This window comes from Sapajus apella, unplaced genomic scaffold (assembly GCF_009761245.1).
Source record: "Sapajus apella isolate SASKATOON/1434 unplaced genomic scaffold, GSC_monkey_1.0 scaffold26, whole genome shotgun sequence".
Classification (NCBI taxonomy): Eukaryota; Metazoa; Chordata; class Mammalia; order Primates; family Cebidae; genus Sapajus; species Sapajus apella.
The window spans coordinates 12546234-12618322 of record NW_022436966.1 but is presented as its reverse complement, the minus strand read 5'-3'; the positions used below and the strand labels follow the sequence as shown (position 1 = coordinate 12618322).

The 72089-nt window shown below is 41.1% G+C and overlaps 1 protein-coding gene across 1 annotated transcript; it reads left to right on the top strand.

Annotated features, from left to right (window-relative positions):
* Positions 1 to 12115: 12115 nt before the first annotated feature.
* PAPOLG (poly(A) polymerase gamma) lies at positions 12116 to 56982 on the top strand. The gene is made up of 22 exons (XM_032292051.1): positions 12116 to 12364; positions 15927 to 16088; positions 17515 to 17581; positions 24152 to 24233; positions 24465 to 24574; positions 26332 to 26385; positions 29697 to 29808; positions 33281 to 33370; positions 39239 to 39377; positions 40352 to 40424; positions 41526 to 41646; positions 42328 to 42412; positions 42794 to 42847; positions 45608 to 45727; positions 46190 to 46299; positions 50642 to 50763; positions 51003 to 51163; positions 52474 to 52562; positions 52823 to 53043; positions 53560 to 53625; positions 53823 to 53879; positions 55547 to 56982. Exons 1-22 carry the CDS (start codon positions 12348 to 12350, stop codon positions 55643 to 55645), a joined length of 2211 nt encoding a protein of 736 aa, XP_032147942.1. The 5' UTR covers positions 12116 to 12347; the 3' UTR covers positions 55646 to 56982.
* The last annotated feature ends 15107 nt before the right edge of the window (positions 56983 to 72089 follow it).

Below are 72089 nucleotides of genomic sequence, written 5' to 3'. Positions count from 1 at the left end.
TACTATAATCATGACACATGGTGGAGCTATACATAGAGCCCTGCGGCAACACTATAAAAGTGCATTGTTGCCCTCTCATGAAGGCAAACTGCTCCTGGCTCTCGGTGGACTGTCCTAGTTCCATTGTCAAATGGTCCATTAAGTTCGTGACAGATGGCACAGGTGCCAAGCTGTGCAAAACATCCACCCCCAGAATGTCTTCAGGTATGGGACAGCATATATAAGCAGAGAGCCAAGCGGCAGATGCCAAGATGTAGAGACACAGGTTTCACTTTCACTGACCAGTCTTCATGGCCATCATTAAATGCAGCTCTGCCCAGAAACTTACCTGAGCTCAGGGACCTGTGGATTGCCAAGTCCACATGCAGCTCCAGTTGTCCCATAACCCCTACACCAGGCATCTTGGCCAGTCTCTTGTCAAACAGAAAAGGCTTTACACTTCCTCCTCACTGCAGTAGGTACTCTCTAAACTGAGATGCTTAGGCGGGACCGGGTGGCACATTCGGGAGAAGCAACGTCCTTCTCCTGAATGGATGGCACTAAATCTGTGTATCACTGTGGACATTACTTGAGTAACTCCCACAACTCAGAGGGGGCACAGGCACCATAGAAATGTGCTTCAGCCGGTATGTCTCTGGGCCCACTCTTGGGGTCTAACAGCGGCTCATACCGTATTTCCTGGCAGACCACTGGCTGAGCCTGACATGGAGGTTCTTCCTCCTCCCTGTGCTGCGTTCCACAGGGACTGGGCATGTACTTCCCACAGCACAGCCACAAGCACCCATCTGACTCTGCCGGGAAAGGCATGCTTCTTCTCAGTGCTGCGTACTTCCAGGTGCTTCGGCGCCTTCTCCACACTTCTCCACGCTCCACGATGAGGGGAACTGTTCATTGCCTCCCATGTTTCCAGCACTGCTGCCACCAAGTACCACCGCCATGCTGTGGCCACATAGCCGACCCGGGAGCCCTCAGGGGCCGAGGACCCACTCACCTCATCCCATACTTGTCACCAATTTTCAGATCCTGGGATCCAGGTCCAGCCCATGCTGAAGTCCCAGGGGAATGGGTAGATGAGCAGAAAGAATATTTGGGGGTCGTAGGCAGGTGAAAGATGATTTTATTCAGCGGCAGCTCTCATCAGCTGCTTTCTCACACTGTCCACCCTGTCTCAGCTGCTTGAGCGGATGGCTTCCACACACAACTGTGTGGTCGACTCTCCTTTGCCTTCAGGGTCAGCAGCTTGTACTCTCTCTGGTCATAAGCAAGCTGAGCTGTGTCCTGGCTCCCGCCTGTCTGTCTGCAAGATGGACAGATTTGGCTTTCTCTCTCTTTCTCTGGACCCCAGTTCACCCGCTATGTGAAGCCTTGTTGAGCCAAGCCAAGGCCCAAGGGCTCCTGTACTGTGTTAGCAGGGCAATTATACCTTTTACAGACAACAGTGGCTTAGAGCCAAGTATGAATTTACACAAACAGATTATATAACAAGTGGAGGTGTGGATGTGCACTCCAAACTCACTGAGTCATGTGGGCCGGACATCTGCCCCAGCCTATCCGTGACCAAAACACACTCATATACTTTACACTCCACCCCTCTGTCGCAGGGGGCTAAAGGAAAAGTATGCTGACAGTACTTAAGTTGCAATTGCAACATTTGGGTGTCCTTTCCTCTTCTGACACCCTTAGTGGTGGGCCGAGGTCTCAACAAGGCACAAATTAGCCATCTAAGTATAAAACCTTAAAGGGGAGAGTCCTTTTCCCAGCAATCCTACTCACATTAGAAATACAGCTTCAGCTATCACTCTACCTTCCCCTTCTACTCTGCTCCTCCCTACAATTTTATAACAAATCTGCTACATTTCTGAAATTTCACTACTGCCAGCTTTAGTCTTGTTTACATTTTAATTTAATTTAATTTAATTTATTTATTTTGAGACAAAGCTTTGCTCTTGTTGCCCAAGCTGGAGTGTAATGGCACGATCTTGGCTAACCACAACCTCCACCTCCGGGGTTCAAACAATTCTCCTGCCTCAGCCTTCCGAGTAGCTGGGATTATGGGCATCCACCACCACACCTGGCTAATTTTGTATTTTTAGTAGAGACAGGGTTGCTCCATGTTGGTCAGGCTGGTCTCAAACTCCCGACCTCAGGTGATCTGCCCACATTGACCTCCCAAGGTGCTGGGATTATAGGCATGAGCTACCGTGCCCAGCTGTTTTATTTTATTTTTGAGACTGAGTTTTACTCTTATTGCCTAGGCTGGGGCACAATGGCATGATCTCAGCTCACTGCAACTTCTGCATCCTGTGTTCAAGTGAGTCTCCTGCCTCAGCCTCCCAAGTAGCTAGGATTACAAGCATGCGCCACCATGTCTGGTTAATTTTTTGTATTTTTTCTTTTTCTTTTTTGAGATAGTCTTGCTCTGTCACCCAAGCTGTAGTGCAGTGGCATGATCTTGGCTCACTGCAACCTCCGCCTCCCGGGTTCAAGTGATTCTCCTGCCTCAGCCTCCCAAGTAGCTGGGACTACAGGTACATGCCACCACACCCAGCTAATCTTTTGAATTTTTAGTAGAGACAGGGTTTCACCATGTTAGCCAGGATGGTCTCGATCTCCTGATGTCGTGATCCGACTGCCTCGGCCTCTCAAAGTGCTGGTATTACAGGCGTGAGCCATCACATCTGGCCAATTTTTTGTATTTTTAGTAGAGATGGGGTTTCTCCATGTTGGTCAGGCTGGTTTCAAACTCCTGACCTCAGGTGATCTGCCCGCCTCAGCCTACCAAAGTACTGGGACTACAGGCATTAGCCACTGTGCCCAGCCTATTCTTTTTTATTTTATCTGGATCTGATGTCCTACCATTAAAATTTTGATTAGGAGGCCAGATGCAGTGACTCATGCCTATAATTCCAGCACTTTGGGAGGCTGAGGCAGGTGGATCACTTGAGCCCAGGAGTTAGAGACTAGCATTGGCAACATGGGGAAACCCCATCTCTATAAAAACTAAAAAAAAAAAAAAAAAAAAAATTAGCCTGGCATGGTTGCACGCTTGAGATCCCAGCTACCTTTGGAGGCTGAGGTGAGAGGATTATTTGAGCCATGGAGGCCAAGATTACAGTGAGCCATAATCACACCACTGCACTCCAGGAAAAACTTGTCTCAAAAAAAAAAATTGATTGGGGATCCACATCAATTTTCGACGACATCCAACTCAGCTCCTATTTGTTCAAAATCAACCAAGTAAGACCAGACATGAATCCACTTGGAGCCCATTCAACAATATATATTTTTGATTTTATTTGGGTTGTTCAAAGTGCGTAGGGATTCCCTTCATGGTTACCACCTGTTGTGCAACAAGGCTTGGGATGAATTTTACATGGTCATTCAGCTTGGGTTAAGGAACAGGCTTAAACAGAAAAATGAACAAGCCAAGGGTCGACAAGAGATGACATAGTGGCAGACTCTCCCATCATCCCAGAGGGATGCTAAGGCTGTCTGCCATATGTGTTCCAATGGAAGGACGTGTGCCCCCTGAGATGACACTCAGGTGGCTGAGTTTAGGTGCCAGCTGTTTAGGAGTTGTCTGGGAAGCCAGCTACCCAGCAGAAAGCCATCCTGGGAGAAGCTAAGTGCAGGCTTCCTCCTGTTGATAGAAGGGGAGACATTAAACCCACCTGACACAACGTGCAGGCAGCCCTCGCTCCAGCTTCCAAGATTGTTTTTGGACGATCCTAATCTCAGGTAGGATCACCACACTTTTCTAATCATTCTTTAAAAAGTACTCACAGCCCTCCATATTGACCTACTAACAACCAGTGCAAACAATACTACGCTACAATAATCTGCCAGAAAAAAAGAAATTCTCCAAGTCAATGAAGGAATCCAGAGATGAAAAAATTTCAATGGAGTAATGGTACAACATTCAGACACATCAGAATATTTATTAAGTTAGGGAGGGAGAAGGCAAGGTAGACTATTATACATAGTTTATCAATTGGGGCAAAAGATGGAGAAATGATGAGATAAAGACAGACATAAGAGAGAATATAATAGTTGAAATGAATCCATTCAACAAATATTTATTGAGCACCTGTGCTAAGTCTTGAACTACTCATTTCATTCAACAAATATTTATCGAGCACCTGTGCTAAGTCTTGACCCAGTGTACAAGACTGATGGTCCATGTCCTACAGTCAAGTAAACAACCCAGTAAATCTTTAAAAAGTTAAGATAATAGTTTTTAAAGATTTTTCCCCTGAATTACTTGTACTAACATTTTAACATTCTTCCAAGTTGCAATTCTCTTTATCTGAATGAACTTTTAAAAAATACAAGAGCCAATGAATGGAATAGAAGCAATAATAATTTTTATAGCAGAACAAAAAAAGAGTGTATCTAAACTTTAAAAAAAATACTCAGAAAAAAAGAATGTTTAGATTGTTCTATATACATTTTTAGGAAAAAAGGCCTAATTTGGGGAATTTTTAAACTTCAAAAATAAGAATTTCACCAGGCACAGTGGCTAATGCCTATAACCATAGCATTTCAGGAGGCTGAGGTGGGAGAATCACTTGAGGCCAGGAGTTCAAAACCAGCGTGGGCAACATGGCAAGACTGGTTCCTACGAAAAATTTAAAAAAATCAAACAGGCATGGTGATGTATGCCTATAGTCTTAGCTACTCTGGAAGCTGAAGCAAGAGAATCTGAGGCAAGAGGATCATTTGAGCCCAAGTGGTTAAGGCTGCAGTGAGCCATCATGATGCTGCACTCCAGCCTGGCCTGCAGAGCGAGACCCTGTCTCTAAAAAAGAAGAATCTTTACAATGTCTAAGATACAACAGCTAGTAATAAAACATCTATCAAGTTCTGAAAGAAATGTTATCATGCAGTAGTAGGGCATTTTTAAATGAGCCACAAGAAAATGTATCCCCTTTCTGAATAAGCTGACATTCTAGAGCAGGAAATGCTCAAAAGAAAAAAATTCAAGAATAGGGAAGTCGTAGCTGGAAGAGACTGGCAATGAGTAATGAAAACAGTTCATCTGTAGAGATGAGTGTTGATAATTAGTTACATATACATACATACACATTTATATATATATATATAGAAAACATATATATATATATATATATATATATATACGAAAATGGACAAAAGCTATGAATAGGCAATCCACAGAATAAGAAGTATAAATGGCTGGTAAAATATGAAAGATATTCCCCACTGGTAAATTACAAAATATGCTCACCTTCACCGCTGATGAGGGATCTGCAAGTTAAAATCACAAAGAAACAGCACTTTCCAACGTATCCAATTACTTTTTAAATTAAAAAAAAATATTAACAGAAGCAACAGCTTGACAGAGGCATTTATTGGCCAAAGCTGGGGCAATTTTAGCATCAAAAGAACAATGCCTGCAACAAATTGAAGCACACTGACTATATAAAAATCCATAAGACAGGCCGGGCGCAGTGACTCACACCTGTAATCCCACACTTTGGGAGGCAGAGATGGGCAGATCACTTGAGGTCAGGAGTTTGAGACCAGCCTGGCCAACATAGTGAAACCCTATTTCTACTAAAAATACAAAAATTAGGCTGGCTCAGTGGCTCATACCGGTAATCCCAGCACTGGAGGCCAAGGTGGCCAGATCACGAGGTCAGGAGATAGAGGAGACCATCCTGGCTAACACGGTGAAACCTCGTCTCCACTAAAAATACAAAAAATTAGCTGGGCATGGTGGCGTGCGCCGGTAGTCCCAGCTGCTCAGAAGGCTGAGGCAGGAGAATCACTTGAACCTGGGAGGCAGAGGTTGCAGTGAGCCGAGGTCGCACCACTGCACTCCAGATTGGGCAACACAGAGAGACTCCGTCTTAAATAAATAAATAAATAAATAAATAAGCAAGCAAGCCAGGCATGGTGGTACATGCCTGTAATCCCAGCTACTCAGGAGGCTGAGGTGGGAGGATCGCTTCAACCTGGGAGGAGGAGATTGCAGTGAGCTGAGATTGCCCCACTGCACTCCAGCCTGGCAAAAGAGCTAGACTTCATCTTAAATAAATAAATAAATAAATATCCCTGCATCTATAGTATTCTTAAAAAAGAGAGAGAGAAGCAAGCAAATAACAACTCTAAGATGGCCATTCCACCAAGTTCTTATCTGAAAGGGGAAAGAATTAGGTTCTTTGCAATAACCTATTGCAGAGTAACCTAATGTTCCCAGTTGATGAGCAAGAGCCCTTTTTTCCTGAAAAAAGGCTAGCTACCAATGCAGACCAAACTGGAAAAAAACACAATTTGCAATCCCTAGGGAAGAAATTAATTAGGCCACGAATTATCAACGGATGCTGAAACAATTAGGTGAAAGGTTGGGAGCTGCATATTCACCTGGTGCTAAAGTTATCTCCCTGCAGATTACTAACGAATTCCAAGATGACTGTCACCACATAGACCCAGTGATCAATCTTAATATCATTAATAATGGGATAAACAGAGCTTCACTTTGTGCCTTCCGGTATAATGCAGTATTTAGCCTAAATCTAATCAAGCCTTTAGATCCAACACCCAATAGAAACTACTGAGACTATTGTTAAATGACACCACAAGGAAACCAGAAAAATCTAGAAGTTGGAACATTCTAAGGAAATACTAGTCTGCTCTTTACAAATCAATGTCACAGGAAAAATAAAATGCAGGGAGAAAATCTGTTCTAGGTTAAAATATACTTCAGGATGTCAGTAATGGAAGAGACTATACATGTGTTGGGGTAGGCAGTACATGAGAAATCTTTGAATTTTTTTTGTTGTTTGTTTTTTGAGACGGAGTTTTGCTCTTGTTGCCCAGGCTGGAGTGCAATGGCACGATTTTGGCTCATCGAAACCTCTGCCTCCTGGGTTCAAGTGATTCTCCTGCCTCAGCCTTCAGAGTAGCTGGGATTATAAGCGCCCACCACCATGCCCAGCTAATTTTGTATTTTTAGTAGAGATGGGGTTTTTCCATGTTGGTTAGGCTGGTCTTGAACTCCTAACCTCAGCTGATCTGTCCGCCTCAGCCCCGCAAAGTGCTGGGATTACAGGCGTGAGCCACCATGCCCAGCCAAAATCTTTGTATTTTTTTCTAAAGTTTGCTATGAACCTAAAACTGCTCTTTAAAAATAAAGCCTTTTTTTTTTTTTTTTTTTTTTTTTTTTTTTTTTGTTAGAGTCTTGCTCTGTCACCCAGGCTGGAGTGCAGTGGTGCAATCTTGGCTCACTGCAACCTCCACCTCCCGGGTTTATGCATTTCTCCTGCCACAGCCTCCTGAGCAGCTGAGATTACAGGTAACCGACACCACGCCCAGCTAATTAAAAAATAAAATTTTTTAAGGAAAAAAATAAAAGCCATTTCAGAGACCCAACAACCAAACGCAATCATACCTCTTGATTGGATCACACTGTAAACAAACTTGGTACAAAAGACATTTGGGCAACAAGTGAAAAAACTTGAGTGTGTTAATGTTGTGGTTGTATAGGAAAGTGTTTTCATTAGATATGCATATCAAAAAGTTTAAGAGTGAAATTATATGTGTTTATGTGAAGTCTTTTGACTTCAACAAAAAATATGTGAAACATGACAAAATGCTAAAAAAAATTCTACATGACAGGTATATGGTGTTTATTATACTATTCTCTCTACTTTTTCTGTACATTTATAGTTTTCATAAGCATAAATTTTTTTTTTCTAAATAGAGATGGGGTCTCACTGTTGCCCAGGCCAGTCTCAACTCCTGGCTTTAAGGGATCCACCCACCTCAGCCTCCTAAACTACTGGGATTGCAAGTGTAAGCCACCACACCCAGCCAAATTAAAAAGTGGGTTTTTTGTTTTTGTTTTTGTTTTTGTTTTTGAGACAGAGTCTCCCTCTGTCACCCAGGCTGGAGTGTAGTGGCTCACTGAAACCTCCACGTCCCAGGTTCAAGTAATTCTTGTGCCTCAGTCTCCTGAGTGGCTGGGATTACAAATGTGCACCACCACGACCAGTTAATTTTTGTATCTTTAGTAGAGACAACGTTTTACCCTGTTGGCCAGGCTGGTCTGGAATTCCTGGCCTCAAGTGATCCACACGCCTCAATGCTCATGGCTCATTGTAACCTCCATGTCCCGGGTTCAAGCAGTTCTCCTGGGAAATAAAACTGGAGTAAGAGAAGGAAAAGAGGGACAGACATCCACTCTTTTTTTATGAGTGTGGGTTAGTTTTGTAATTTGAAAATTTTTAACTTAACAAATAGAGTTACAATGTACACTGCGAATGAGAAAAATGTCCTTGTTGAAATTGGGGTTGGCCGGGCGTGGTGGTTCATGCCTGTAATCCCAGCACTCTGGGAGGACGAAGTGGGTAGATCGCCTGAGGTCAGGAGTTCGAAACCAACCTGACCAACAAGGGGAAACTCATCTCTACTAAAAATACAAAAATTAGCTGGGCGTGGTAGCACACGCCTGCAGTCCCAGCTACATGGGAGACTGAGTCAGGAGAATTGCTTGAACCCAGGAGGTGAAGGTTGCAGTGAGCCGAGATCTTGCCACTGCACTTCAGCCTGGGCAATGGAGCAAGACTCCGTCTCAGGAAAAAAAAAAAAAGAAATTGGAGTTGGGGAAAATAAAGTATCCTTATTGAGATGGGGGTTGGGGACTATCATTAAATGCCAGGTAGATTAACAAGCACAGGAAAATGGGAAGAAAAGCAATTAATGAAAACATTACTTGGCTGGGCGTGGTGACTCACACCTATAATGCCAGCACTTTGGGAGGCCAAGGCAGGCTGATCACCTGATGTCAGGAGTTGGAGACCAGCCTGGCCCACATGGTGAAACCCCATCTCTACTAAAGATACAAAAAATTAGCCGGGCGTGGCAGTATGCACCTGTAGTCCCAGCTACTTGGGAGGCTGAGGCAGGAGAATCCCTTGAACCTGAGAGACAGAGGTTGCAGTGAACCAAGTTCGTGCCACTGCACTCCAGCCTGGGGGACAAGAGCAAGACTCCATCTCCAAAAAAACTAAAACTAAAACTAAAACCTACCAAATTACAAATTACATAAAGGGGAATAAAACCGTATTGTTCTGATACTGACTTTGATAATTAGATACAGGTTCATAGCTATTTTTGAAACACTTTGAGATTTCACTGAACTAGTAAAATAGCAGAGTTTACCTTTCTTCCAAATTACTGCAGCAGATAATAGCAAACAAAGCATTCTATATAGGTAAAATAAAAGAAAGAAAGGAAGGAAGGAAAATAAATATTTAAAAAATAAATACAAAAAGAGGAAAAAAGCCCAGGCGCATTGGCTCACACCTGTTATCCTAGCACTTTGGGACGCCAAGGCAGGCAGATTACCCGAGGTCAGGAGTTTGAGACCAGCCTGGCCAACATGGTGAAACCTCATCTCTCCTAAAAATATAAAAATTATCCAAGCATGGTGGCACACACCTGCAGTCGCAGCTACTTGGGAGGGTGAGGCAGGAAAATCACTTGAACCCGGGAGGTGGAGGTTGCAATGAGCTGAGATCACACCAGTGTACTCCAGCCTAGGGGACAACAACAAGACTCCATCCCAAAAAACAGAGAGAGAGAGAGAGAAAGAGATAAGTTATGGTAATCAGTGTAAATAAGAGTTAAATTTTTTGAGCCCTTATGTGCCTGGCACTATGCTAAGTACTCCACACTATGCAGATAGTAGAATTGGCCGGCAAATCTTTTTGGCATTTGTTTTTGAAACAGGGCTAAGCCCTGGAGAGAACTCCACAGTTAACAACAAACAACTTGGTTGGAAACCCTTAAGGAAAGAAGCATTCTGTCTTCCAGATTGACAAGATTCTCCAAGCTGTAGGGGGGATGTGGGAAGAACTAGCTCTGTGGTGCATCTGGGCCAAGACCACAGGCCCCTACCATGAGCCCTAGACATGGCCTGGACACAGCAGAGAACCTCCCGGCCCAGATGCTAAGAAAACAGGAAGGTGGCCAGGAACAGACATGCACACTCTGCCCTACTCCTTCAGTACCTTGACACCATCCCAAGAATGGGAGGCATGGGTGAAGGACAACCAAGACTGTCTTTATCTGCTAACTCAGAAGAATGAGGGGATCAGAGTTAAAAATTATGTTTTTGAAAAATACAGTGTTGCCGGATGTGGTGGCTCACGCCTGTAATCCCAGCACTTTGGGAGGCTGAGGCAGGTGGATCACTTGAAGTCAGGAGTTTGAGACCAGCCTGGCCAACATGGTGAAACCCCGTCTCTACTAAAAATACAAAAATTAGCCAGGCATAGTGACACGTGCCTGTAAGTCCAGCTACTCAGGAAGCTGAAGCAGGAGAATGCTTGAACACAAAAGGTGGAGGTTGCACTTCAGCCCAGGGGCCGTGGAGGGGTGGGGGGTGGGGACAAGAGCGAATCTCCATCTCCAAAAATAAAAAAAATTTAAAAATACAGTGTTATTTCTTGCATGTCTGAAATTTTGGACTGAGATTCATATTGTCTATATATACTCTTCTTATTTGATTCTCTTACAACCCTAAGTTCATTGTTCTGAAGTGACAAAACTAGAAAGTAGCAAAGCTAGAACTCAAATTTGGGTCTACCTTCCACTGAAGCCCATGCCAGCTACTGCTCTATGCTGTCTAGAATAGGTTTTGACTTCTTCCCGCCACCTGCACTCAATCTCTCCTCTCAAATCTTGCCAATTTAGACAGAATCCTCTACTGCATTCTAAGAAGCCATTATTGAGGGCCCCCACGACCAAGTTTAAATGGCCCTCTTTAGGCCTCCCTTAGTACTTTGATGCCATCTGTATCATTTATATTTCTATACGACTATTTCCCCCCTAAACTGAGAATGAACTTTATAGAATCAAAGAATACGTCGGGTTTTATGCACCATTAAATCACTGGAACCTAACACAGGGCTTGACGTAGACTAGGTTTTTTTTGTTTATTGCTTTTTGGTTTTTTTGAGACAGGGTGTTGCTCCATTGCCCAGGCTGGAGTGCAGTGGTGTGATCTCGGCTCACTGTAACCTCTGCCTCCCAGGTTCAGGTGATTCTCCTGCCTCAGCCTTCCAAGTACCTGGGACTACAGGCACATGTCACTAAGCCAAGCTAATTTTTGTATTTTTAGTAGAGATGATGTTTCACCACATTGGCCAGGATGGTCTCAATCTCTTGACCTCATGATCCATCCACCTTGGCTTCCCAAAGTTCTGGGATTACAGGTGTCAGCTACCGTGCCCGGCCCTTGTTGTTGCTTTTTAGGTAGAGATGGGTTTTTGCCATGTTGGCCAGGCTGGTCTTGATAGAACTCCTGGCCTCAAGTGATCCGCCAGCCTTGGCCTCCCAAAGTGTTGGGATTACAGGCAAGAGCCAGCACACCTTACCCAAGTTTTCAAAAATATTATTTTTGTAGAGTCTTTTTTTGGGGGAGAGACAAAGTCTCCTTCCATCACTCTGGCTGAAGTGCAGTGGTGCATTTTTAAATTGGTCATTATTTTCCCATTTTCATCCCCACACTCCCATCGAACCTGATTTCCACTGTTTAAAAGTGTGAGATTTTGTTTCAGGATGGGATTTATCCTATTGCAAACTGCTAGCTATTATTTTCAACCTCTCTCAGCTAAATGCCCTTGTCACTAATCAAGTGTGGTACTTAGGGCTGAAGTGAACAGTTAAGCCTCCAGTTTACAAGCTTGTTTTTCCCTGGGATACTTGTGTTAAAGTCGCACGTACCTGAGTGTGACCTTTCGAGACAAAATCTCAACTGGTGAGTTAATCACCTATAACTATAATTAAATCAAAGATGTCAGATAATGGAAGCGTTGAAATAGTATTTGCTAGGCAAGGGTGTGATCTTTAAAACATGTATGATATATGCTGCCATTCGAGAAGCAAGGAAAACATATTTCCAAATTTCCTTCCAAGCTGTATACCGGGATTGACAGTACTGCGGACAAAAGAAGGCACCAAACGCTCCCTCGAAGCAACGGTACTGGGAGAGCCCTCAGCCTGTGGGCGGGGTCCCGGGACCAAAGGCAGAGGAGGCGTGGCCGAGGGTGGTCCAGACCTCCAGAGGCGGGGCCACGGCGGCGAGAGGCAGGCTGGGAAGCGGCGCCATATTGGCGTCGGCCGCGCTGTATTGTCATAAATAGAGCCGGTTTTGTGGTGTTTTCACTAGTCGGTTGGATGCCTCAGCCATAGTAAGTGGGAAAGTGAGCGAGTAAGCGAGCTACAAGCCACCGGAGGGAAGTGAACAGGGGGAGAAGGGAACAGCAAGAACAGGACTCCAGAGCGAAAGACACTCGGTGGAGAGGGAGACGCAGGAAGCGATGAAAGAGATGTCTGCGTAAGTGGTGGGGGGCGGCGGTTGGGGTGAGGCGGGTAGGGGTGTGCTGGGGTGGTCAGTCTGTGTCCTCGTTTCCGTTCCCTGCCCCTTTCACCCTGCACGCAGCTCGCCGGGGTGCTCTCCTTCCCGGCTCCCGGCCGGTCCGCAAGGGCACCTCCCCTAAAACCGGCGGCTCACCTGGCCGCCCCTGCATGGACTCGGGGACTCCGGGAGTCCCCAGCTGTCCCGCCTCTGAGGACGCCCTCAGACAAGGATGAGGAGGGGGAAAGGTGCCTGTGTCGGTAAGGAGAAATTGTCGGTCACTCGTCTGCCCCCAACACTGTCTGAGCCCGTCTGCTCCTGTCTGCATTGGCGCAAATACCATCCCCCTGCCTCCCCCTCCTCCCTTCCCGACCGGCTGTCTCCAGGTCTTCAGGACCTAGCGCAGCCCTTGGGCTTCTCTTTCATATAAGGCTAAAGTCTTTTCACCGCCGTCCCCACCCTCTCCCTCACCCCCTGCGTCCCCACCTACTCACAACATCCACCGGTCTGTACCTCTTGTTCACACTTTGATAAGTCAGAGACAGTTCCCATGCTTGGTAAGATTTTGTTGTAGCTTCTTCCATTTTGGTCTATTAGGAAATAATTTAAACATGCAGAAAAATGCAGAGAATAACATAAGCATCATTTATGGAACCACCACCCATTTCTCCCAAATCGTAACTGTACACACACACACACACACACACACGGTGTGTGTATACATATCTGTGTATTTATTTTAAAGAAATCAAGCATTGCAGATGCATCTGAAGGACTTTCCTACCTCCTTGTCTGGTCCCATTCATCTCTTGCTCCAAATGTCACCACACTCTTGAATTTGATGTTTATTGTTGCTTCGTGTTTTTTATTTTACTGCTTTTTTTTTTCCCCTCAAATCATGGGAGCTGCATGTTTTTTAATGCTATTACTACATACACATGTGTTCCTAATAACTGGCATAGTTACAGTTGTTTTTAGATTTTACATAACTGGTATCACACTTGTTATTCTGCAGCTTGCTTCTTTAACACAGCATAGTATCTCTGAGCTTTGTTCATGTTAGTATTTCAGTTGTAATTAATTAACATTAATATTGTATTCTATTGTAGGAATACATCCTAATTTAATCCTTTACATGTTAGTGACCATTTTAGGTTGTTTCTGAGTTTTTAATGTTACAGTGTGACAGAGAACATTATTTTACATGTCTCTTTGTGTGCTTGTAACTAGAATTTCTCTAGGGTGTTTGCCTACAAATGAAATAGATGGTTTGAAGGGAGGGCGGGATTCTGTTGTTTACTCCCTCCCCCTTCCCCCAGATGAGGGAAGTTAAGAACCCTAGATTTGGAATCTTAGGACCAGTAGGCTAGTTGGCCAACTTTGTCAGTGTATACAGGTAAGAAAGTGAGACCCAGCATCATACTGTCAGAACTGAGGTGTAGTTATGGAGGAGAGAATGGAGTAGTGGAAAGAGGTTTTGGAGTTCAGATTCTGGCTTGTCCCCTCTCTTTGAATTTCAGATACTTATCTGTAAAATGGCACTTATTTAATGCCTCTTAGAATTATTGAGATTGAGTGATATTATATAGATATGTAGGTAATTACTCTGTCCTATTCATTTACTATATATATTTACATATATAGAACGCAAACAATACCAAAACACTGCTCAAGCTTTCTCAGACGTAAAAAGTCAAATCTTTAAAAAGAAATTACAACTTGAAATAACTAATTGAACTTTTGTTTGTTCTACAACAAAATAAATATGGAAGAGAAAATAACCTGTATTTTGGGTTTTTTTGTGTGTGTTGTTGTTTGTTTTTGAGTCATTTTGGAAGGTATACAGGCTATTTTAGCTAACATTTGATTCTTTCTCTCCACTTAATGAGATATTTAGCTAAAGAGCATGTCTTATTCTGTGCACTTAGTAGTGATAAGCCAGTGTTTTGACCAGTTAAAATCCAAAAACAAACGATCTCTATTGTATTTTGTTTGTTTGTTTTTTATTTGAGACTGATTTTCCCTCTTGTTGCCTAGGCTGGAGTGCAGTGGTGCGATCTCAGTTCACTGCAACCCCCGCCTCCTGGGTTCAAGCCACTCTCCTGCCTCAGCCTCCCAAGTAGTTGGGATTACAGGCATGTGCCACCACAGCTAATTTTGTATTTTTTTTTTTTTGAGAGAGATGGGGTTTCACCATGTTTGTCAGGCTGGTCTGGAACTCCTGACCTCAGGTGATCCATCTGCCCCGGCCTCCCAAAGTGCTGGGATTACAGGTGTGAGCCATGGCGCCCGGCCTGCATGTTATTTTTTATAGGGCTAATTTGTTCAACCTAAAAAATTGTTTCTAATTTTGAGATTACATTCTTTTGGTGTTAATGGCTCTTTATGAAAGCATGGTGAAGATAAATGGGTAGTGTTGGTTGTTTAGTGTGTATGTTTTTACATTCATAGCAAAATTAGAAGTTTTGCCAACCCCTGTTGGTTCCAACATTTATTTTGAAATTAGTGAGTTTGTGTAAACTCAAAATCTCAGTACTTCAACTGGCTGAGCGCAGTGGCCCATGCCTGTAATCCCAGCACTGTGGGAGGCTGAGACAGGCGGATCACCGGAGGTCAGGAGTTTGAGACCAACGTGGCCAACATGGCAAGACTCTGTCTCTACTAAAAATACAAAAATGAGCTGGATGTGGTGGCACACGCCTGTAATCCCAGCTACTTGGAAGGCTGAGGCAGGAGAATTGCTTGAACCTGGGAGGTCAAGGTTGCAGTGAGCCAAGAAACAGAGACTCCATCTCAAAAAAAAAAAAAAAATCTCAGAACCTCTGTTGTACTTTATTCAAGACTATAGTTTCCTGATGGCTAAGATCTTTGGAGGGTGGCTCATACCTTCCAAAATATTTCTATTCGTGTAAAGAATTTTATTTCAATGTGAAAATGGCATGGGTACCAGTCTAAAATGAAGAGAACAATTAACTATAGTCACAAAATACTAGGACTGTAAACTCTGATTCAAGCAGAGGATGTTAATGTAGGTTTCCCAAGGACAAATCTAATTATGACTTCTTTGTAAGAGCCAGATTATTTCACAAGGACCATCTAATGGGATGTTTTTGTTTCTTTCCTGGGGGTAAAAACCCATTGTTTTTACTGAGAGCTTTCTTTCAAGTGGTTGACTGCTTTTCAGAGATTCTAGATCTGGATGGTAGTGGAGGTGGCCCTGGCACAAATCCCAATGAGACTCTAGGTTTGAGCCTGGGTGGTATTGGTACAGTTGTCCTGATGACAACACATGCTGTGTTTGGCTTGAAAAGACATCCTAACCATGAAAGCTGCAGGCAGTATGAATAGCCCCTTTATAAACATAAACATAAAATACCCATTTTTCCTTAAAAAAGAAAAAATGTCTACCGATACTGTTAGTACTAGGTAAACTTTTAAGGTAGCTAAATTAACACGAGTAGATTGAGAGATTCAATGTATCAGTATGGTATATACTTAAAATTTTTTTCTGCTGTTTCATTTTTCTTGTTTTCTTAAACAGAAACACCGTGCTGGACAGCCAGCGTCAACAAAAGCATTATGGAATTACCTCTCCCATTAGTTTGGCATGTCCTAAAGAAATTGATCATATTTACACACAGAAATTAATTGATGCCATGAAACCATTTGGAGTGTTTGAAGATGAGGAAGAATTGAACCACAGGTATGTCACTGAAAACTGTAAAATATATGATGGTGCATTATTTAATAATGAATTCTGCGAACATATTGAGTACCTGCTAGTCTCTACATACAGGTGCAGAAATGACAAAAAGAAAAATCTTGGCCCTCTTGGAGCTTACATTTAGGTAGGGGTTAGAGGAAGAGATTTGTCATTATTAATATTATCAGTATTACACTTATGTGTAATACACATAAGTGCTACTGAGAAGAATAAAGCTGAGTGGGTAGGAAGGCCTCATTGAGAAAGTCACATTTAAGGGAAAATGTAAAGATGAAGGAGGAAGCCATGTGTCTATTTGAGGGAAAAGTGTTCTAGGCAGAACTCTTGAAGTGGGAGTGTAGCTGGTGTATTTGAAGAGTACATAGCATGATACCTGGTTGTCTGAAGCAGCGAGGAAGCAGGAAAATAATAGGCTTAAAGAAACTGAGGTGGGAAAGAGCTTGGAGGGCAAGAGCTCTTAGGACCTTGTAAGGTGTTGTCAAGGTTTGGTTTATTCTGAGTGAAATGAGAAGCTATTAGGGTTTTGAGAAGACTGACATGATTGGACTTAAGTTTTAACAGTCACTCTGGCTGCTGTATTGAGAGTCATCTTAAGAGAAGTGCAAGGGCAGAGCAGAGAAACCAGTTAGTAAGCCATTAGGAAATGATGGTGGCTAGAACCTGGAGGATGGTCATAGAGATAATAAAAAGTAGAATTCTGGAAATATTTTAAAGGTAGGGTTCTTAGAGTTTAATGACTGGAATGTGTGTGTGGGAGAGGGGTCAAGGATGATGGCCAACGTTTTTGGTCTTGGCACCTTGAAGGATAGAGTTTCATTATTTGTGGAAGACTGAGGAAGAAGTAAGTTTGGACAGATCAGAAGTTCAGTTTTGTATGTTATCTTTGAGATGTCTAAACCCCACTTTTCTAAATGTAGATTCATTTATACTATTGGTTCTAAGTTTGTTTTAATAATACCAAACCGCTTTAATACTATTAGACAGAAATTAGACAGTAATTAATTCATCTCTTTTAATTATCCCAAGACCTGTTACTAGCAATGAGATAATTCTGGTTTTTAGTACCACATTGAACTGAATTAATTCAATAGTAAAGCCAAGAAAGTTGACAATTCACTATGCCTTTACAGACTCATTGAAGGCAATTTTATTGTTTTTATTAAGCTTTTTGAATTTTGACAGTTAGCTCAAAAACTAAAATATTGCCATCGTATTTATCATCTCTTAGCACTTTTAAGGATCTAAGAATGCCAGAGATGTGTCCTGTGTCAATGGATGTAATAGCATGATTACATGTATATTATGGTTTTACCCTAGTATCAACACAAAGGGTACTGCTTATATGGGTTTTTAAAAATACTGTTTGTTCATTTGTTTGTTTTAATCTGAAGCATTTTTTTTATAGGCTGGTGGTTCTTGGTAAATTGAACAATTTAGTAAAAGAATGGATTTCTGATGTCAGTGAGAGTAAGGTAAGACTGTAAACTATGTGGAATTCTTATTTTTATTATATCCCAGTCACTCATCCTGGCAATAAGATGCAGGTGTTGAGAATTATCTGAAATACATCAAAACTTGGCTTTCTGGTATAAGTGGGAATTAATTGGTCTAGACGGTTGAATTTCTAAGTAGTTGAGGATTTACCCAGAAGTGCTGGCATGTAGCTTTGAGTCCACATAATTGTCTTGTTTAATCATTTGTAGTAGGCAAAATTTAAATATCAGATTTTACTTAAAAGTCACATTTCAGCCATTTTATAAAGTATTAGACCTGGCATGCTGGGCCTGCCTTTGTATACAGCAGGAAGAGGCTTGAATGGGATGGGGCTCCTGTCTTCCATTGCCTCATAACCCCCACCACTTCCTGTTTTCTTTACAAGGTGATTAATTGAGCAGTTACTATGTTTCTCATTTGAGATTCCCTTATTTGCCTACTCCCTTGGTTCCTAAGATATAGGAAGTTGCAAACTAATTTATAACTACACAACTTTTTTTTTTTCCTCCTGTAGCTTAACTATTTTTCTCCTGAAATTGATTACATTTTGCTGCTTTGTGTAGTACAGTCCTCTGGGGGACTATTTCTAGGACTTCTGGGGGATTATTTCTAGGACCTCTGTGGATGCTCAAGTTCCCTATATAAAATAATATAATAATATAAGTGAACACAATCTCAGCTCACATGTAAAATAATATATGTTTACTTGTTACCTTTTCATATCCTTCTGTACACTTTCAGTCATTTCTAGATTACTTACAATATCTAACACAATGTTCATGCTATGTAAATAGTTGTCACTGTAATTTTTTTTTTTTTTTTTGAGACGGAATCTTGCTCTGTCGCCTAGGCTGGAGTATAGTGGCATAATCTTGGCTCACTGCAACCTCCTCCTCCCGGTTCAAGTGATTCTCTTGCCTCAGCCTCCTGAGTAGCTGGAACTACAGGTGTGTACTACCACACCCAGCTAATTTTTGTATTTTTAGTAGAGGCATGGTTTCACCGTGTTGGCCAGGCTAGTCTCAAACTCCTGATCTTAGGTGATCTGCCTGCCTCAGTCTCTCAAAGTGTTGGAATTACAGGTGTGAGCCACAGTGCCCAGCCTAAGTTTTATTTTATTTTTTTTTTTCTGGAGACAGTCTCATTCTGTCCCCAGGCTGGAGTGCAGTGGCACAATCTCGCCTCAGCTTCCCAAAGTGCTAGGATTACAGGCGTGAGTCATCACGCCAGCCATAAATTTTATTTATTTATTTATTTATTTATTTTGAGACGGAGTTTCGCTCTTGTTACCCAGGCTGGAGTGCAATGGCGCGATCTCGGCTCACCGCAACCTCCGCCTCCTGGGTTCAGGCAATCCTCCTGCCTCAGCCTCCTGAGTAGCTGGGACTACAGACACGCGCCACCATGCCCAGCTAATTTTTTTTGTAGTTTTAGTAGAGACGGGGTTTCACCATGTTGACCAGGATGGTCTCGATCTCTTGACCTTGTGATCCACCCACCTCGGCCTCCCAAAGTGCTGGGATTACAGGCTTGAGCCACCGCGCCCGGCGTTATTTATTTTTTTAATAGATAGGATCTCCCTGTGTCACCCAGGCTGCAGTATAGTGGCACAATTATAGCTCACTGCAGCCTCAAACTCCTGGGCTCAAGTGATCCTCCCCACCTCAGCCTCTCAAAGTGCTGGGATTACAGGCATGAGCCACTGTGCCTTGTGTAAAATTTGCTTTATTTTTTATGTTTTTTTCCCCCAACAATATTTTTTATCTGTGCACGATTGATTTAATCTGCAGATGTGAAACCTGCAGATATGGAAGGCCAACAATATTTTGAATATAATTGTTTTTGTTTTTGTTTTGAGAGAGTCTTGCCATGTCGCCCAGGCGGGAGTGCAGTTGCATAATCTCGGCTCACAGCAACCTCCGCCCCCAGGCTCAAGTGATTCACTTGCCTCAGCTTCCCAAGTAGCTGGAATCACAGGCACCTGCCACCACGCCTGGCTAATTTTTGTATTTTTAGTAGAGACAGGGTTTCACCCTGTTGTCCAGGCTGGTCTTGAACTCCTGACATCAAGTGATCCATCCTCTTTGGCCTCCCAAAGTGCTGGGATTACAGGCATGAGCCACTGTGCCCAGCCTCACAACTGAATTTTATTGTCTGAGAATCACCACTGTGAAGATTATTTTACTGGCTGTACCAGAATGTTTTGGAGAACGAGACTGTCTCCAAAAAATAATAATAATGAAATTTAGGCTGGGCACAGTGGCTTACACCTGTAATCCTAGCACTTTGAGAGGCTGAGGCATGCAGATAGATCACCTGAGATCAGAAGTTTGAGATGAGCCCTGCCAACATGGTGAAACAATGTCTCTACTAAAAATACAAAATGAGGGAGGGGATGTTCAACTGGTTGATACCATTTGTCTCATCACTAGGTAGCCCATACTATTTTATTTTAAGGTTTTTGTTTTTCATAGTTTTCTCATCTTTGCCTTAACAGCAGTCAGTTAAAAGGTAACGTCTCACAGTTGTCAGTGTGTCTAGCTGTAAAGTCCCCTTCTGCCCCTTAATCTACGTGGATTTAGAAATTAGATAAACACCTACAGAATTTTTTTTTTTTTTTTTTTTTTTTTGTGGAGATGGCATCTCACTCTGTCACCCAGGCTGGAATGCAGTGGTGCAATCTCAGCTCACTGCAACCTCCGCCTCCCAGGCTCCAGCAGTCTTCCCACCTTAGCCTCCTGAGTAGCTGGGATCACAGGCCTGCACCACCACACCTGGCTAATTTTTGGTAGGGACGGGGTTTTGCCATGTTGCCCAGGCTGGTCTCGAACACCTGAGCTCACCCACCTTGGCCTCCCAAAGTGCTAGGAATATAGATGTGGGCCATCATGCCTGGCCTAGAATTCTTTCTTTTACAGCTTTCATTATTTTTTTCTGTACCTATGATAAATATGTAGAATTGGTTCTTCTAAACAGTGGACTCAGAATAAAGTTGAGTCTCCTAAAGACTATAGTTATTGAATTTACCATGGTCTTTATGCTGTTTACTTTTGTTGCCAAAAGGCTGTCTGGCTCATTTCTGAACTCGGCAGGGTTATCAATAGTTGAAGTTATTGAATAAGTCAAATTCTGAGCAGGTGAAATGCTAGTCACAAATAATAAAAAAATTAAGTTAGTTAACATCTTCCATTGAGCAGATGAGGTGATTTTTCTGTGTCAATTATAAGTGTCTCTTTCATGTTGGGGCAGGGTCTCACTCTTCCAAGCTGGAGTGCAATGGCATGCATAATCATGGCTCACTACAACCTCAAACTCCTGGGCCCAAGCAGTCCTCCTACCCCAGCCTCCCAAATAGCAGAGACTACCGGTACACATCCTGATGCCCTGCTAATTTTTGTTTTTTTGTTTGTTTGTTTTTTTAGTGATGGGGTCTTGCCATGTTGCTCAGGCTGGCCTCAAACCCTTGTGCTCAAGTGATCCTCCTGCTTTGGCTTCCCAAAGTATTGAGATTACAGGCATGAGCCACCACCATGCCCAGCCTATAATTCTCTTTTTTTTTTTTTTTTTTCTTGGTTTTAAATTGAAAGTGACAAGGTTTCTCTGTGTTGCCCAGGGTGATCTTGAACTCTTGAGTTCAAGTGGATCCTCCCACTTTGGCCTCCCAAAGTGCTAGGGTTACAGGCATGAGCCACCACTTGCAGCCTATAATTCTCTTTTTGAATATTTTACTTTGGAAAGTAACTGAAGGATTTGTGTTCAATCAAAGATCATTTGAATCTATACACAATTGGGATATTTAAACTTTAAATAGTGTAGAACCCAGATCAAGTCATTTTAGTTAAATACTATGGCTGTGGCAAACTATGATTCAGCATATCACTTTCTCATAAATCATGCAAGAATTATACTTCTTAAAGTAGAAAGTTGAACTAAAATATTTTTTTAAGGTCCTGGCTTCTCTGTCCTTTTCATTCATGTTAATTATCATTAAATTTACTGATTGCTGGGCATGGTGGTGCATGCCTGTAGTCCCAGCTACTCAGGAGGCCGAAGCAAGAAGACTGCTTGAGCCCAAGAGTTCAAGGCCAGCCTGGGTAACATTTGAGACTGTATCTCTTAAAAAACTCTGATTCATAAATTTACTGACTCCTTTATAGCTATACAATTATTTGTGATACTCTTAATATTAGTAATCATTAAACAGAGGCATTAACAAGCATACTATCCTATTATATAGATATTTTTATTTAAGTTAATCAGCTGATATTCTTTAGAACTTGTACTGGGCATTGTGAGAAAATACAGAGAAGTAGCAGACACAGTTCTTAATTTTCAGAAATTTAAATATGATTGAAGAGATGAGACATACCAAAATGTTAGTAAATATAGCAAAAAAGAATTTAAAGATTATAATAGCAGAGAACACAGGAAAAAAAACTTGTTAGGGAATAAGGATAACCAGGGAAGGCTTCATGGAAGAGGTGGAACTTGTTGCAAAAGTGGATGATATGGATACCCAGAGGCTGGACATGGTGGCTCATGCCTGTGATCCCAGCACTTTGGGAGGCCAAGGCAGGAGGATCGCTTGAAAACAGGAACTTGAGACTAGCCTGGGCAACAAAGCAAGACCCCATCTCTACAAAAATTATTTTAAAATTACCCAGGCACAGTGGTGTGTTCCTGTAGTGTCAGATACTCTGGAAGCCGAGGCACGTGGAATACTTTGTGCTCACTAGTTTGAGGCTGCAGTGAGCTAAGATCACACTGCTATGCTCACTTCAGCCTGGGCAACACAGTGAGAGCCCATCTCCATCTGTTTAAAAAAAGATAAACAAGGCCGGGCGCGGTGGCTCACGCCTATAATCCCAGCACTTTGGGAGGCCGAGGCGGGTGGATCACGAGGTCAAGAGATCGAGACCATCCTGGTCAACAAGGTGAAACCCCGTCTCTACTAAAAATACAAAAATTAGCTGGGCATGGTGGTGCGTGCCTGTAATCCCAGCTACTCGGGAGGCTGAGGCAGGAGAATTGCTTGAACTCAGAAGGCGGAGGTTGTGGTGAGCCGAGATCGTGCCATTGCACTCCAGTCTGGGCAACAACAGCGAAACTCCGTCTCCAAAAAAAAAAAAAAAAAAAAAAAGATAAACAAAAAAGATGTTTAGAGAGGATGGGCAAGCACTTTCGGGAGGGACAATGACAAATGCAGTGGAAAGGAGATTGGATTCTATAAGTATGTTGGTTGGTTGGTTGGTAGTTGGAGCTTCAGAAGAAAGATAAGAAGACAAGGCAAGAAAGATCCATAGGAACATGTCGTGAAGGTTTTCAACAACAGGCCCTAGGATCCTTACCTCAGTAGTTAGAGAAGGCAGCATTGGCAACTTTTGAGTAGAACAGCTATTTAATAGAGTAATTTAAGAGCAACGATGAGTGAATTTTATACAGATCATGAAAGAGAAAAGGAAGATTAATTAGAGGAGGGTTTAGGACGCTATTAAATAGCCTAGAATTAGGGGAGGAGTAGTTAAATAGAAAGGAGGTCACACATGTGAGGGATATAAGTTAAGAATTGGTAAGCCAAGAAGAAGTTTGGTAGTAAGGATGAGAAACAAAAATAGAGAAATCAGAAGCAGTATCTGACTGTTATCATTGGAATAATTTTTTTGCTTGTTTGAGGATATTGAAGTGAATCAGGATACTTGAGTGAATACCTGATAGGCTTTTGGAATTGGCTCTGAAGAGAGGCAAAAAGTAGCTTTTTTTCTTTGAGGCAGAGTCTCACTCTTGTTGAAGCTCAACCTCCTGGGCTCCTACCGCAGCCACCCGAGTAGGTGGGACTAGAGGCACACGCCACCCTGCCCAGCTAATTTTTTATTTTTTGTAGAGATGGGATCTCATTGTGTTGCCCAGGCTGGTCTTGAACTGGACACAAATGATCCTCTTACCTCAGCCTCCCAAAGTGCTGGGATTATAGGCATGAGCCACCATGCTTGGCCAAAAAGTAGTATTTTAATTACGTTATAATCCAAGAAATGTTAATTAAGCTTGTTAAAATCGCTCTCATAAGATTATGTCGGGAATGACTCCTTTCTTACAGAAAGGTTGTAGAGCTAGAATCAAGAAATTAAACATACCTCACAAAAACTAAAGGAGATATGGGATTGGCCAAGAGTATTATGTTTTAGAGAGCTGAAAGCACATTAGTTTGGTAATTAAGGTTGCTCACTGCAACCTCCAACTTTCAGGTGCAAGTGATTTTCCCGCCTCAGCATACTGACTAGCTGGGATCACTGGCACCACCACCACGCCTGGCAGGGATTATAGGTGTGTGACCCCATGCCCAGCTAATTTTTGTATTTTTAGTAGAGACGGAGTTTCCACATGTGTTGGCCAGGCAGGTCTTGAACTCCTAATCTCAGGTGATCCGCCCATCTCAGCCTCCCGAAATGCTGGGATTACAGGCATGAGCCACAACACCCAGCCAACATTGCAGTGACTTTTATGCTAAATAATCGGAATAATTGAATGTCTTCTGCTTAATTTTATTTTAGAACCTCCCACCTTCTGTTGTGGCTACTGTTGGTGGTAAAATTTTCACGTTTGGATCCTATAGGCTTGGAGTACACACCAAAGGTAACTGCTTTTCTATGTTCTAGTGCTAAAAACAGTCAATAACAAACTTTTGTTCGTAATTAGAAAATACATGACAACAAAGTTCCCAGTATTTCACTACTTAGAGCTAATTATTGTTAGTGTTTTCTTGTACTCATCTTCCATACTTTCTTCTGTACATTTATTTATGTGTACTTAACAAAAAATATAACAAATAATATATTCTTAATTAAGAAATACTTTAATTTGCAGGAGCTGACATCGATGCACTTTGTGTAGCTCCAAGACACGTGGAGAGATCTGATTTTTTTCAGTCTTTTTTTGAAAAATTGAAACATCAAGATGGCATTAGAAACTTAAGAGTAAGTATCCTCTGGCATTTAATATTTTGAATATAGATTGGTAACAAATACCTATAAAAACCAGGGCTTAGGATTATTGAAATACCTCCTAAGGTACTATTAGGAGATAGGTAGTAAGAGTAACTTTAATAAGTGATGATTATATGATGGATAAGAACATGGGTCTTATAGTTATACAGACTTGAGTTTGCATTTAGAATCTACCACATGGCTCTTAGATCTTGGTCAGGTAACCTAATCAAGTAACCTAATCCTCTGAAGTTGTTTCTTCGTCTGTAAAATGGAGATGTAATAACTTTTTAATAAGGTTTTTTGAGTATCAGTGAGATAATTTACATAAGTCATTTACTGTCATAGCCAATAATGATTGATACATATCAAATGATGAGTGCTGTTAAGGTTCAGTTAGTAACTCTTAATATGTATCTATCTAGCCATTCATTCAGCAAATACAATTTCAGCACCAGATTCTGGCATTAGTCTTACAGATACACAAGACATTGTTTACTGAAGAGGGGATTAGGCAAACTAAATAAACAAAATAGTGTTAATGCATTCTGAAGTGCTAGAATAAGGTGAAGGTCAAAGAATGTGTGATATTTGGGGAATCTGAGAATGTTTTTGACAAGGAAGTTAAAAATTTGTTAGGTCTGGGAGTTAAGGAAGACTCAGAAAACCATTGTTTCTGCTAAATCTAAATTAATCTCAACTGTATTAATTACATTTTTAATAGGTTAGTCATGAGCTCTCATTATTTTAAAATTTCTAACTCTAGTAGCCTTTCTAGATAATCAGTTTTCAGTTTACACTCAAGAAATTCTAAGTACCCAGATGATAGCAAGTTGTTTTTTTAATTTTTAAGTTCTGGGATACACGTGCAGGATGTGCAGGTTTCTTACATAGGTACATATATGCCATGGTGAGTTTTTTTTTTTGAGACTGAGTTTTGCTCTTGTTGCCCAGGCTGGAGTGCAATGGCACGATCTCAGCTCACTGCAACCTCTGCTTCTCAGGTTCCAGCAATTTTCCTGCCTTAGCCTCCTGAGTAGCTGGGATTACAGGCATGGACCACCGCACGCATCTAATATTATATTTTTAGTAGAAACAGGTTTTCAACATGTTGGTCAGGCTGATCTTGAACTCCCGACCTCAGGTGATCCACCCGCCTGGGCCTCCCAAACTTCTGGGATTACATGGGTGAGCCACAGTGCCTAGCCCATTATCTAGGTTTTAAGCCTGACATGCATTAGGTATTTGTCCTAATGCTCTCCCTTCCCTTGCCCCCACGCCCCTACAGGCCCTGGTATGTGATATTCCCTCCATGTGTCCATGTATTCTCATTGTTCAACTCCCACTTCTGAGTGACAACGTGCAGTGTTTGTTTTCTGTTCCTGGGTTAGTATGCTGAGAATGATGGCTTCCAGCTTCATCCGTGTCCCTGCAAAGGACGTGAACTCATTCTTTTTTATGGCTACAGACCATAAAGTTTGCTTCCCAGTTCTGAGGAATATTTTTAAAGGGATAATAAATTAGATACTGTTAACAGGCACTTTCTGTATCTTACATAATACAGGTCACAAAGTAGAAATATTTACCTGGAATGTAAGACCAAAAACATTTTCACTTTGTCTATTGAGTTAAAATACAAATTGGGAGCAAAGATAGTCATATTATTGGTAGTTAAGAAGGATAGAGAAGGGATTGCATGTTATATGTTATATTTTATAATATGTTATAATTGTTTTCCTTTTTTGTAGGCTGTAGAAGATGCCTTTGTACCTGTTATAAAATTTGAATTTGATGGTATTGAAGTAAGTGTTTAATATTTTTCTGACTTTTCCGACTTTACTGTTAGTTGGAACTGTTTAACTCAAGTTTGTTTTCTGAAATGTGGCTTAATATAAGTGCATATTTCTAAAAATCAAATTACTTTTTTTTTTTTTTTTTTTTTTTTTTTTGAGATGGAATCTCGCTCTGTCACCCAGGCTGGAGTACAGTGGTGCACCTCAACCTCAGCCTCCGGGGTTCAAGCCATTCTCCTGCTTCAGCCTGGGAGACTGAGACTACAGGCATGTGCCACCATGCCAGGCTAATTTTTTATATTTTTAGTAGAGATGGGGTTTCACCATGTTAGCCAGGATGGCCTCCATCTCCTGACCTCGTGATCAGCCCACCTCAGCCTCCCAAAGTGCTGGGATTATAGGCATGAGCCACCACACCTGGCTTTTTTTTTTTTTTTTTTTTTCTTTTTTTAAGTAAAGAGATGGGGTCTAAATCTGTGGCCCAGGCTGAAGTGTAGGGACACAGTCGTACCTCACTGCAGCCTTGAGCTCCTGGGCTCAGGTGATCCTGCCACTTCAGCCTCCTGAGTGGCTAGGATTATAAGCACACACCGCCACACCTGGCTAATTTTTAAATTTTTGTAAAGACGGTCTCGATATGTTGCCCAGTCTGGTTTCAAGCTCTCAGCCTCCCAAAGTGCTGGGATTACAGGTGTGAGTCACCACCCTGGGCCTCAAATCCTCTTTTTGTTTGGTTTTTTTTTTTTTTTTTTTGAGACAGGGTTTTGCTGTGTTCGGGCTGGAGTGCAGTGGGCATGATCATGGCTTACTGCAACCTACCCTCCTAGGCTCAAGCAATCTTCCTGCCTCAGTCTCTTGAGTAGCCGGGACCACAGGCCTGTGTCACTATGCCCATACCATGCACCATGGCTAATTTTTAAATTTTTTGTGGAGACAAGGTCTCACTCTCTTTCCCAGGCTGGTCTCAAGCACCTGGTCTCAAGGGATCCTCCCACCTCAGCCTCCCAAACTGCTGGGATTATAGGTGTGAGCCACCACAACAGGCCTCAGACAGTCTTTGAATAGTTCCATACCTTCTTTTCTGTTGTTTCTATGGACTTATCACTATGGAAAATGAACCAACACTTATTCCCCTACCCCCATGATTTTTTATACACAGCCTTCTCATTCCCATAATCTCCTAAAATAATTGTATTATTACAGTTTTGCTTGGAGCAATATTCAGTTCAGTGTTTACATTATTCATTCATTCTTTCTTTCTTTTCTTTTCTTTTCTTTCTTGCTTGATTTCTTTTTGAGACTGAGTCTTGCTCTGTTGCCCAGGCTGGAGTGCAGTGGTGTGAACACAGCTCACTATAGGCTTGACCTCCTGGGCTCAACTGATCCTCCTATCTCAGCCTCCTGAGTGGCTGGGACCACAGGTGTGCCCCACCATGTCCAGCTAATTTTTAAGTTTTTTGTATCGACAGGATCTCGCTCTGTCATGAGGCTGTCATTGCAGCCTCGACTTCCTGACTTGAAGTGATCCTCCTGCCTCAGTTTCCCAAGTAGCTGGGATTATAGGCACGCACCACTACAACTTCGTAATTTTTTATAGAGGCTGGGTTTTACTATATTGCCTAGGCTAGTCTCAAACTCCTGGGTTCAAGCAGTCCTCCCACTTCAGCCCCCTGGGAGTGCTGGAAGTATAGGCATGAGCCCATTTACATTAGTATGATCTTATAAGCAGTGTTCAAAACCAAACACTTAAGTATACTAGGTAACCATTCTTTGCTGTGTGACTTTTTTTTTCCTTGGGAGCTAATAATTGTTTAGTTCCTTGATTTTTTTTAGACTTATGACCAGCTCTAACCCAGCCTTTCTGAGTTGTCTAAATCTCCTCTAAATAAGTTTAGATTTATCAGGTATTATGATATTTTCATCTTGAGAGAAAAACTGAGTCTTCTCACCCATTCCAGTCTAAGCTGTTCTTCATGACTAGTACACAGCTGTCACCCAGGCATCTTCCTTCCCCGTTATCCTGGCATTTCCTTTTGTTTCTAGAGTTTTCTTCTTTCATGATTTATTCTTATTTTAGAGCAGCTCATCCACTAGCTTCCTGAGAAAGAGCATTTGCATATTTAAAAATGTCTCTTTTTTTTCCTCTTTTTTTTCTATTAACCATCAAGTCCAGTGAAAATGTCTTTATTTTGTTCTTACACTAAATAATTTGGCTCAGTATAAATCTAGGTATGAAAATATTTTTCTCACTATTATGAAGGCCTTGCTTCATTGTCTTGTAGCTTCTGTGCTGTATTGAGAAGTGTGATGCCATTTTGTTTCTTCATTCTTCATTCTTTGTATATGATTGGTTTTGTCTCGTTGGAAACTTAATTAAATCTTTTTTTTTTTTTTGTCTTCATAATTCGTGAGACACTTGTGAAATTCATAATACTCTTTGGTATGTGTCTTTTCACCCAGTGTGCTAGGCACCCAGTAGTCATCTTTGAATATGGAAACTCCTATCTTTGCTTTTGGAAATTTTATTGAATTCTATTGGATTTCCCTCTGTCTTTTCTCTTTTCTTTCTAAAATCCTAAATTTGTATGTTGGATGTTCAGTACTTCCTTCTCTCTCTCTCTTTTTTTTTTTAAATCTTTCTTCCCACTTATTAACCACATCTTCATGTTTTTGTTCTGCTTTTTGGGATTTTCTCATCTTCCAGATTTTCTACTTTTTATTTCTGCATCATATTTTTAATTTCTAAGCATACTGTTTTATTCTTTAAATGTTCCTTTTTATTTATGTCTATATTTATTTACAGCTTCCTGACTTTACTTGCTAGATACAACATTTTTATCTACTTTCTTAGGTCTACTCGGTCTGTTACCACTTGTCTATCTGCTTTCCAGCTTTCATAGATTTTACTTTTGTCACTTTCTGCTCTTTGTCCTAGTGAATTTTGCCTTTAAAATCAAAATAATATTAAACAAAAAAAATTTTCCTGGTATTTTAGAGAAGTTTCAAGAGGGAGGGAATATAAATGTGTGTTGGATCTTCTATCTTTATCTAGAAATTTGCTCGTGAGGCTTTGATCTTTTTTTAATGCTTGGCATATATGCTAAAATTTAAATGCTTTCATTAATTTGAAAGTTTAATTACCTTAACAAAACTCTATGGTGATTTTCCCATGTGAGGTTGCCTGCATAGGCCTATTGAAGTCTTGGTAGAACTTCCCAAACTAATAATCAGAGCTTTTCACATTTTTGTTGTGGGATGGGGGAGGATGGATTGAAAGGAGAAAATGTAATTTTTTTCTCTTTTTTCGCATCTTTCCAAAGATTGATCTAGTCTTTGCAAGACTGGCAATACAAACCATATCAGATAATTTAGATCTAAGAGACGACTCTCGCCTGAGAAGCCTTGATATAAGGTGTATTCGCAGCTTAAATGGTAAGCTTCTAAAAAGAAATCTCACATGCCTGCTTCAAAACAATTAGAGAAATATAGATATTTTTGCAGAATTGACTATTAATTGACTTTTGGGGATTGGACTGAGTTTAAAGTGTTGTAATTTTCTTTATACACATTTAAGGATAACCACATTTAAGGATCCTTCCACAAATTTATTTGAAAGTCTGTGTATGTTTATAGTAGTGGTTCTCAAACTTACTAGTCTCAAGACTCCTTTACATTCTTAAGATTTATTGAGGACTCCTAAAAGCTTTTGTTTATGTGGGCTATATCTGTCAATATTTACCACGTTAGAAGTAAAAACTGAGAAATTTAAAAAATATTTATTGGTTCATTTAAGAAATAATGAACCCATTTTAAATTAATATGAACTTTTGTGTGTGAAGAATGGCCTTTTTTTTTTTTTTTTTAACATTTTGCTAATCTTTTTAATATTTCACCTGATAGAAGACAGCTAGATTCTCATTTGTGTCTACAGTCAATTCTAATATTTCGTTTTGGAAATATTGTTCCAGACCAGCTGGGTAACATGGTGAAACCCCATCTCCACCAAAAATATAAAACATTTAGTTGGATGTAGTGTTAACTCTGAATCTGTAATCCCAGCTACTCAGGAAGCTGAGGTGAGAGGATCACCTGAGCCCAGGAGATGGAGGCTACAGTGAGCCCTGATTACACCGCTGCACTTTAGCCTAGGTGACAGAGCAAGACCCTGTCTCAAAAAAAAAAGGCCGGGCAAGGTGGCTCATGCCTGTAATCCCAGCACTTTGGGAGGCTGAGGCAGGCGGATCACAAGGTCAGTTTGAGACCATTCTGGGCAACATGGTAAAACCCTGTATCTATTAAAAATACAAAAATTAGGCTGGGCACAGTGGCTCATGCCTGTAATCCCAGCAATTTGGGAGGCCGAGGCGGGTAGATCACGAGGTCAGGAGATCGCGAACATGGTGAAACTCCATCTCTACTAAAAATACAAAAATTAGCTAGGCATGGTGGTGTGTGCCTGTAGTCCCAGCTACTTAGGAGACCAAGGCAGGAGAATTGCGTGAACCCACAAGGCAGAGGTTGTAGTAAGCCAAGATCGCACCGCTGCACTCCAGCCTGGGTGACAGAGCAAGACTGTCTCAAAAAAAAAGCAAAAATTAGCCGTGTGTGGCAGTGCTTGCCTGAAATCCCAGCTGCTCGGTAGGCTGAAGCAGAAGAACCACTTGAACCCAGGAGGCAGAGATTGCAGTGAGCTGAGATCATGCCACCACACTCCAGCCTGGGTGACAGAGCGAGACTCCATCTCAAAAAAGAAAGGAAAATCTGTCCTCTTAGTTGGAAAAGGGAAGAGTGTTTTAATAGCCTTTTCAGATAATTATGGCTATTCTTGACCAGTAACATTTTTTTCTTTTTAACAGTTATTATTGAGATATAACTACATATCATTAAATTTATCCTTTCACATGTACAATTCACTGGTCTTTAGTACACTACAATTCAGTGTTAGAATATTTTATCACCCTCAAAAGAACCTTCAGACCCATTTGCAGTCATTTCCCCTTCCAGTCCCCAGGCCCAGGCAACCACTAATCTGTTTTCTATCTTTGTAGATTTGCCTCTTACAGACATTTCATATAAAAAGAAGCCTATGTGGCCTTTTGTGCAAGGGTTCTTTTACTTGGTATGTTTGTGAGGTTCATTCATGTCTGTTTTGCTGAATAAAAATGATTGTTTCTTAAAGGTTAGAGTATGGAATCTAAAATCATATCAAACTTTTTGTATTCTGTTACATGGTAATCCACTGATCTGTCTTGTTCTTTGAGTGGTCCTTTTATTCATGCGTGATTTTGTACTATCATGCCTTGGTCATTTGGAAAATATTGGATCACAAAATTATTTGGATCTTCCAAATGTTAATGCACATTTCATTATAAAATGTGGGAAAAAAAGCATTCATTAATATCACCACCAGTCTCAACAGAAAAGTATGGAAAGGTGTCAAGCTCATAGTAGCAGATAAAAGTTGTCTAAAATTCAGATTTAACTTGAAAGGTTAAATTTTATTGTTGGCAACAAATTTTGTCATTTCTTTTAGTTGAACTGTGGGATTCCCTTTGTTCATTTTTTTGGAAATACCTAATTGCGAATAACTATAATTTATCTGCCAATTATTCTTTTGGGTAAAACTGGTGTTCCTTGAAAAAAGCAGGTAGTTCAGGTTACAACTCACACAGTCTCACATGTGCCTTCCCTACCTTTATTTTTAACTGCAAGTGTGTTGTGGTGTAGATATTTTTTTCTATTAGTATAGTTTGTTCCCCCATCTTGATTGATGCCAAGGTACCTGCAGTTTTATACACCGTTGCTTTTGCACCATTGGTGCAAATGTTAACACGGCGAAAAAAGCAAAGAAAGCCTTAGTTTCATTATTTTATTAAAAAAAAAAAAAAAATTCACCTCACAGATTCCCAGGGGTACACAGACCATACTTTGAGAACCAGTGTCTTTTTTTTGTTTGTTTGTTTTGAGATGGAGTCTCGCTGTCACCCAGGCTGGAGTGCATGATCTCAGCTCACTACAACCTCCGCCTCCTGGGTTCAAGTGATTCTCCTACATCAGCCTCTTAAGGAGCTGGGATTATAGATGCCCACCACCACACCCAGCTAATTTTTCTATGTTTAGTAAAGACAGGGTTTCACCATTTTGGCCAGGGTCGTCTCGAACTCCTGACCTCAGGCAGTCCACTGGCCTTGACCTTCCAAAGTGCTGAGATTGATAACCACTGTTTTATACTGTTTTTTGTTTAACTTAATCACTATTGCATTTTGGTGTTTTTCCAGAGGGTAACAGTGAATCACAGTATTTGTGGAAAAGGTTTACATTGAAGTTGTAACAGTGTTGTAATTTGGAGGTATTTGAATGTGGAAAAAAACTAAAAAATACTCAGACTCATCTCATTTTGGATTGCATTACCTCTGTAATTTTTTTTTTTAAGACAGTTTTGCTCTTATTGCCCAGTGCCCAGTCTGGAGTGCAGTGGCGCAGTCTCGGCTCACCACAACCTCCACCTCTCGGGTTCAAGCAATTCTCCTATCTCAGCCTCCTGAGTAGCTGGGATTACAGGCACGTGCCACCACACCCAGCTAATTTTGTATTTTTAGTAGAGACAGGGTTTCTTCATGTTGGTCAGGGTTGTCTTGAACGCTCGACCTCAGGTGATCTGCCACCTCAGCCTCCCAAAGTGCTGGGATTACAGGTGTGAGTTACCGCACCTGGCGCTCATATAATTTGTAATTATCCTAAAGCAAGTGATTTAGTGCTAAATTTCAAATACATAAAGAAAATAAACCCCGAGGTTTTATTGTCTTTCATATTTTTGGCATTCGAGAGTCTAGAAGTTAGGAGGGCATTTGAATTAACTGAGTATTTGCTTCATAGTGAAAAGTGATTGCTTTGTCTTTTTCAGGATGTAGAGTTACGGATGAAATTTTGCATTTAGTGCCAAATAAAGAAACTTTTAGACTCACCCTAAGAGCTGTCAAATTATGGGCAAAACGTAAGTATCACTAGTCTTTTATGTTTGCATTATAAAATTCTAATTGTCTCTTGCCAGTGATAGAAACACATTTAGAAACTCTGATCCTAAAGATATTGTTGGAGGTTGAGGACCAATAAAGTCTGGAGTAGCTATTTGCTTTTCAGGTACAATGGTTATGGTGTTTTGATATGTAGTGTGCCTCTTCCTCCCTTGGGTAAACTAAAAGCCCATGACTTTTCATCTTAGATTCAGCCAGGTAGTCAGAATAAGTCAGAACTTGAAGACTGACACCCCTCCCTGTGGGTAGCACCATCTTACATATCTTTGTATTCCCACCAGCAAAGAGTCTGGTTTATACTGTAGTAGGTATTCAATAAAGTTATTGAGGGAAAAGCCTACAGTGATGATTTTCACTTGTTTTTACCTTATAGCACTTTTCTAATAAAGCCTGGAACTGTTACTAGTTTATGTATAAATAGTTTATATATTTAGGTTCTGAAAAATCCCTTTGCTTACCACTGAGCTGGCACAGCACATTTTGTATAATTTGTTGTTTAGGCACACCTCTGAGATATTGCAAGTTCAGTTCCAGATCACTGCAGTAAAGCAAATTACAATTTTTTTTTTGTTTCCCAGTACATAGAAAAGTTACACTATACTGCAATCTATTAAGTATGCAATAAATAGCATTATGTCTTCATAAATGTGCGTACCTTAATTTAAAAATACGTTATTGCTAAAAAATGCTAACAGTCAGGTGAGCGTTCAGTAAGTTGTAATCTTTTTGCTGGTGTAGGGTCTTGCCTTGATGTTGATGTCTGCAGACTGATGAGGATGGTAGTTGTGGAAGGTTGGGGTGATTGGCAATTTCTTTTTCTCTTTTTTTTTTTTTTTGACTGTCAATTTCTTTAAGACACCAGTGAATTTTGCTGCATTGATTATTTCATGAAAGATTTCTCTGTAGCATGCCATGCTGTTGAATAGCAGTTTACCCACAAGTAGAAAGTCTTTCAAAATTGGAGTCATTCCTCTAAAATGCTGCCACTGCTTTATCAACTAAGTTTATGTAATATTCTAAATCCTTTGTTGTCATTTCAACAATGTTCATAGTATCTTCACCAGAAGTAGATTCTGTCTCAAGAAACCACTTCCTTTGCTCATCCATAAGAAGCAACTCCTCATCCCTTAAAGTTACATCATGAGATTGCAGCAATTCAATCACATCTTAAGGATCCACTTCTGATTCTAGTTCTCTTGTTATTTTTACTACATTGGCAGTTAACTTCTTCTGTTGAAGTCCTGAACCTCTCCCAATCATCCATGAGAGTTGGAATCAACTTCTTCCAAACTTGTTAATGTTGATTTCCACCCCGCACCAGGAGACGGTCTCAATGTGTTGCCCAGGCTGTTGTCAAACTCCTGGGCTCAAGGGATCCTCCCTCCTCAGAATCCTGAGTACCTTAGGACTGCAGGCCTGTGCCACCATGCCTGGTGAAGTTTTTAAAAAAATTTTAATAGAGATGAGGTCTAGCTATATTGCCCAAGCTGGTCTTGAACTCCTGGCCTCTAGTGATCCTCCTGCCTTGGCCATCCAAAGTGCTGTGAGCTACCATGCCTGGCCAAAATGTATTTCTTGAATGGTAAAACAAGAAGATAACTCCTTGATCCATGGGCTACAGAATGGATGCTGTATTAGCAGGTATTAAAATAACTTTAATCTCCTAGAATATCTCCACTAGAATTCTTGGGTGACTAGGTGCATTGTCAAAGAGCGGTCATACTTAGAAAGGAGTCTTTTTTTGCCCAAGCAGTGGATCTCACCAGTGGGTTTTAAAATACTCAGTAAACCATGCTGTAAACACCTGTGCTGTCATCTAGGCTTTGTTGTTCCATTTTTACAGCACAGACAGTAGAGTGAGCATCATTCTTAAGAGCCCTGGGATTTGGGGAATGTTAAATGAGCATTGGCTTCAAGGCTTCAATTCTTTTTTTTTTTTTGAGGTGAAGTCTCACTCTGTTGCCCAGCTGGAGTGCAGTGGCAGGATCTTGGCTCACTGCAACCTCCTTCTCCTAGGTTTAAGGGATTCTCTTGCCTCAGCGTCCGGAGTAGCTGGGATTAAAGGCATGTGCCACCACACCTGGCTACTTTTTGTATTTTTAGTAGAGACGAGGTTTCACCATGTTGGCCAGACTGGTCTTGAACTCCTGACCTCAGATGATTTGCCTGCCTCGGCCTCCCAAAGTGCTGGGATTACAAGCAATAGCCACTGCACCCAGCTGGCCTCAATTTAAAGTCACCAGCTGCATTAGCCTCTAACAGGAGAATTACCTGTCCTTTGAAGCTTTATTACCAAGCTTCTCCTCTCTAGCTATGAAAGTTCTAGCTGGCATCTTCTTCCAGTATAAGGCTGTTTCATCTACATTGATAATCTGTTGTTTAGAGTAGCCACCTTCATCAGTGATTTTAGCTAGATCTTCTGGATAACTTTCTGCAGCTTCTGCATGAGCACTTGTTGCACTTTTATGTTGTGGAGATGGTTTCTTTCCTTAAACCTATGCAGCAGCCTTTACTAGCTTCACACTTTGCTTCTGCACCTTCTTCACCTCTCTCAGCCTTCATATGATTAGAAAGAAGCTAGGGCTTTGCTCTGGGTTAGACTTTGGCTTAAGGAAACATTGTGTCTCATTTGATTTTTTCATCCAGACAAAAATTAAAATTTTCTATCAGCAATAAGGCAGTTTTACTTTTGTCATTCCTGTATTCACTGGAAAGTAGCACTTATAATTTCTGTCAAGAACTTTTTCTTGGCATTCTCAACTTGGTTAACTGATTGGCACAAGAGACATAGCTTTCAGACTATCATAGCTTTCAACATGCCTTCTTCACTGAGCTTAATCTTTTCTAGCTTTTGATTTAAAGTGAGAGATATGTCACTATTTCTTTTACTTGAACACTTAAGAGGCCATTAAGGGTTCTTAATTGGCTTAATTTAAATATTGTTGTGTCTCAAGGAATAGGAAGACCTGAGGAGAGGGAGAGAGATGGGTAATGACCAGTCTGTGGAGCATTCAGAACATACACGTTTACCAACTAAGTTCACCCTCTTACATGGGCTCAGTTTATGGTGCCCCAAAACAATTACAATAGTAACATCAATGATCACTAATCACAAATCACCATAACACATATAATAATAAGAATAAACTTTGAAATCTTTTGAGAATTACTAAAATCTGACACAGAGTCATGAAACGAGAGCTTATGCTGTTGGAAAAATGGTACTGATTTGCTCAACTCAGGGTTGCCACAAACTTTCAACTTGTAAAAAAAACTCAGTATCTATGAAGTGTAATAAAGCAAAGCACAATAAAATGATGTATGCCTTTATATTTATTTTATTTCATTTTATTTTTTTAGACAGGGGCTTGCTCTGTCTCCCAGGCTGGAATGCAGTGATGCAATCATAGCTCACTGCAGCCTTGACCTTCTGGGCTCAAGCAGTCCTTCCATCTTAGCCTCCTGAGTGGCTGGGACTACAGGCATGTGCCACCATGCCCAGCTAATTTTTTTTTTTTTTTTTTTTTTTTTTTTTTTTTTTTTAGCAGAGACTAGGTGTTGCTGTGTTATTCAGGCTCAAACTCCTTTGAACTCAAGCAATCCTTCTGCCTTGGCTTCCCAAAGTGGTGGCGTTACAGGTGTGAGCCACAGTGCCTGGCTGAGTGTGACAGTTAAAAGGTTTCTTTTTGGGGTCATGAAAAACATCCTAGAATTGATAATGTTGTTGATTGCACAACTCTCAGTATACTAAAAACCATTGAATTGTGTACTTTAAATGAATGAATCTTATGGTATGTGAGTTACATCTCAGTGAAGCTGATACAAATTAAAAAATAGCAGCACATGGCTTGTGGCTACCATATTGGACAGTGCAGGTCTAAAAAGATATTAAACAAGTAAACTTTGTCCTTGGGCTCAAGTGTCTTGTATAGTTAGAATAAAGTAAAATTTGCAGTGAAGGGATAACATGAACAATTTGCCCTTCCTTAGAGATTAAATGCCATGTTTTGTCAACTAGATGCATATTTTTTGTATTTACAGTGTCTGAAATTGGTATTTGGTAGTTTTTTTTCTTTTGCTCACTTGGTGGGACATAATATAGATAGCTATAAGAAACGGTCATGACAAGCATGGCGGTGCACCCCTGTTATCATAGCTATTCAAGAGGCTGAGGTGGAAGATCAGTCGCGCTCAGGAGTTTGAGGGTGCAGTGAATTGTGATTGTGCCAGTACACTCCAGTCTGGGTGGTAGAGTGAGAGCCCATCTCTTTAAAAAAAGAAAATGAGTAATGTCAGTGGTGTGGTGTATTCTACTTTATGGGGGGGCATTCAAATTCTGTGAAATACTAAAGTAAGTCTTCAGCTTTACACTTGATTTTAAAATACCCATAAATATGATTACTAATAAAATATTCATTCTTCCCCATTGTCTCCAAATGTCTCCTTCCTTTCACTTTTCTCTCAGTCCTAAATACTAAAAACGGGACATTTCAATGTAATATCAGTGAAGCCCAGTTGAGCAGTTGGAACTGAGGCGAGAACTGAGGTGTCTATTTTAGAAGGCAAAGTAAGGAGGATAAGATTAGCAATTTATGGTTACTGATTGGACTGTGGGCCTAATGTGAAGGTCAGCTTATCAGTTTTTTTTTTTTTTTTTTTCCATATATTCATGTGGTTTGTTATTTATTTCCAGACAATAATCTTGTTAGCTTAACATGATTAATTACTTAAGATCTCAAGAAGTCTTTTGATTTTAGAAACCCAGGCATTGCACCCATAATAGTGGAGTGATTGTTGTGTCAACCAACTGAAAATCAGAGACTCTTCTTCTTAGGTTGAGATAGCAAAAAAAAAAAAAAAAAAAAAATCATTATTAACTATTATAAATTTTATTTCTCTCACTATAGCATTTAGCATTATTCAGAATATCAATAAAGAGCCATATTAATATTCTTTTGCAAAAGAAACAGTCATTAGAGTGAATCGGCAACCAACAGAACGGGAAAAAATTTTTGCAGTCTACCCATCAGACAAAGGGCTGATATCCAGAATTTATAAAGAACTAAAACAGATTTACAAGAAAAAACAAGCCCATTCAAAAGTGGGCAAAGGATATGAACAGACACTTTACAAAAGAAGACATACATGAGGCCAACAAACATATGAAAAAATGCTCATCATCACTGGTCATTAGAGAAATGCAAATCAAAACTACATTGAGATACCATCTGACGCCAGTTAGAATGGCCATAATTAAAAAATCTGGAGACAACAGATGCTGGAGAGGAGGTGGAGAAATAGGAACACTTTTACATTGTTGGTGGGAGTGTTAGTTCAACCATTGTGGAAGACAGTGTGGCGATTCCTCAAGGACCTCTGCAACAATCTTGCATGTTCTTCACATGTACCCCAAAACCATTTCCTGAGCCCCCGCGCTGCATGCCAAAAGTGTTGCACGACTTTAGTTCGGTTAAAGATGCGGTTCTTTGTCCCATGGCAACGAAAATTCTGACTTGTAGACAATTTGAATGATGAGACAGGGCTTTATTGGGTGAAAAGGAAGAAAAGGTGGAAACAGACACTCTTGCTAGGCCAGAGTTCCTCCTAAAGCGCTTCCCACTTGAGTTAAATTCCCAGATTCCAGCTTATCAGTTTTAATGTTTTGTTTATTGGGGAAAAGTTCCAACCACCTATCTTAAGAATAAAGTTACCTTGTTGAATGTCATGGATATTCATTCACCTTGTAAAGAGCAGAAAAAATAAAAAATAAAAAGAATGTCACAGATAGTCGGCCCTAATAATAATTAGCAAATATATTGATTTTCTAGGACGTGGTATTTATTCCAACATGCTAGGATTCCTTGGTGGCGTCTCCTGGGCAATGCTAGTTGCAAGAACTTGCCAATTATATCCAAATGCAGCAGCATCTACTTTAGTTCATAAGTTCTTTTTAGTTTTTTCCAAGTGGTAAGTACTTTGACTATTTACTAACCTCTACCTGTATGTAAGTTTGTTTGGAAATTTAAGAGCTATACATAGATTTTTTCTGTTGTTGTACATTCCTTTGTAAAGTTAAAAGTGTAAAACATCAAATTTGAAGCAATGGTGGGACATCCAGATGACACCTTCTTCCAGAGATTTGTAAATGTGGGCCCTCACCTTGGGAGAGAGGTTAAAATAAGTTTGGCTTTGCAAATTACTAGTTATGTAGAGGTTGCTTAAGCTTTTCTCTTTTGTAAAATGGAGGTGATAATCACATTGATTTATTAGTTTTTTCAGTACGTGTTAGCTGTTGCTGTTCCAAAATTATCAGAATTAAATCCACAAAAGCAAATGAGAAGGAAATGAAAGAGTCAAGTGTAAATTAGTTATAGTTAATGCACAGTAATATTTGCCCTTTCAGAGAACCCTGTATTAAAATAGGCACCCTTTTCTTTGTATAACACCTCACCTTCTTCCTTAGCCCATTTCTTTCTTTATTTCTTTTCTTTCCTTTTCTTTTTTTTTTTTTTTTTTTTTTTAAATTGAGACAGGGTCTCACTCTTGCCCAGGCTAGAGTGCATGCATCTCAGCTCACTGCAACCTCTGCCTCCTGGGCTCAAGTCATCCTCCCACCTCACCCTCCTGAGTATCTGGGACTATAGGCATGCGCCACCAGGCACAGCTAATTTTTGTGTTTTTAGTAGAGACAAGGTTCCACCGTGTTGCCCAGGCTGGTCTCAAACTCCTGAGCTCAGGTGATCGGCCTACTTCAGCTTCCCAAAGTGCTGGGATTACAGGCATGAGCCACCATGCTCGGCCTTTTTTTTTTTTTTTTCTGTTAATACTAAATACCCAGAACATTTGCTCTGTAGAAGGTTAGAACAGTCTAATAATTATAAGATTTCATATAGTACCTGAAGTGAGATCATATGTAAGTTAATTTGCCTTATTCATGTCAGGGAATGGCCAAATCCTGTGCTGCTGAAGCAACCAGAAGAAAGCAATTTGAATTTGCCTGTCTGGGATCCTCGGGTATGTGATTTATTATGGAATTTCCTTAAACCTTTTAAGGAAAAGGACATTTTTCTAAATTACAGTCTAAAGTTAGTTCCTCTGGTCTTTGTTCTTCTCAATAACTATAGTGCTCTTTCTCCTTCTGCTGTTTTTTTTTGTTTTTCTGCAGATGATTAGGACCACTAATGCTGATCCAAATTTTATGTCATTAAAAATCACCCATGTGAGATAAGTGGGTGTCTCAAGGATAATGTCATAATCCATTGTGAAAAACTGTCTCAAAAGTAATTGGTTTCTTGGCTGGACGTGATGGCTCACGCCTGTAATCCCAACACTTTGGGAGGCCGAGGCAGGTGGATTACCTGAGGTCAGGAATTCGAGACCAGCCTGGCCAATATGGTGAAACCCCCTCTCTATTGAAAATATAAAAAATTAGCCAGGCATGGTGGTGCATGCCTGTACTCCCAGCTACTCTGGAGGCTGAAGCACAAGAATCGCCTGAACCCAAGAGGCAGAGGTTGCAGTGAGCCGAAATTGTGCCACTGCACTGCAGCCTGGGTGATGGAGTTGAGACTTTGTCTCAAAAAAAAAAAAAAAAAAAAAAAGTAATTGGTTACTACTAATAAAGTACTAAAGTATAATAAAAGATTTGCTTTACAATAGAATTTAAAGCAGATTGATTGTTCCAAGATAGCATAATTCTCTCATATCTTGCATTTTATTTTGCTTTTAGAGTGAGTGCTCGTTCCTCTAGGTAACTAAGGGGAAGTCATCCATTGAGTGGGTGGTGAGAAAAGAATGAGAACCATTAAACCAGATAATGCTTATTGTAGTTATAATACTGTATGTTCTTGATCATGAGATATTGTTTATAAAATCCACATCAATTTAACAGCTTTTCTGAGGAAAAACATACTTCTGCAATGTTTTCTTTGACTTTGACTCTTAGACATATCCGAGTTCAGAAATAAATGTAGTTGGGGAGGGAAATGTACTTCTTAGACTTGAGGAAATGTAGTATTAAATTTATATTTCATATTCTTCAGACTTTTTGGGGAAATGAAGTGAGGACAACTGAAATAGGAGAATAGATCAGTTACTCTGCTTCTAATTTCACAGGTAAATCCATCAGATAGGTATCATCTCATGCCCATAATCACCCCTGCCTACCCACAACAGAATTCTACGTATAATGTGTCCACATCAACTCGAACAGTAATGGTAGAAGAATTTAAACAAGGTAAACATGTTGGCCCTATTGCCCTTTACATATTCCCACAAGTTTTTGGTTGACAACAATTTTATTCTCTGTTCCAGCTATGGATTGATAGTTAGCGTTATACCTATTATTTCTAAAAATTCTTTCAAATATGGTTGTTTTGTTTTTTAGTAATTAGTTTTCCAAAGTATATGATAATATTAAGGCCAAAAATGGAGCCAACCCAGTCTTGGTGGAACCTAATTTTTTGTATTCTAAGAAATAGCATATATTTATATTTTGTTACTCAAGAATTTGGTGGGCCAGGCACAGTGGGCTCATGCCTGTAACCCCAGCACTTTGGGAGGCTGAGGTGGGTGGATCACCGAAGGTCAGGAGTTCAAGACCAGCCTGGCCAACATGGTGAAACCCTGTCTCTACTAAAAAACACAAAAATTAGCCAGGCATGTGGCACGCACCTGTAATCTCAGCTACTCAGGAGACTAAGGCAGGAAAATCGCTTGAACCCAGGAGGAGGTTGCAGTGAGCCAAGACAGAGCCACCACCCGCCAGCCTCGGTGACAGAGTGAGACTCCACCTCAAAAAAAGAAAGAATTGGGTGTGGTGGAGTTTGAGATTTTGTGGTAATAGAGTGATTTAAGAGCTGGTCCCTCTCAAAAACATTATTTATTCTTTGTTTGTTTTGTTTTGTTGTAAATTTAGGTCTCGCAGTCACAGATGAAATTCTTCAAGGAAAATCAGATTGGTCCAAACTACTTGAGCCACCAAATTTCTTTCAAAAGTATAGGTATGTGAAATTTTGTATTTTGTATGTACGTGATTTTTTTTTTTTAAGAATGATGTTAAACTTAGTTAATATATGGCAGGCGATAGCTCTTCCTATTTCTTAAGGAAGATAGAGAGTAAACTAACAAATCCTAAGTGGTAAGAGTATTTCTTCATTCTATTAGTATCTAATCCAGTATTAGTGACTTTTTAAAGTTAATTGTTTTTTACTTGTAGGACCTAGAATTTTGTGAAAATCAGAGCACATTTAATTTTCATCAACTGTGTGCCTTTATTAGCTCATTTGTTCAGTGAGAGGGATGAAAAAAAAGGGATGATTAAAAAGCAAGCCCTAACAATTTTTCTGACTTTTTTTTCCTGATTGTTACTGACAATTCTTCAGACATTATATAGTATTGACTGCCAGCGCATCAACAGAAGAAAACCATCTAGAGTGGTAAGACTTCTATTTCAAGTTTTCTACCTAGTGTGTGGTAATAGTGACATATTTACATGGCGCTTTACCATTTATAAAATACTTTCTTGCTTGATTTAGAAAATTATTATTATTATTATTTTGAGAGAGAGAGAGTGTCACTGTTGCTCAGGCTGGAGTGCAGTGTCGTGATCTCAGTTTTGCCATGTTGGCCAGGCTGGTCTCGGAACTCCTCATCTCAGGTGATCTGCCCACCTTAGCTCCCAAAGTGCTAAGGTGTGAGCCACCTCACCCAGGCTTTTTTTTTTTTTGGGGGGGAGAAGGAGTCTCTGTCACCCAGACTGGAGTACAGTGGCGTGATCTCGGCTCACTGCAGCCTCCACCTCCTGGGTTCAAGTGATTCTCCTGCCTTAGCCTTCTGAGCAGCTGGGACTACAGGTGCATGCTATCATACCCTATGGCTAATTTTTGTAGTTTTAGTAGAGACGGGCTTTCACCATATTGGCCAGGCTGGTCTCAAACTCCTGATCTCAAGTGATCCGTAAAATTATTATATCTTACTGGTGATTGTTGTATATGACCATGGAGCTTCAGTGTTTAAAATATGCCATCAAATTAATGTTTCAGAATCAGGAGGGACATGAGAGAAGGATATATGTATAAATTCTGCTTCTTGTCTAGTTTGGATGATTCTGATAGCCACCGTCTTAATAAGTTTTCCATTTTTGCCATCATGTTTACCTTCAACAAAACTCAAAAGACATTTTCTATATCCTTTTAATTTAGGAGATGATGGCATAAATTTTTCAGATTTAGCTTCCATCAACAGGAGACATTTGTGGTCAAGAAGTAATATTCTTTCTAGCACATCTGAATTTATCCCCTCTGCCTCCAGTATATTCACATCCTTGGCTCTATCAGGCGGAAGCTATGAGACCGCCAGAGATGGTTGTACTTTCCTTGGGTCTGACTTCTGGAAAAGCAAAACAACAATACTATTTTATTTTTACTTCAGGAGTTTAATGCTTATTTCATTGGTAATTAAAGGGACTCTGAAAATAATCCTGTCACTGAAACAGTATTTTGTTTGTCCATATCAGGAGTCAGAAAATAGGGTCTAGGCCAAATTCAATATGCCACCTATTTTTCATAATGTTTTATTGGCATATAGCCATGTTTCTTCATTTATATATTATCTGTGGCTGCTTCTGGGCCTCATAAGAAAGTCGAATAGTTGTAACTGAGACTGTATGGCCCAGAAACCCTAAAATTTACTGTTTAGCCTTTTGCAGAAAAAGTTTACCAACCTCTCATTTAGATGACACCGGAATAACACAGATTTTTGTGGATTAACTGTTAAAGCACATACAACAATTATAATGTATAAGCCTTTGCTGATGTTCTTTTAAAAAATGTTAAAATGTACTTATAGTTATTCTAATTCATTAAGTCATGAATAAGTTTTATAGCTGCCATTGGTCACACTTCTTAAGTGAGGTAGAAATGAAGTTGGCAGAAATCTGAAGAAACTTGAGGTATTTTAATAATATCTAATCCAAATTTAGTGAATTTTTTCTTAAATGCAAAGTCTATCATAATATATGATTGTTTCATATATTATGTACCAATATTAGTTTCATTGTTTAAACATATCTTAGCCTTAGGATTTATTTATTTATTTAAGAGACGGAGTCTCACTGTCACCCAGGCTGGAGTACAGTGGCGTGACCATACTGCAGCCTCAAACTCCTGGGCTTAAGCAGTCCCTCCTGCCTCAGCTTCCTGAGTAGCTGGGGCCTGCAGGTCCATGCCACCATGCCTGGCTGATTTTTTTTTTTTTTTTTAATCTTACAGAGATGGAGTCTCACTGTGTTGCCCCAGGTGATCTCAAACTCCTGGTGTCAGGTGATCCTCCCGTCTCAGCTTCCCAAAAGTACTGGGATTAACGAGCAGGAGCCAGCACACCTGACCTAGCCTTAGGTTTGAGATGTAAGATTTGATGGTAAAAAAAGATTCGGGATTAGATTAACCAGCAATTTTTGTTCATGCCCTAAGCCATGACTATTTATAGTCTTAACTAAGTCAGAGTATTTTAGATTCAGAAATGCATTAAATAAATCAGTTCTTCTATTAAAAAAAAGAACACACAGGAATCTACCAACTTGTTATTTACTACAATGGCATTTTAAATAGGGTTCCTAATGTATTGGGCTGAAATTTTTAAATGAACATGTAAAGATTCATAGCTAATATGCTGTTTGGCTTACTTGAGTGTAGCTTTCATATTTAAAGTTGACATAAGATAATTTGTGTTTACAATGGCATTTTAAATGGGGTTCCTAATATATTGGGCCGAAATTTTTATTTTATTTATTTATTTAGTGATGGAACCTCACTCTGTCGCCCAGGCTGGAGTGCAGTGGGGTGATCTCAGCTCACTGCAGCCTCCACCTCCCAGGTTGAAGCGATTCTTCTGCTTCAGCCTCCTGAGTAGCTGAGAATATAGGTGTGCACCCCATACTCAGCTAATTTTTTGGTATTTTTAGTAAAGACGGGGTTTTACCATGTTGGCCAGGCTGGTCTTGAACTCCTGACCTCAGGTGATCTGCCCGCCCCAGCCTCCCAAAGTGCTGGGATTACAGGCATAAGCTACCACACCCACCCTGAAATTTTTTAATGAACATGTAAAGCTTCATAGTTAATATGCTGTTTAGTTTACTTGAGTGTAGCTTTCAGATTTAAAGTGGACATAAGATGAATTGTGTTCCTTGTTTGTTTTAGGGTTGGATTAGTAGAATCTAAAATACGTGTACTTGTTGGAAACTTGGAACGGAATGAATTTATTACTCTTGCCCATGTGAATCCCCAGTCATTCCCAGGGAGTAAGGAACATCATAAAGAGTAAGTTAATTGTTTTTTAATACTGTATTTATTAAATAATGTTATTTGGCATATGCATCATTTCAGAGTAATTGCGAGACTTTTGTTTAACAGGCATTGATGGGAGTATGACACATTATATATTCGAGTTTGAGTGGCTAGGCATTAACATTAAAAATAAGTACATACTACTTTGGTAGCCCAGAAACCCCGGCAAAACACCATCACAATATTTGGAGCATATTTAAGCATATATTTAGTAAGTCATTTTCATAGCCACTTAATCCTCCTTAGAACAGCAGGCAGTAGCTTACCAGTGTTCTGGATGCCACTTTTAAGAATCTGGCCAGACCACTGAAATCTGTATTTGTGAGATAAGAGAGGTAGAGACCACGTTTTAATTATGAAGTAGCATCTGTAACATTGTAAAAAAAAAAAAAAAAAAATAGTAATTAATGGAAATTCTTAAATTTTACTTTATAGCAACAATTACGTATCAATGTGGTTCCTTGGGATAATTTTTCGGAGAGTAGAAAATGCAGAAAGTGTCAACATAGACTTGACATATGATATACAGTCATTTACTGATACAGGTAAGACTTCATCATCATAGAGCCGTGATTCTCAAACCTGACTATTACTCAGTGTCATCTGCCTACGATCTGGCTGGCTGTACTTATTAAAGTTCCACAATTGGTTAAGTGAACATGGCATATCCATACTGCTATTGAAACAGGAAAGGAGCCGGGCGCGGTGGCCCACGCCCTATAATCCCAGCACTTGGGAGGCAGAGGCGGGCAGATTACCTGAGGTCAGGAGTTCGAGACCAGCCTGGCTAATATGGTGAAACCCCTTCTCTACTAAAAATAGAAAAGTTAGCGTGGTATGGTGGCGGATGCCTGTAATCCCAGCTGCTTGGGAGGCTAAGGCAGGAAAATCACTTGAACCCAGGAGGAGGAGGAGGTTGCAGTGAGCTGAGATTGTCCCACTGCACTCCAGCCTGAGCCACAGAGTGAGACACTGTCTCAAAAAAAAGGGAAAAAAAAGCATTATGAAGCAATTTCCAAGATATATTAAGTGGGAGGTAAAATTACAGAACACTGTTACACTGTGCTACCATTTATAGAAAAAAGAAAAAATAAATACACATTTGCTTATAATTGCATAGAATATCTCTGGAAGGATGCTTAGTTTTCTAAAAAATGGCAAGAGTGGTTGCTTCTAGGTCAGGGGACAGGATAAGGAGACATCATTGAATACTCTTCAACACTTTTGAGTTTTGTAGCATGTGAATGTTAACTGTTTTATTTTATTTTATGAGACAGAGTGTCACTCTGTCATCCAGGCTGGACTGCAGTGGTGCAATCTCAGCTCACTGTAACCTTCGCCTCTGGGGTTCAAGCGATTCTCATGCCCCAGCCTCCCAAGTAGCTGGAATTACAGGTCCATGCCACCATGCCTGGCTAATTTTTGTATATTTAGAAGACGAGTTTCACCATGTTGGCCGTGCTGGTCTCAAACACCTGACCTCAAGTGATCCACCTGCCTCGGCCTCCCAAAGTGCTGGGATTACAGGCGTGAGCCACCTTGCCCAGCTGAATATTATGTTTTAAAATACAAAGAAAGGAAAGCTGTTTGTGTATACAACCAGGGTTTGTGACCACAATCATAAAGATGACTTGATTTTTTCCAGGCGCAGTGGCTCACGAGCACCTGTAATCCTAATACTTTGGGAGACTGAGACAGGTGAACCTCTTGAGCTCAGAAGTTTGAGACCAGCCTGGGCAACATGTTGAAACTCATCTTTACACAAAATACAAAAAAAAAAATTACCAGGTATAGTGGCACACGCCTGTGGTCCCAGCTACCTGGGAGGCTGAGGTGGAAGAATTGCTTGAACCCAGAAGGTTAAGGCTCCAGTGAGCCCAGATTGTGCCACTACTCTGTAGTTTGGGTGACAAAGTGAGACCCTGTCTCAAAAAATAAAAAAAAAAACTTGATTTTTATGGGGTTTGTTCTGTTTTGTTTGTTTTAAATAGAGAATTTCGCTATGTTGCCCAGGCTGGTCTCAAACTCCTGGATTCAAGCGATTTGCCTACCTCAGCCTCTCAGAGTGCTGGGATTACAGGTGTCAGCCACTGCACCTGGCCAGATTTTTATGTTTTTTTATATGAAATAAATATCACTAAGTACAGAATTACTGAATATATTTCAGGATCAGTGAAAAGAGTATCTTTCGCATCTAGCACTCTAGTCACAACCCTGGAATATCTTAATGTATCTGTTATGAATTTAGGATTATTTAACTTAAGAATCTGGAATACTATTAAAATTACTGGTTTGGCTCATCTGGGTTTTCTGAATTCTTTTGAAAGAGTCCTCCTATTATGAAAATGGAGATTCCTGGCCAGGTGCAGTGGCTCACGCCTGTAATCCCAGTACTTTGGGAGGCCGAGGCAAGCAGATCACCTGAGGTCAGGAATTCGAGACCAGCCTGGCCAACGTGGTGAAACCCCATCTCTACTGAAAATACAAAAATTAGCCGGGCGTGGTGGCATATGCCTGTAATCCCAGGTACTTGGGAGGCTGAGGCAGGAGAATCGCTTGAACCTGGGAGGCAGAGGTTGCAGCGAACTGAGATCGCACCATTGCACTCCAGCCTGGGCAAAAAGAGTGAAATGCCATCTTAAAAAAAAAAAAAAAAAAAAAAAAAAAAAAAAAGAAACAGGAGAAAAAAATGCAGATTCCTATGCTTCACCTTAGAACCACTAAATCACACTCTGGGGAGGGAACCAAAGAATCTGCATCTTGAACAAGCACCCCTGGTAACTCTTTTATAAGCAATCTGGAATAAAAACATTCATTATAAATTTTTCCATTCTAATTTGGTCTTAATTGATTTAAAAAGGAGAAGGTACATTGTTTATTATAAATTTATAAAATATTATTTTCAGATGAAGAAATTTGAGGCCCCAAGAGATTAATAATTTACCACATCTCACAGTAGTTGCTGTGTAAAACAAGCCTCCCATCCCTGTCTTCAGTGGGCTTTTAATCTAATTGGGTATATTTACAATTAAAACATATTAAGAAATTTATTTGGTTATAATAAAATAAATAAAACCCGTTTTCTTATAAGGTGTGAAAAGCACTAGAATGGGAATCTAGGGCTACGTGGATTCTGATCCTGACAAGGCATTCAGGGCTGTTTAGCCTCCTTTTCTCAACTGTACAATAAGTATGTATTTGTAAGATGGTTCCTGAAGTCTGTCTTTCTATGATTGTGGTAGCTGCAGTAGTAAATTCTCATAGACAGCTTGAATTGCATCTTGGATATTTGGCGTAAGAATTAGCTTAGAAGGCCGGGTACCGTGGCTCACATCTGTAATCCCAGCACTTTCGGAGGCAGAGGTGGATGGATCTTTTGAGATCAGAAGTTTGAGACCAGCCTGGCCAACATAGTGAAACCCCATCTCTACGAAAAATCAAAAATGTAGCTGGGCGTGGTGCCACATGCCTCTAGTCCCAGCTACGTGAGAGGCTGAGGCAGGAGAATTAGCTTGAACCCACAAGGCAGAAGTTGCAGTAAGCCAAGATTATACCACTGCACTTCAGCCTGGGTGACAGAGCAAGACTCCTGTGTCCAAAAAAAAAAAGAAGTAGACTTGGACAAGTAATTATGAGGAGAGATTGCCTTTTGGTAAAATATTAGAAAACAAGATCTGGAACATACTGTACCTTTTTTCATGCATTTATGTTGTTAATAAAGTTTGATTATGAGAAAGTTTTAGAAGGTGGACATGGAAAAACTAGTGGATTCGTGGCCAACCACAGTGGCTCACGCCTATAATCCCAGCACTTTAGGAGGCCAAGGTGGGCAGATCACCTGAGGTCGGGAGTTCGAAACCAATCTGACCAACATGGAGAAACCCCATCTCTACAAAAAATCTAAAAAGTAGCTGGGCGTGGTGGCGCATGCCTGTAATCCCAGCTACTTGGGAGGCTGGGGCAGGAGAATGGCTTGAACACAGGAAGCAGAGGTTGCAGTGAGCCAGGATTGTGCCACTGCACTCCACCCTGGGTGACAGAACAAGAGTCCGTGTCAAAAAAATAAAAAGAATATGGCCGGGCGCGATGGCTCACGCCTGTAATCATAGCACTTTGGGAGGCCAAGGTGGGTGGATCACCTGAGGTCAGGAGTTCAAGACCAGCCTGGCCATCATGGTGAAACCCCATCTTAAAAAATAAAATAAATAAATAAATAATAAAAAGAATTAGCTTAGACTTGGACAAGTAATTATGAGGAAAGATTGCCTCTTGGGGTAATATTAGAAAACAAGATCTGGAAAATACCTTTTTTTCCATACATTTATTTTGTTTAATTATGAGAAAGTCTTAGAAGGTGGACATGGAAAAACTAGTGGATTCATGTCCAGGCACAGTGGCTTACGCCTGTAATCCCAGCACTTTAGAAGGCCAAGGTGGGCAGATCACCTGACGTCAGGAATTCAAGACCAGCCTGACCAACATGGAGAAACCCCATCTTTACTAAAAATACAAAATTAGCTGGGCATGGTGTGGTGCATGCCTGTAATCCCAGCTACTTGGGAGGCTGAGGCAGGAGAATCACTTGAATCCAGGAGGCGGAGGTCGCAGTGAGCCAAGATCGCGCCATTGCACTCCAGCCTGGGCAACAAGAGTGAAACTCCGTCTCAAAAAATAAAATAAAAAAGAGAGAAACTAGTGGATTCATGAATAGGATTGTGATGTGATGTAAATGTATTAAAAATATTTGTTTTGTGAGAGGGTTATTGGTGGGTGGGTGGCCGGTGGTGATAGTGGGGATATAGTAAAGGCATATGCATTTCAGGAAAATTAGGCAGAACCCTTGGTTCAGAAAGAAGTGTCCCATTTAACGTATTAACATTGTTGCAGTGTACAGACAGGCAAACAATATAAATATGCTAAAGGAGGGAATGAAAATTGAAGCAACTCATGTAAAGAAAAAACAACTTCATCACTACCTTCCTGCAGAAATTCTTCAAAAGAAGAAAAAGGTGAGTTTGTAATTTTAACTTTCCAGTATGGTTTTAGTCAGACAAATCTAGGATCAAATTTGCATTCTTACAGCTCACAAACCTATTGAGAAAAATAAGGAGGATATAGGCAATTCAATCTAGGACTGAAATCTCATTTTCATTCATCACAAGAGATAATTTGCTTAAATGACCTTCAAAATTGAAACCAGTCTTTATAATTTGCTTTTCAAAATCCTAAAATCGTTTTCTTCTTTCAGCAAAGTCTCTCTGATGTCAGTCGAAGCTCGGGCGGACTTCAATCCAAAAGATCGTCTCTGGATAGCAGTTGTCTAGATAGCTCCAGAGACACTGATAATGGAACACCTTTTAATTCTCCAGCATCCAAGTCTGATAGCCCTTCTGTAGGAGAAATGGAAAGGTCTGTCATATTTCAAATGTGTCCTTTTGGTTTTCTGTTCAGTTTGTTTGACGATAATGTGAACTTTTCTATACCTCTGCTACTGCCTTTCTTTTTAAATTGTTAAAAGATTTTATTTTACAGGCTGCTGATCAGTTTCTTGTTTAGAAATAATTGTGGTAATCCTGTGGGAGATGGTATAGGCTTATGAGCATGTGAGACTAGATAGATACACGGAAATGTACACATTTTTTGCTTAAATTTTTCTCTTCTTACTGGCTCCTCTGCTTTTTCTCCACCTTTATTTCAATGAAATGTTAAAGTACAGGCCTGAGCCAACAGTTGTGGCCAGGCACAGTGGCTGGGGCTTTTAATCCTACAACTTTGAGAGGTCAAGGCAGGCGGATCACTGGAGCCCAGGAGTTCCCAGACCAGCCTGGGTAACATGGCGAAACCCAGCCTCTACAAAAAAAAAAAAAGGCCAGACACGGTGGCGGTGGTTCATGCGTATAATCCCAGCACTTTGGCAGGCTGAGGCGGACAGATCACCTGAGATCAGGAGTTCAAGACCACCCTGGCCAACATGGCAAAACCCTGTCTCTGCTAAAAATACAAAAATTAGCAGGGCATGGTGGTGCGCACTTGTAATCCCAGCTACTTGGGAGGCTGAGGCAGGAGAATCACTTGAACCCAGGAGGTGGAGGTTACAGTGAGCCGAGATCGTGCCATTGCACTCCAGCCTGGGCAACGAGAGTGAGACTCTGTCTCAAAAAAAAAATAATTAGCTCGGCATGGTAGTGCACGCCTGTAGTCCCAGCTACTCGGGAGGCTGAGGTGGAAGAATTGCTTGAGCCCGGAAGGTTGAGGCTGCAGTGAGCCATGTGTTCATGCCACTGCACTCCAGCCTAGGTGACAGAACAGTACTATGTCAAAAAAAAAAAAAAAAAAAGGCAGTTGTAATTGTTATACAGTAATAAGTGTTTTAAATAAGTAAAGGGGCCAGCTGGTGGTAGCTCCAGCACTTTGGGAGGCCAAGCCAGGAGGATTGCTTGAGCCTCAGGAGTTCAAGACCAGCCTGGGCACCATAGTGGGATCCTGTGTCTACAAGAATAAAAATTTAAAAATCAGCCAGACATGAGGGCACACACCATATTCCCAGCTACCTGGGAGGCTGAGTGGTAGTTACTTGAGCCCGGGAGGTTGAGGCTGCAGTGAGCTGTGAGTGTGCCACTACACTCCAACCTGGGCAATAGAGTGAGGCCTTTTCTCAAAAAAGAGGAAAAAAGTAATATTTAAATCATTTATTGATGATAATTTAACACTTTCATTAGGAATAGTGCTGAGCCTACTGCTGTAATTGTGGAGAAGCCACTGAGTGTACCACCAGCCCAAGGACTCTCCATTCCAGTCATTGGTGCAAGTAGGTATCTAAACTTGTATTATTAATAATTCTATTTACAAAAAATTAGCTGGACATGGTGGCACATGCCTGTAGTCCTAGCTACTTAGGAGGCTAAGGCAGGAGGATCACCTGAGCCTGGGAAGTAGAGGCTGCGGTGAGCCGTGATCAAGCTACGGCCCTCCAGCCTGGGTGATGGGAATGAGAGACCCTGTCTCAAGAAAAGAAGAAAATTATATACATAAATGTTTAATTATTAAAATCCTTTTTTTCCTTTTCAGAAATTGACTCTACAGTAAAAGCTGTGTCACCCCCTGCTGTGTGTACCATTCCTACCGTAGTAGGGCGAAATGTCATTCCTAGAATCACAACACCCCACAACCCTGCCCAGGGACAACCACATCTGAATGGAATGTCAAATATAACTAAGACTGTTACACCCAAGAGATCCCATTCCCCATCCATAGATGGGACTTCTAAGAGGTTGAAAGACATAGAAAAGGTAAAGCTACAACTTTAGTGGTGATTCAGTAGTTAATATTTTTAAACTTAATACTAAAGAAACAATTTTCCATAGCTGTTGGTGTTCTGTTAGGAGTTGACTGAAAAGAATATTTACCCAAACCTTAAAGGAACAATATTAATTGCTCATCCTAAAATCAAATTACTAATGTGTCTAAAAATTTGAATGATTGGTCCAAGTTTCTCCTTGACTTACAGAAGTCATTATTGATAACGAAATCTTATTTCTTGGCTGTTAATATGCCCTGTTTCCAGTAGGTGGTGGTAAAACTGTATTCGTTAGAATCTGAATTGATTTAACCAAAAAGATCACTCAAACTGTAGAAATTAACAGTGGCAACTGAAGTCAATCTGATTTAAATTATCTTCCCTTACCAACCCATGTTTATAGTAATTTTTATAAGAGCCTAACCACTAATTAGTCTTCCAGTCTATATAGATTTGTATGGTTTTTGCAGATACATACTAGCAATTTATTTCAATGTTTATATTTTAGTTTATTCGACTTGAATCAACATTTAAGGACCCTCGCACAGCTGAAGAAAGAAAAAGAAAATCAGTGGTAAATATATTAATAGTGTGCTTCAGAATATTTACTGTAAAACTCCATGTATCAGGAAAAGTGCCATATTAGAAAGTAGGTCAGACAAGATCTACTGTTAGGTTTGTTAGGTTTTAGTTAGGTTTTATTTTAAGTAGAAATAAGTGTTTGCATATAGGAAAGTTAGTTTTTACTTGTGTTGTTTCTTCTGTTTTTAGGATGCCATTGGAGGAGAATCTATGCCTATTCCTACTATTGACACATCTCGCAAAAAGGTAACAGTCTTATTCATAGGTACAGTACATAGGTAAAAACTCATAGGTAATCTACAAGTAAAAAAGGCTTATTAAGAGCCTTAGCGGCCGGGCGCGGTGGCTCAAGCCTGTAATCCCAGCACTTTGGGAGGCCGAGGCGGGTGGATCACAAGGTCAAGAGATCGAGACCATCCTGGTCAACACGGTGAAACCCCGTCTCTACTAAAACTACAAAAAATTAGCTGGGCATGGTGGCGCGTGTCTGTAGTCCCAGCTGCTCAGGAGGCTGAGGCAGGAGAATTGCCTGAACCCAGGTGGCGGAGGTTGCGGTGAGCCGAGATCGCGCCATTGCACTCCAGCCTGGGTAACAAGAGCGAAACTCCGTCTCAAAAAAAAAAAAAAAAAAAAAAGAGCCTTAGCACTGGGAAAAGGAAAGATTTTGTCCCTGTCCTGAAGACTAGCAGTGTAGTTGGGTTGGGGTTGGAGATAGCAAAGTATGTAGTTCTAAATGTATGTATCTCAGAAGTCTAAAAAAGAGAGAATAGTTTAAGACAACTTTATTATTTATTTAGATTATGTTCACCCTTTGTTTTTTATCTTTAAAGAAGCAGTTGGATGCTTAGCACATTAATTTCTTACCAAGTACCTGGTAATATATCTCTGTTGTGTACTACTGCTTACTGTCCAAACATAGGTTTGATAATTAGGAACTACATGTATTAATATTTTAGAGGAACCAAATGTAGTGGTATATATAGTAAATACCTTTAAAACATGAGCTAAAAGCCCCTAAATTATAATTTAAATGTTTATTATTTGAAGAATTACTTTTATAACTAATAATATGTAGTAGTATTAAGTATGTTATGCTAAAAAGCAAGTACTCAAAAAGCAGCCTTGTGTAAATCTAAGTCCTTCTCTGAGTTTATAGTGAACAGAATGGCTTATTTTCACCCCTCCCATTAAATAGTAAAGTGCTTCTCATCATCAGCTCTTACCCTGCCAGGTTTTCCACAATGTAGTAGCTTTTCTAAAGCAAAATAGAATACTCGCAGGCCATTTGTTGTAGAATTTGAGCCTGTAACGTAAGATTAAGTTACAAAAAATATGATGTATAATTATGTGATAGTGGAAAAAATTTTTGAGATGGATATTAAAGTACAAAAGAGTGGAGTGACATATGGATTTTTTAATATATCAAGTCTAAAGTGAAAGTGGCTACACCAAACAATTCGCACAAAATTGTAATAATATCTGAGACTTGGTTATGGCATTTAAGTCAGTATTGCCCTGTTTTCTATTACTTTATATATCTCAAATTGTTCATAATTGTTTTAATGCATATGGATATGATACAGATACTGGCTTAGCCAAGGTAAAACGAGAGGAGAATTAAGCAGTCATCTCTTGACAAGAAACTGTCCCCATCCTGTACATCTTCACACTCCTGCCACTTCTGACCTTTCTCTTAGCCCTTTGCTTTTCACCTGTGACTGTAAAAAGAAGTCATGCCGAAAGCAAGAGTTCCCTATGAACACTGGAAGGAAGTATTCATTGCATACTTGAGTGTTCAGGAGCTAGAGGGATTGAGAGAAAAACTCAAGAGTTTTTTTGTGAGTGACTTTCTAGTTGGGCCTTTATAACATATGGTGTGCTTTTCCTTTTTTGTTTCTCTTTCTTTCTAATAGAGACTACCCAGTAAAGAACTACCAGATTCATCATCTCCAGTTCCAGCAAATAACATCCGTGTCATCAAAAATTCCATTCGACTGACCCTTAATCGGTAAAAGCAGTGCCTCCTCTCTTAAGTGAACAAGCAATCATTTAGTGACATAGATGCAGCCACTGTTTTTTCAAATAGAAGTGGCTGTCATACATGAAATATGGTGAAAGTTACAGCCTCAGCCTCATTAACCTTGAAGTGGTTTCTGAACTGTCACACTTTGACCTGCAGATGCTGTAGCATTCTTTTACTGATTGCTACATACACTTCTCTGAGGATCACCTGCTGTCAAATTGCAGTCTACAGTATTACAGCTTTGCATTTGGGGGTTTTACTGCCTTAATTTTCAACGCTTGTTATGGGAACCAGTTCTTGGCCACTTGGACACTGATAACAAGTCCTGAACTCCATTTTGTGTGTGTGTGTGTGTGTGTGTGTGCGCGTGCATTTTTTTTTGTTTGTTTTTGTCTTATGTTGTAATCATTGTATAGACCTAAAAAACAGCTGAAAACAAACAAAAAAATTGTCTTGTATTTTCCAAATGTTAACACATTTACTTTAGCATTGAAGCCACTTTGTGAAACCTGAGATAAATGAATGTGAGGTATTTTTTCTGCTTTCCTTATTTGTGTAGATGCACTGTCTGTTCTGTTGATTTAAATTATTTTTTTCCAGATTGGCACATGAAATATTTAAACTTTTTTGTGTGCCTTTCTGTCCAAATGTTGCTTAGTTACCAGGGAAGATTAGTCCAGTGATTACATAAGAGTTGGGCACCATAAATTCTCTATATTTTGCCTCCCATGGAGGCCTTTGAAATGCATCTTTATTAAAAATCAAAATATAACCAGGATACTGAAAGTCAGTATATGAATGGTAAAATTGTTACATATCCTATTTCATGCCATTCTTGTTAGTTGACTGGTATTTTTTACCGAGGAGCAACGCATTCCAGCATCAACAATAAGATACCTTTAAGTATGGCAAACTTGTATTTTTGAGGTGTAAAATTAACTTGGCATGATAATTCCTGACCATTATTTACCCCACAACTTCAAATAGTTTCTTCATGGACTAGGCATGCAGAAATAAGCAGTGGATTTTATTGAAACCTTAAAGGCATTTTGAATGACATTGTTACCAACCATTAATTGGCTCAGGACCTTTGTAATTTTTATTTAACTATATGAGTTGTCTTTTTTTACGCTGCTTTTTTCAATGCATTTCTTAATATTTTTTAAGTTTCATGAATGCATGCTCAGTTTATTAAAATCCATAACCATGTAATTCTTGTAATATGTTGATTCAGTGTTTTGTAAATGAAGTCGTATGTATTTTCAGAGTATTTTTGTATGTACTGTAAGATACCATCTTTTCAAAGAGAAACCTTTAAAACCTTTATTGTCTCTCCTTAGTCTAATTTTTTAAATATGGATTATGCTTGAATTATTATATTTAAAATGAAAATGTATAGATTACACAGCCAGGAATGCTAGTATTTATCGCCTTCTTCAGATTTCACTCAGCATTTAGTAGGTTCAGTAGGAAAAACCCAGAATGGTATATTGAGTAGTGTGGGGAAGATAACTCGTTGTGTATTTTGTAGGACTCATGGGATGCCATCTAGCAGGTGGAGAAATAGCAGTCCATTTTCTCTTGCAAGCCCTTTACTGTTGAGTTGAAATTCTTGAATTGTCAGAGAGCAGTATCCTCCAGGTTCCACTGCTTCCCGTTAGGTCTCTGAAATGTAAATTGTAATGTTTACCTTTACCATGGAAAACATGAAAAGTCTTAGAAGTAAACAACAGCAAGGAAGAAATGATTGTTCTCTTATTCCCTTTTTATATAGCAGCAAAAGATAAGAATTAAGTCACATAACCAAGTTGTAGCTTCCTTGGCAAAGCTGTTGTCTTAGCTGACTCTTTCCCTTTAGTCAAATGTTGTGGGATTTGTTCTACAAATACTCTATTTGAGCAAAAGTGAATGGTTATGAAAGGACTGAATAATTAACGTGACTTCAACCTTTGAAAACTTTGGTAAGGAATTTGATTAAATTTTATATACTTGTGTATGTATGCATTTCCACATTTTAATATCTCTTGCTTCTAAATCAGCCTTCAAAGTCTTTAGGAATTCCTTCCATATCCATGTTTACTCTGTTGTATCAATAGACTCCCTGGAGTGACTAGTGGAGTTTTTCTTTAATAAGGAAGCAACAAGTCTAATCTTGTACTATAGCATAGGCATTTCTTTTAGATTAAGTAGCCCATTCAACATGTGAATGAGTCAACATTAGAGTCCTCAAGGATAGCATTCTTCAACCTGTTTGGTAACTGAGGAGTTGATAGTGGGGTTTGTCAGAAATGAAATGTTTTCTATCCTGACCAGTAAGTAGAAGTTTCAGTACATTTCGTTAACTTAGTGGGAAGCTTCCATTGTACTGGTCCCAAGTAAAAACGGAGTAGGTATGATCTGGAATTTTGTTATGATCAGAGGCACTAAGTACATGTGTTTGTGGGGTTTTTTGTTTGTTTTGTTTTGAGACAGAGTTTCGCTCTTGTTGCCCAGACTGGAGTGCAGTGGCGCAATCTCAGCTTACTGCAACCTGGCCTCCCAGGTTCAAGTGATTCTCTCTTCTCAGCCTCCCAAGTAGCTGGGATTACAGGCATCCACCACCACACCCAGCTAATTTTTGTATTTTTAGTAGAGACGGGGTTTCACCATGTTGGCCAAGCTGGTCTCGAACTCCTGACCTCAGGTGATCCACCTGCCTCAGCCAGACGTGAGCCACCATGCTCGGTTGTGTTTTTCAAGTGTGAAAAAATACCTAGAAGTATATTTGATAAAGGCAAATAATCTGTTCTTCAGTATATAGACACATGTTCATTTTCACAAGGGTATTACATTTTAATTTGCTCATTTTTCAGTAACTAGCCCTTGAGAATATATATGAAAGGAAAACACTTATCTGCTAGCTTAAACCTTAGGGACCTAACCAATTTGAGATAAGAGGTACATGGCTTACAACTTTGTAAAATGGGGGCAGGAGAATGATTTTTTTTTTTTTTTTTTTTTTTTTTTTTTTTTAATTTAAACAGAAGCCCACTCTGTCACCCTGGCTGGAGTGCAGTGGAATGATCTCACCTCATTGCAGCCTCTGCCTCCCGGGTTCAAATGATTCTCCTGCTTCAGCCTCCAGAGTAGCTGGAATTAACAGGCCTGTGCCATCACGCCTGGCTAATTTTTGTATTTTCAGTAGAGACAGGATTTTACCATGTTGGCCAGGGTGATCCTGAACTCCTGACCTCAAGTGATCTGCCTGCCTTGGCCTCCCAGAGTGCTGGGATTACAGGCATAGCCACTGCTCCAGCCAGGAGAATGAATTTTAAAAGTCTGTGTTCATCTTTAAAATGAGTGCTTTGTTTTAAAGCAGCAATTTAGCAGCATTATTAAAATGCTTACTTTAGTAGCAAGTAAGTAAAGATGGGCAATATCAAAATTGGCTAAACTTATTTTCCACTATGTTCCACACCTTTGAAATAGGAATTCCTAACTTGAGAATCGTGAACAACCCTCAGGTAATTCTTTGTAATTGTGTATTAAAAGTCCTAGTGGCCGGGCGCGGTGGCTCACGCCTATAATCCCAGCACTTTGGGAGGCCAAGGCGGGTGGATCACGAGGTCAAGAGATCGAGACCATCCTGGTCAACAAGGTGAAACCCCGTCTCTACTAAAAATACAAAAATGAGCTGGACATGATGGTGCGTGCCTGTAGTCCCAGCTACTCGGGAGGCTGAGGCAGGAGAATTGCTTGAACCCAGGAGGCGGAGGTTGCGGTGAGCCGAGATCGTGCCATTGCACTCCCGCGGGGGCAACAAAAGAAAACCTCCGCCTCAAAAAAAAAAAAAATCGTAAAAAAAAAAAAGAAGTCGTCCTAGTTTACATGCATCTTTCTGGGGGAGAAGTGTATAGTTTAGATCAGCTTCTCCAAGTGGTTCATTACCCAAAAAAAAAAAAAGTGTGGAAGTTGGGATTAGGAGACACCAGGATTGAATAATCCTGGAATATTATATAATTTCCTCCCTTTGATTTTGCTGTGATACACTGAAAATGTGCTGTGACTTCTAACTAGTAAAATGGGCTGATGAGGGAGGGATTCTGGAATCCCAAATTTTGAAGTTTATAACTTAAAATGAAATCATAAAGTCCTCAGCATTTAGAAGAATGCTTAATCTCAGATTTACAAATGTCCTCATGATAACTTAGATTCATTAACAGGATCAAACTTGAGTTCAACAATTTCAACCCAATGTTATCAGAGTACATTAGTTTAGAATGATCATTAGAAATGGTAGAAAATAGAATAAATTATTAAAGATCCCAAAATGTTGAGTTCTGTAGCATGAAACATCTCTTGTTCCTCCATGTTTGTAGTTCAGGCCAGAACAAATTAAACAGACCAATAAATACAAAAGCTTTAGTTAAAAAAAAAATAGTAATTTTGTATGAATTATAATTGTACATGTGCTTACATAACCTATTAAATCATCCAAAACTCAGAATTTAAATAGCAAATAGTACAGATGATGGAAGAAAGCCAGTCTCAGTAATGGTAATTTTTGTTTAATTGTATTCCCAAATTCTCTCTTTTTTTTTTTTTTTTGAGACTGAGTTTCGCTCTTGTTACCCACGCTGGAGTGCAGTGGCACAATCTTGGCTCATTGCAACCTCCACTTCCTAGGTGCAGGCGATTCTCCTACCTCAGCCTCCCAAGTAGCTGGGACTACAGGTGCCTGCCACCACCCCCGGCTAATTTTTGTATTTTTGGAGAGATGGGGTTTCACCACGTTGGCCAGGCTGGTATCAAACTCCTGACCTCAAGTGATGCACCCGCCTTGGTCTCCCAAAATGCTGGGATTACAGGCTTGAGCCACCATGCCCAGCTTCTATTTTCTCTGAAACAACCTTTCAGATATACTTTTATATTTGAATTAGTTGAACATAAGATGATCATCAAGCTTGCTATAGTTTTTAAGCTATTGCTACATTTGAACAAAAAGATCCATGTACTTATCCTAGAAAGTACTTAGGATACCTTTGAGATTAATGGTGCTATATCACCCCACAGTGCTTTGTAAAATGAATGCAGCTGCTGTTCCATTCTAGCTAGCTGTTTGTGTAGTTCATATTAATTTACCCTGCCTTTTATTTGGATTGCCTTATTTCTTAGTTGTACACATGCACCTCATTATTTGCCTGGAATAAGTAATCAAATAAACTTGCTTTGATAAATAGGTGATGATTGAGTGATGTTATTTGGGACTAAAAAGTACCAAGTAGCTGGGATTACAGGCATCCACCTGTAATCCACAGAAGTGGATTACAGAAGACTTCCACAGAAGTCTTTACTTAGTTACCTTTTCAGTGGCAATTTTGTCATTTACCACTTAGATTCTTTGGTAGATGACGGTATCCACTACCCACTTAGTATGAAAGCAAAGCTCAGACTTAATTTGCATCACACAGAATCATTTATTAAACACTTATCACCAAGCAATGGCACAACAGTTTATACAATCTGCTCTATAAGCTTATTGGAGTGTCCCAGCTTTCAGTCCCTTTTGATAATCTGACCACCTTTTCATGAAAGGACCACTGGAGGTGTCTGTCAGGCACTGGGGGCAAAATTCTGTCACCCTTCTGATCAGGATCAGGCAGAGTCCTTTGTACTAATAATGGCTGGACACAGGATCAAGCTCTAGGTACTATCCATACAAGTACAGGTTACATGGCTGGTTACATTCTTACACCTCTTGTAAAAATGGACAGTGACTAGTTTTTAGGCAATTCATGTACTGAATTCACAAGAGCTTGTGTCTGCATCATTAACATTACTAGCAAGTTGCTCATGTCACCAATGGAAACACATTTGACATTTATTAAGCTAATTGGCAAAGTCTGTATTGATTGAGCTGTGGATAACAAGGGCTTTTAGTAGTCACTTGTGAAGTGTGGGCTTCCTGATTGAATTCCTAGCTGACCATCTCTGGAGTGTGAATTTCTGATGGGGACAACTCACTCTCCTTGGATATAACATACAACACAATTACCACGCTGTGATAAAATGTTTTTTAAAGTCAACATCATAACAGGTTCTTTGTAGATCCAAATACGTTACAGTACTAAAGGCAAAAATAAAATGTACTGGGGCCGGGCACAGTGGCTCATGCCTGTAATTCCAGCATGTTGGGAGGCCGAGGCGGGTGGATCATTTGAGGTCAGGAGTTCAAGACCAGCCTGCTCAACATGGTGAAACCCTGTCTCTACTAAAAATATGAAAATTAGCTGGGTGGTAGTGACACGCACCTGTAATCCCAGCTACTCAGGAGGCCAAGGCAGGAGAATCGCTTGAGCCTGGGATTAGCAGAGGTGGCAGGGAGGCAGAGGTGGCAGTGAACCACAATTGTACTACTTGCACTCCTGTCTGGGTGACATTGGACCTGGCGTGGTGGTTCACGTCTGTAATCCCAGCACGTTGGGAGGCCAAGACGGGTGGATCACCTGAGCTCAGGAGTTCAAGACCAGCCTGGCCAACACGGTGGAACCCCATCTCTACTAAAAATACAAAATTAGCTGGGTGTGGTGGCACACACCTGTAATCCCAGCTACTAGTGAGGCTGAGTCAGGAGAACCACTTGAATCCAGGATGTGGAGGCTGCAATGAGCCCAGATCACACCACTGCACTCCAGCCTGGCAAGACAGAGACTCCATCTCGAAAAATAAATAAATAAATGTATTGCTTTTTAATCCCCTATCCTAAAAACCATCTTTCAAACCATATAATCCAGCCAAATTGTTTTAATGGATAGTGTTTAAAAATCCATACTTCTGGTCCTTCCTTGCCAAACTTTGATTATTGACATTTTTGGCTTACTGCTACATACAGATTTCCACGATACCCTGGCCAGACTCTACCTTTTCAGTATGTTACAAGTATGTTTTAACATTTAAATTATTATGACTTGTGTAATACTCAGTTTACCTGTTTCCCCAAACAAGTTTGTAGGTTTGAGAAAAATGACTTCCAGCCAAGCACAGTGGCTCATGCCCATAAATCCCAGCACTTTGGAAGACCAAGGAGGGAATATCGCTTGAAGCCAGGAGCTGAAATCAGCCTGGCCAACAGAGTGTTTCTACAAATAAAATTAACCCAGTGTGGTGGTGCTTACCTGCAGTCCCAGCTACTTGAGAGGCTGAGGTGGGCAGACTGCTGGAGCCCAGCAGGTCAAGGCTGCAGTGAGCTATGATCACACTGCTCCACTCCAGCCTGGATGACAGAGACTCCATGTCTTTAAAAAAAAAAAAAAAGTGACCTTTATTCAAGAATCTTTATGTAGTGAATACCCAAAAAACATTGAAGAGGAAAACACATGAGTCCTTGTTTTGTTTTGGGAGTGGGATTGTTTTGTTTTTAAATTTAAATAGTATTATCTTAAAGAGAAGCCCATTGAAGTAACGAAGATGCAAGAAGGCAAACAAAACTTGAGGCCATTAAGACGCATTTTCTAAGCCGGGCACAGGGGCTCAAACCTGTAATCCCAGCACTTTGGGAGGTCAAGGCAGGTGGATCACCTGAGATCAGGAGTTAGAGACCAGCCTAGCCAACATGGCAAAGCAAAACCCTGTCTCTACTAAAAATACAAAAATTAACCTGGCATGGTGGTGTGCACCTGAAATCCCAGCTACTCAAGAGGCTAAGGCAGGAGAATTGCTTGAACCCGAGAGGCAGAGGTTGCAGTGAGCCAAGATGGCTCCACTACACTCCAGCCTGGGCAAGAGAGATAGACTGTCTCACCTTAAAAAAAAAAAAAAATATATATATATATATATATATATATATATATATATATATGTTTTTCAAATTTAGACTGTAATCCTTAATAAGAAATACATTATATATTGCAAGCCAGCACATATACCATATATACATGAATATGTGTGTAAATAAATGTATATATACACATAAAACCACAAAACAATGTTTTCCTTACTACCTGTGACAAAGGTTATTTCCTTTTTTTAAGTGCTGTGATTCCACTAAGGTGATTTTACAACCTGTCTTAAGTCATGACCTACAGTTTGAAATACACTGCATTAGAAGTTCCCAAAAGTTCAACTTAAACTTAGTCATCTTTCTTTTTTCTGTCTGTTCTACACTGCAGACTGTTAGCAAACACTTCTGTAAAGCATGGTATTATTAAAGAAGTGGGAAAAGTAGATGAAGTATAGATAATCCTTTGTCCCAAGGAAAAATTCTTACCTAAAAAACATATTTGCATCAATCAACAATAAAGAAAAAAATGTAAAAGCCAAAAGTGGCCAGGCTCAGTGGCTCACACCTGTAATCCTGGCACTTTGGGAGGCCAAGGCAGACAAATAACCTGAGCTCAGGAGTTGGAGGCCAGCCTGGCCAACATGGTGAAATCCTGTCTCTACTAAAAATACAAAAATAATTAGCTGGGCATGGTGGCGGGTGCCTGTAGTCCCAGCTACTTGGGAGGCTGAGGCAGGAGAATTGCTTGAACCCAGAAGGGAGAGGTTGCAATCAGCCAAGATCACGCCACTGCACTCCAGCCTGGGTGACAGAGCAAGACTCTGGCTCAAAAATAAATAAATAAATAAAAATAAGCCAAAAGCATGAATTGGGACATTTGGAAAGTATTCATCTTAATATTAGTTAACTTCAGAGGGCCAAGAGATGGAAAGATGCTCAGAGAGTGGACTGGGGTAAACTCAAGGATGACAAGGGTATCTTACTAACAAAGATGTGCACAAGTGAGATGCACAAACCACTCATTTAGAAAATGTGATTGTGTACACCACTCTCTCATATAATATCCCAACATGGTCCAGAAACTCAAGGATACTGGACTGCAGTTCTACATCTCACTTGAAAAAGAAAAATAGAAAATTAGGGAATGATGTGACCTTGTACAATTAAACAAAAACTACCATTATTGAGACTGGCTTTCTTCCATCATCTGCACTATTTGCCTCTATGACCAATTTAAATTCTGAGCTTTTAGAATTTAAAACCCTAACCCTAACCTTAATATTTACTTAGCATTTACAATGGTTAATGTTTACTAAGCATTTACAATGTGCCTTTTAAAACATTATGGTACTTAATCTTAGCACTATTTTTAATAGCGCTATTATTACTTTACAGGTGACGAAACTGAGGTTTAGAGGAATTACATGACTGGCTTCAAGTTGCATAATTGAACTATTAAGTGACGGACTCAAAGTCCAAGTGTTCAACTCCATCTCCTATTTATGAAAGAAGTTAGGTGGAGATGTATGCATCAAATTCCCACCACCCTATATCGTTCCATGGGATGTGGAACTTTTGAGAGGAGCCTGGCCAGTGGCAACAATGGTCATTTGTGTCAGGCTGCAGGGGCACTGTGCCTCCTGCAGGGAGCCCAGTTCTAGCCTGGCTCTGCCACTTGCATCTGTGTAACTTTAACTGACACTTAACTCCCGATGCTTTGTTTTCTTCCACCTGAAACATGTACCCTTCAAACCTCACAGGGTAGCTATAACATGAAAATATTCCAAAAGATCAGCAAGCGTTTTCAAATAGGGAGGACAGACAGTTAATCTCCCAATATAATAGCTATTTAGCATTCCTTACCCATCAGGCCAGGTTGGAGCAGAAAGACAAAAGGATCCAGGAGGAATATCTCCAAGAAGAAAAAATGAAAGCTTACCTGATATGCTTGATCATAGTGAGAAGATATTAATGATTCTGTCAAAGAGCTTGAAAATAGCCAAGTAAAATTTTTAAAATGATAGATATTCCAGAGAAATCCAAAAGCTGAATAAAAGGAAATGTAACTACAGCATTCACAGGGTGTCACAGGATCCTTCAGGTGTCGCTTTTCCTGCAGGAAACCTCTGTGGCTGGTGGCGCCTTTGCTCAAGTCTTGCTTGGGCCTGCTGGGCTCATTCTGGCCACTCAGCCTGGCAGGCTGCACTCGGCTCGCACTACCAGCCTGGACCCCATGCCTGCCAAGGGCAAGCCAAGCATGAAGCAGTGAGGGGTGTGTGGGCAAGTGAACACAGGGGTCTGGCCACTGAGCACAGCAAAGCACACCGGCTGCTGTGGTGGGGCAGGCAGCTCCAGGCGCCCACTCCATGCAAGCCTGCGACTGGATCAGATGCAGTACAAGTGGCTTCCACCTGTGTCTGGATGAAGGGAATGCAGTGGTGCCCAAAAGCTTGGAGAGGCCACAAACTGCAGAGTCCCAAAGAGGATTGTCACAGTCTTGGCTCAGAGAACCTCTAGGTCTGGGCACCCCAAAGGGCCACAGCTCTTTCTCTTTCTTGTCACCCACAACATGGTAAGTGTGAGGGGGTGTGTTTTAGCCCTGTTTGTGTTACAGCTCTTTTAGTCCAGCCATTCGGCAGGTCCAGGAAGAATGAGGTACATGGACAACTAGAGGGTGAGCAAGGCAGAGAGGAGCTTTATTGAGCCACAGAACACCTCTCAGGAGACCTGAAACGTGTAGCTCCTTTCCTCAGGCAGGTCACCCCAACAGGTGTCCAGTTCTCAATAGAGAGGAAACCCAGCCCTGGAGTTGGTAGCTCCTCTCCACAGGCAGGTCATGCCAATGGGTGTCCAGCTCTCTATTGAGAGGGGACCTGGAATGGATAGCTCCTTTCTGCCGGCAGCTCACCCTGACGAGTAGAGACCTGAAGTGGCAAGCTCCTTCCCACAGCTGGTAGTCCCAGCATCTGCCTGAGTCTGTCTGAGCCCCAGGTTTTCATGGACTCAGAAGGAGGAAGTGTGTGCTGCTTGGTGCATGGGTGGCCCCAGAAAAAGCACCATAAGTTTCCACTCTGGGCCGCAGATTCCATCTGGAACTGGCACCCCAGCCCCCTTCCCTGGCTTGAAGCTGGGGCTTCACCAGGGACCCGCCCGTTTGCACCCAGGAGCCTGTCTGCCTCCTGCCTCCATCAATCACGTCATCCATGGTGCCGAGGCTGTTCCTGCCAAGGGGCGCCTGCAAGCCTGTGCCTAGCTGCCCCACCCCCTTGGCCCCCTCCTGTGCTCCTCAGTGCCCAAAGTCTGGAGGGGCTGAGGCAGCAGGGGGCTGGTATGTCCATGTCACTCTGAGCACACGCACACCCAGCTGGGTTGTGACAGCACCCAGGCTTGGCCACAACTTTGTTCTGCTCTGGAGTGCGCACCGGAGCAGGGAAAGGCCAGGCAGCAGGAGCACACATGTCCAAGCCTGTGGGGGAAGAGGGACTTCCTGGGCCTTGGAGAGCATAGGGATGCCTGGATCCACAGCTGTGACTGGGTGGCTGCAGCTCCGCCCAGGAGCCTCAGGCTCCTGCCCCACCTATTCAGAAGTGGGCAGGGCTCCCGCCTGTTCCAGTCTCCTGCTGGCTCTGTGGCACACGCAGCCCTGGCTGCACCTTCCCTGCTGTAGCTGGTGTCTTCGCAGCCACCGCTCCAGATGGGCCATTGCTGCCATCAATGGATTGGCTATGAATGTTCACATAGTCTTTACAAGTAGAGAATAGAGAATATTGAACTTGGCAAAAATTGTAACTATATTGAAAAGTGTGGGGGAGAGAAGTAGGACGGGGTATGAGAGTGAAATCCTCATCTTCAGTGGTAATGAGTAGAAAATATCTAAGACAAAAATCCAGAATAATACTAGCAAGTTATTTAGGAATTTGTTAAGTAATCAGTAGGAGAAAAGTCTTAAAATGATGAAAGTGGTTGCCTCTAGGGAGCAGATATCAAGAATGAGAAGCAGGAAAGCAGAGGACTTTTTGTTTTTTTGTTTTTTTGTTGTTTTTTTTTTTTACAAAATAAGACTTGTATAACATTTTGACTTTTTTTTTTTTTTTTTTTTTTTTGAAAGGAGTCTCATTCTGTCGCCAGGCTGGAGTGCAGTGGTGCAATCTTGGCTCACTGCAACCACCGCCTCCTGGGTTCAAGCGATTCTCCTGCCTCAGCCTCCTGAGTAGCTGGCATTACAGCCATGCACAAGCACTCCCAGCAAATTTTTGTATTTTTAGTAGAGACGGAGTTTCACCATGTTGGCCAGGCTGGTCTCGAACTCCTGACCTCAGGTGATCTGCCTACCTCGGCCTCCCAAAGTGCCAGGATTACAGGTGTGAGCCACTGTACCCGGACATACTTTGTGACTTTTAAACTAATATATCCACTATCTAACCAGTAGGGGGTAGGAGAATGTTGTAGACTTTGAAGCAGGCAGACCTAGGCAGATACCTCAGCTATATCTCCTACCACTTGTGAGACCTTGGACAAATTGCCTAACCTTTTGGTTCAAGGTTACTAATCTATAAAGTGGGAATCTCAACACTTACTTCATATGACAAGAAGTGAAGTGTTTAAGAGGCTCTGTAGTCCAATGGCCTAGTCTCAGTTGCCAGCTCTAGCACTTACTTATTGACTATGCAAAATAGTAGAAGTTAATGCCTCAGTCCCTCAGTTTTCTCTTCTGAAAAAATGGTGATGATAATAGCAGGAGCTACCCCCAAAGAGTTGCTAAATGGATTAAAAGAGGCAATCCAAAAGTTCCTAGTATACAGTGGAGTTCAAGAGATCATTTTGCAGCATGATGAGTTACATTAAATAGCATATGTCACACATTATGCAGATGCTTGACCCACAATGGGCATCCCTTCTCCTAAAAATACATCACAAGAATCAAGGAAGAAGGCCAGCATTTGTCTCTCCTGCCAGAATGAGGAACAGATCTCCACCTTCTGTGCAGTAGTGTAAAAATACATGGCCCTTGCCCTGTCACCAAGTCCTTCTCCAAGTATACATCTCAAAACAGTTTTATTTGGAGAAATGTATAGAACTCACTGAATTCTTATAAAGTTTCCCTGAGGGCCAGGCCCAGTGGCTTATGCTTGTAATCTGAACACACTGGGAGGCCAAGAAGAGAGGATCACTTGAAGCCAGGAGTTTGAGACCAGCCTGGGCAACACAGTGAGACCCCTGTCCTACAAAAGAAAACATCAGCCAAGCACGGTGGTATGTTCCTGTAGTCCCAAGCTACTTGGGAGGTTGAGGCAGGAGGTTTGCTTGAGTCCAAGAATTGGAGGTTACAGTGAGCTATGATTGTGCCACCACATTCCAGCCTAGGAAATTTAGTGAGATCCTATCTCTGGCCAAAAAAGAAAGAAAGAAAGAAAAAAGTTTCACTGAGCACTTTAGTTCACTTAAAGATTATAATCGGGCCAGGCATGGTGGCTCATACCTGTAACCCTAACACTTTGGGAGGCCAAGGCAGGTGGATCACTTGAGCCCAGGAGTTCACGGTCAGCCTGTGCAACATAGGGAGACCCTGTCTCAACAAATAATTTTAAAAACTGTAACTCGATCAAAACAGTTGCAGGTGGGAAAAAAAAAATTAGCCAGGCATGGCAGCATGTGCCTGTGGTCCCAGCTTCTCGGGAGGATGAGGCAGGAGAATCAATCACCTGGGCCTGAGAGGTTGAGGCTGCAGTGAGCCGTAATCACACTACTGCATTCCAGCCTGGGCAACAGTGAGACCTTGTCTCAAAAAAACAAACGACAACAACAAAAGATTATAACATTAAACTGAAATGCAAATGCTTATCAAGCTCATCTCTGCCAGCCCAGGACTCCTGGAATACCTGGCAGAGTGCACCACCAATGTGTAATAAATGTTCTACCGCATAAACAGTCATCCTAATTTCAGCTCTGACTAGATCTAAAAAATGGGCCACACGTGGAGAGATGGCCACAGGAATGATCTAAAGCCACACCCACACCTAATGCAACTGTATCTCATTACTCCCACCTCTCCTGGGAGTGAGACAAAACTGTCTAACCCAGATCCCAAGTCACTTCCTGCCAAGGCTTCTCAGCAGTTCAAAGAACTTCTATGTGCAGGTTCTTTCCAAATAGATTGGTTTCTTGAAACTCACAAGAACTCAAACACCAGAAAAGAGGGGATTTCTGAAAGCCACCCACTAGGATGGCAACTGGTACTTAGTTTCAAACATTAAGAAAGAAATTGGCGTTGATTAGGCAGTATCTAATCTCCCTAAGCACAGGAAGTGAAGGCGATTGAGTCTGATTTGCAGGAGGCCCTGAGGTTGCACAAAGCAGTCCCTCCTCTAGCATGGCCCACTCACTGCCTGCTGAGAAGCCTGCTTTGCCTGCCTCCAGCTGAGCACACTAGAGGGAAAGCACCATTAAATTCCCTGTGAGCTCTTCAACCAATTCGCTGCACCAAGGTCACCAGGTGAAGGGCGTGGGGAAAGAGAAAAGATGCTATGGGTTTGACAAGGTTAAATTGATGGGGCCTGTGGGACATGGCTATTGATTCCATAAATGTTTATCGAGCCCCTAGCATCCACCTGGCATTGAGCTAGGCACCCACAGCATAAACAAAAATTAAACCTGTCCCTACACTGAAGGACCCCTCAGACTGGTGGAAAGTTCGCTGACAAACATCTTGGTTATGCTCGCTTTTGGGAGCACTGCAGAGGGACCCCTTAATTCTGCCTTGGTCAGGGATGGTGTTGGGGAAGAACCCCAGAGCTGAAGGTTGTAGGCCAATCAGGAGTTTTCCAGACGAAAGCTGGGGGAGGTGGAAGGCTGGAAAGGTTCTGGAAACTGGATGTTGTAATAGGGCTGTGTGAAAGGAGCATTAGTTGCATTTGGGGAAAAGGTATGAGGTTGGAATGTAGGTAGAGTCCCACTTCCCATGGACAGGAAGAGGGAGAGGGAACGACAGAGGCATGGAGATGGTAGGGAGGCTCCTGCTGTGATCTAAGAGATGGGGAGAGTAAACTGAAGTAACAAAGGAACACGGAGCAAACTTTGGAGGTAGAAAGGATGGGATCTGCTGACAAACTATTCACGGGAGAGTGGAGGAGAGCGCCCACTTCCTTGAATTGGAAGGCTGACTGTACTGTCAATCAATTCTGAGATAGCAGGGGAGGGCTGGGGGAGAGGGCTCCTGAATTTAGATTTGGGGGTGTTGAACTGGAGCTGCCTCATGGCCATCCGGTTGGTGCCCTGGAGCGAGGCCTTGGCTGGATGTCCGTCCAGTCTTCACAGTCTGACAGAGTTATCTTCATGGAAATTTGTTACGGGGGAGCCTGGGTTCCTAGCCTTCCCACACCCACTGCAGGAACTCCAGGCCACTCTCGGCTTTGCCCCGTCCACGCAGAAGGGGCGGCTTACCTGATCTGTCGGCTTGGGGAAGAAACTGAGCATTGCGGCCACACCCCATGGCTCCTCCCTTTTGCGTTCTTCCGGCCCTGCGCAGTGGCTCTGCCGTGCCTGTGGGTGGCCTCCTCTGTGAAGAGGCTGTGCTTGGAGCACACTTGGAGCCACTGTCTCCAATGAGCTCTATTAGTAATAAAGCAAATGTTTTGGACTCTGTGTCCTAAACTCACAAGGGAGAAAAGAGAGTGTCATGTATTGAAGCTCACTGCTCGGCTCCCAACAGTATTAATTTGTGTGGGTTGGTTTGTTTTTTGGAACAGGGTCTCACTCTCTTGCCCAGACTGGATGGAGTGCGGTGGTGTGATTTCGGCTCACTGTAGAGTTGACCTCCTGGGCTCAAGCAATCCTCCTGCCTCAGCCTTCCAAGTAGCTGAGACTATGCCCAGCTTATTTTTTTTTTTTAAATTTTTGTAGAGTTGGGGGTCTCCCTATGTTGCCCCAGCTGGTCTCAAACTCCTGGCCTCAGTCATCCTCCCACCTTAGCCTCCCTAAGTGTTGGGATTACAGGTGTGAGCCACCATGGCAGGCTAATTTGTGTTTAGTTTGCAGTTTTCCCTCCTCTACATTCCAAGCTGGTGGCCAAGCCTAGTTCCTTTCCTCAGATGTTTTTGCAGGGTAAGGAACAGATACGGTTGTCTTTGTTTGTTGTTCATGGGGTGGGAACTTTGAGAGCTGCAAGAGGAGAGAGAGAAGAGAGTCCCCTTAAGATTGGGAGAGAGGAAATAACAGGTTCCAGCAACTATTGTTGTTGCTGTGAATCTTAGCCTTCCGGACGTGGGTGCTACTCCATGTCAGGTGACAAATCCTCAAAGAGGGTGGTTGATCTTTGTAGTTAGGAAGGCTGGACCCCAGGCCTGGGAGCATTCACTTTGCCAAAGATTCCTTTGCTCTCAGCAGCAAGTCTACTGGACCTCAAGGGACGATCCAGTCAGGCCAGGGAGCACCTCAGCAGTGATCAGCATGAGCCAAAGACCAATGCCTTTGCCTAGCAAGACCTCCCAGGAAGAGCCGATTTTGACACACCCGTGGATAGAATGTGGGACATTCAGCTATTACTGAGATTAATTTCCTGTCAGCTCAGTAGAATATCAGATTGAAACTGGTTTAAACAAAGTCAAGAAGTATGTCATGGCCGGGTGCAGTGGCTCACGCCTATAATCCCAGCACTTTGGGAGGCTGAGAAGAGTGG

Excerpts from the sequence above, each read along its gene's own strand:
- PAPOLG (XM_032292051.1), top strand. Across the intron at positions 24,575-26,331 it reads ATGGCATTAGAAACTTAAGA|GCTGTAGAAGATGCCTTTGT; the intron begins GTAAGTATCCTC and ends CCTTTTTTGTAG. Across the intron at positions 33,371-39,238 it reads TGTCAAATTATGGGCAAAAC|GACGTGGTATTTATTCCAAC; the intron begins GTAAGTATCACT and ends TTGATTTTCTAG.